This window comes from Ambystoma mexicanum, chromosome 2q (genome assembly GCF_040938575.1).
Source record: "Ambystoma mexicanum isolate Mex_15411 chromosome 2q, UKY_AmexF1_1, whole genome shotgun sequence".
Taxonomy (NCBI): domain Eukaryota; kingdom Metazoa; phylum Chordata; class Amphibia; order Caudata; family Ambystomatidae; genus Ambystoma; species Ambystoma mexicanum.
This window is the reverse complement of record NC_090924.1, coordinates 987338556-987410644: the sequence shown is the minus strand read 5'-3', so window position 1 is coordinate 987410644 and position 72089 is coordinate 987338556.

Sequence of the window (72089 nt, the reverse complement as noted above, 5' to 3'; positions counted from 1 at the left end):
TCGGTTCATTTCCTTCATTTGCCGGCATCTGGTCGGCTCTCCGGTACCCACAATGCCTCAGCCCTCATTCCACAACTTCCTCTGCTCTTGGCCTCTGCGCAGTGAACCTTCGATTTTTGAGCCTCTCGTGACTGAGCCTGCGGGTGCTCTCTTGCTCCCTGCTGCAACTTGCTTCCTCTCGGTTTCCCAACCCGCGTCAGGAGTAGGGTTCTCAATGTTTTCTGATGCTTTATGTTATTAAACATCCCGCCACCTATCGAATCCATACAACAACTAGAGTGCATCTCTGGTTTTGTGGCTTCAGTGCACTGCATTGCTCTAGAGCTCTTCCTCATCTCAGTCCTTTTTCTACAAGGGTATGAAATAAACCTATTGTCAGTGTGGATTGTAAGTTCTAGTTCTATATTACAATAGGTCATACAAGATTAGGAACTCAAGGGGTTGGTTGCATACCCTGAGTGGAAAGGGGGATACCATGTTCCAGCTAGTGGGCCCACCTCCTTCCCATGAGGGTTGTCTCCCCTCATATGGTTCTCCCTCAGATAGCCACCCCAAGGGGGACTCTTGGACTTTGGCTGCACCGCCCTATCCACATGAGAAGGTGCTCCCCCTAGGGAAACAGGGACCATATCTGGATATATGGCCACTTTCCTCAAAGAAACATTTTTTAGACTTAGAATCCCTAAGGCCACTGAACCTAGCATTCAGTGGAGGGCTGTGGGGGGTGGAAAAGTAATGATACTGCCACGATCACCAGCAAGGTGACAGTGGCTCACCTCATGCCACCTTCTGGATGCAAAAGAGCTGTTGGGGTTTCATCCCAACTGGCTTCTTTCTTTGTCCATGTTGGGGCAATCTTGTGGGGTCCCCGAAACAAGGGAGACGACAGGCTTTGCATGCCAGTCACTTGCTCTTGTACTGGCATTGTCTACACTGCTTGGCAGACCTAGTCACCTGCTTGGTGGTGCAAAGACTCTTGTTCTGATGACTTACCAGTAAGCCCATTACTCTGCATCCTTCTCTTCCTTGTCCCAGTCCTTACAACATGAGGTTTCTGCCTCATGAGACAGAATTTCTCTGGTTCAAAACACCCCCAATAGTCCCCGATAGCTGGTGTGACCGTAGCCCCTCCCTGATGTGGGGAGGGAATAAAGACCACCCTCATCAACCACAGGTCATGTAGCCTACTCTAGTAGTGGAACTTCCCAAATACCCCAGGGCAGGTAGGAGAGGTTCCAGGACTGGGACAAGGAAGAGAAGGACTCAGCATAGTGGACTTACTGTTAAGTATTCTGAACATTACCTCCTTAACCTTCTTCCTCGTCCCCGTCTTTACAATGTGAGAACATACCCAGTGGGAATTGTAAGACACAAACAGGCCATGAAATAGATGCAGTACAAATGTCTATCATTGACACAAAACAAGACTGCCGATCCAAATAACTTCCCCGGGAGACCAACATAGAACTTATAGTGAGAGAGACAGTCCAAGTGACACCTCTGCAGATATCACCCATGGGCTGAATCCCTTGAATGCGGCTCAGGAAGCCAACATAGCATAATTCGACCTATCCTGACGACCTTCAGGAGAGGTATGCCCAGTTGCCTCTTAGGCCATTTTTAACGACTGTTCTCAACCACCTACTCAAGGAAGTTGTAGACAGTTGCCTACCAGCATGCTCTGGACAGAACATGAAAAACAAATGCTCACACTGCCTGGAGGCCACTGTCCTATCCAAGTACCAACACACCACCCTGCCCACATCCAAGGGGTGTGGTGGAGGAGGACAAGGGTCCTCAGCAGAGTCACCAAGTTTAGGGAGGAGAGGATCCTTAAGAGGGTGAAAATCTGAGATGATCTTGGACCAAAAGCAGGGAGGAGGGAACAGGACAGCCCCTATAGCACAAACATAACTTACGGGTCATAAACAACCAACTCCTCGAACTCCACCAACCTTTATCCAAATCCCATAGAAAAGAAAAACACACATTTGTAAAACAGCAACCTGATTAAATATTCCTCCATTTGCTCAAAGGGGACAGGGAGAGAGTGGGCTGAACAAGGGGAAGGCTCCAGGTTGGGAAGCAAGAGCGTACCCTCGGCCTGAAAACTTCGGCCTGAAAACTTTAACACCCCAATGGAGACAGGATGCCAACTCCTCTATGGGGGAAAAGGGGACCCACTGAGCACTGAACACCCTGATTGCATCAAGCTTGGACCTACGAGTGGAATGAGCCAATCCCAATCCTGAACCATCATTCAGGATGTCTAGAACCCCCAACGGGTCACCCAACAGTGTTCAATCCCAGCCTTGACACATCAGGTGACAAAGACATGCCAAGCCCTTGAATAGGCCATGAAAGTGGATGGCAACTTGCAGCCCTGAACTGCCAGAACAAGGATGGATGACAAACACCCCTTTCAAGGCCCATATTTTAATGAGCAGAAAGTATCCCCATTGGCAAAGCTAATTACTTTTTTTACTCCCTGAAAAATCAGTTGACTCTGAGTAGGGAGCACAATCTGATTAGAACCCTGCACCACTAACATAGGAAGTTAAATGGCAGGGCACATAATAAAGTCTATAGTTTTGCTCACCTTTCTGCACCACAGCCTAGATAAAATTAATTAAATAAGAGCCTTACTGAGGTTTATTATGGAGCCCCACTGAAGAAAATCATATATATATATATATATGCCTTTTAAGTTATTATCATCAATTCGTCAGAGATACAACTGACTGAGTGCCTTCCTCTGTAACTATGGATCCCTCTTCTGTAATTCTTTGTGATCAGTTAAATAAGATGCAGAGAGATGCTAGAGACGATAGACACAGAACACATGGTTATATTGAAAAGCCCTCAGCAGCTGAGCATAGAAAGAATACAAAGGTGCTGTAGCCTAGATGGGTACTAGAATGCCCTATCCTTTAGCAAACACGCAACACATTTTCTTCAGTGTACTGCAGAAACGTCTGACTAATAGCTCCATGGCTGCCGCAAAACTCGTATTAGGCCCTATGTGTGGATTTGAGGTGCTTGAACCAGAACATTTTAGTTGAGAGACATCCCCTACCCATTATATCGGAAACCTTGGCCACTTTAGGTGAACCCAAGTGGTTTTCGGTAATTGATCTGTCGGCAGCTTACCATCAGGTTCCACTATCAGAGCAATCCCAACACCTCACAGCTTTTATAACTCCTGAAGGGACATTTAAATTTAGTCGGATGCCATTCGGTCTGGCATCAGCAAAACAGAAAGGTGATGGCTGGAAGATTTTGAATTAATCATAACCATGGGCAAAGCTCTGAGAAACCCTCCAGACCATCGTTTTTCAGCCTGCCAAGCCATTACAGAAGGGGAAAAACCATATGCAAATCAGGCTTTGTCCTACCCCAAAAGGGACAGTCCAGCACAAACTGCTAGGTCACATCCCTTCTGCACGAGACCACAAGCATCCCCAGACATGTTTCAGCCTTGTTGGGCATCATCAGTTAGGAGTAGCTTTGGTCTCTAGGCCCGGCAGACTCGGGACCCACGTCTGGGCATACCCGTCCCACTCGGGGTGACTTTAGCAAAACAGAAAGGTGATAGCTGAAAGGTTTTGAATTAATCATAACCACAGGCAAAGCTCTGGGAAACCCTCCAGACCATCGTTTTTCAGCCTGCCAAGCCATTACAGAAGGGAAAAACCATATGCAAATCAGGCTTGGTCCTACCCCAAAAGGGGCAGTCCAGCCGAACCAGTGTAGGTGGGTTCCACTCCTTGAATAGGCTGGCTTGTCAGTCTGTTACTGTGGCGAACGACATCCAGGGCATTTGTGGCCCTCAAATATCTCTTGTCATAACTGATGTGGCTGTCAAAAAATTCACACAGAATACATTTGCTGATGGATCAATCGCAATAAAAAGCGATGTGTCAAAAACATGCTGAAAGGAGTTCAAGTGTCACTGTAATGAAGTAATTCAGGGGCGAGGAGAATATGCTTCTTTTAATTTGTGTAAGGATGATAATTGCATCATAATAACTGCACCTTAGAATATGATGATCCAAAATGATTGTGCCACTGCTTGCTATCCACATTACATTCTCCTGTGGGTAGCGATAATAGCAGCCTTAGAGATATATGCACCATGCATTTTTACTCCCTAAAAAAGGAAAATGTGCCTAACAAAAACGAGAAACAATGAACATATCATTGCTTCAACCCAAAAAGCTCCACTGATAATTTTTTTGAATTAGTGATCAGGAGAACATTGACATAGGAAAGAAGGAACTCTGATGATATTAATGCCCGATCTCGAAAGGAATTTTATGGGGAAATATCTTTTAATAAGCAGAAAGTATCCCTATTGGCAAAGCTAATTTGTTTTTTACTCCCTGAAAAATCATTTGACTTCAAGTAGGGAGCAACATCTGATTAGAGCCCTGCTTGTACCCCTGACATAGGGAGTGAAATGACAGGGCACATAATAAAGTGTATAGTTTTGCCCACCCTTCCGCACCACAGCCTAGATAAAATTAAAGAAGAGTCTTATTGAGGTTTATTATGGAGCCCTTTTGAAGTAAATCACACATATATGCCTTTTAAGTTAATTGCATCAACACATCAGAGATACAAATGATTTAGTGCCTTCTTCTGTAACTATGGATCCCTATTCTGTAATTCTTTGTGATCAGTTAAATAAGATGCAGGGTGATGCTAGAGACTGCACACACAGAAAACATGGTCATATTGAAAAGCTCTCAGCAGTTGAGCATAGAAAGAAAAAGAAGGTGCTGTTGTCAAGATGGGTACTAGAATTACCTATACTTTAGCAAACAGGCAACCCATTTCCTTCAGTGTACTGCAGAAACATCTCACTTGGTCTTTGAAATGTGCTGCTTTGTTCATCACCCGCAAGGAGTGATGCTTCCACCCATACCCTTCCCCGGCCCCTGTGCTTGCCTCCAATACTAGTTGATAGAGCACTGTAAAAAGTGAGGGATTGTAGCAGTAAACACTCACTGGGATATTTTCAGAGCAGCAATACTTTGCAAGCAAGGCATATTTAATGCCTCAACATATTATGTGCATTTTAAGAATGTCATGACTGCATGTACGCAATTCTTTTGCAGTGCATACAAGATTGTTTGCAACATACCCCACCCTTATATCATTGTGTAGGATTACACAAGTGCATAGTGAAACCGTTTTTGCATAACAGCAAGTTACCATATAATGTGTGAAGGTCTATGCTCAAAGGAACTTTGAATACTAAGGAAACCAGGCAGATTGTGTGACAAGAATTCTCCTGTCTGAATCTCCGGTGCCCTGATAATATGGACGAGTAATACCAGGCATAGTCTACACCCAGTATCCCTTGTAGGCTAAGTAAATAATATTGCAATGTTGCTCTCCACTTATAGGGTAATGTTAGTAATGCTAAAGTAGGTGATGCTGAGCATCACATTTGTCTTCTCAAAATCCTTACAGGACAAATTAATATTTGAGATTTATAATGCATTAACTTGCAAGGGGGCTGCTTCAAAGCGCTTGCATGACATATGTACAAAGAAGAAGTATGGGATAAGATTACACATCCAAGTAGTCCGCTTCTTTACAGTCAGTATCCGATATTTTAGCTGGTAGTTCGATTGTATTGTGTGGGTGATGCTTTTAGTAAGGCACAGCAAGTAACAGAAATTCTGCCACGTGAACCTTATTCATATTATTCATATTATTCATATTACAACAAACATAAAACAAGTGGATGTAGGTACACATCTGCTAACCGTTCGCAGAGCCAAGAGAGGAAGAGTAAAGGTTGTCCGGTACTATCTTATTGTGTTTTGCGGTGAAAGTTAGAGTCATAAGGTAAAAGTGTGGTAGAATCAAGCTTAGGAGTCATGGGTGGGGAAGGAACATTATTTGGTTAATATGTGCATTCATATCTTGGTTAGATTCATGGAGCCAGTTTTTCAGATTAGTTTTTAACATCTTATGTGTGTATTTTGCTGTTAGGGATTTTAGGTGTTTACGGTCACCCTTGCATAGTACTTTAATGCAAATTAGCAGAATATCAAGATCAGTTGCTTATTTTAAGAGAAAGCAAATGTCAATTAATTGCTGTGGCGTGTGCCTTATTAAATATTTTTGAATAGGTGAGAATTGTCTGTGTGTGCTGCTAAAAACCTTCTGAGTGGCACCCAGAAGGAAGCTGGGCAAGCGCACATGCGCACAGCTTAGAGGGAACACAGGTCATCACAATCCTGACCCGTTTAGTGGGCCAAGATAAGTGCCTCAAAAGCCTTAAGTAGGGGCTGGGTCATGCATCCCGACTAGTCCCCTGCCTTCAGAGCAAATTTAGTAGCTCCATGAGTCCTCTTCAGAATAGTTTCCAACCTTCTTTCCACCGTGTCTGAAGGTGCAGCATCTTCGGTAGCTATTGAAGTGTTCCTAGCAAAGGAGGGCAGAAATGAATCCACCTTAAGAATATCAGAACCCCTGAAATGGGTACAGTTTAGACCATCCCTTTGGTATAGTCTCCTTCTCAGGCTCTTCCCAGTCCCTGGTGATGAGGTCTCTGATATCATTTGAAACAGGAAGCCCAGATTTAGGCACTCGGACATTGCAGCTATAGGTGATCTGGCACATCTTCAGGGACCGGTGCTGTCTTAATATCCCGCAATCCCGCAAGTTCAGGTTATGCAGCAGATGCATAGCAACCTCATCCACAATCCCCCTCTCAAGAACTTGCCTGCCATCACCCCCTCATCATCAGGCAGTCCCGGGTGGCCACAGGGGTTTTCAGCTGAGCTGAGGGAGATCCTGCAGTACAGCTGGTTCTAGGTTTGGCGCACCAGATAGGGCAATCACAACAGGTAGTTTTGCATCAATGGCCATGTTGACAGTCCCAGTTATCATGGCCCTCTCCTCTTCCTCTTCTGCTGAGATATAAATAGGGTTAGCTCAGCAGAGGGATGAATACCCCTGTGGGAGCACTACAGTCATTCTGTAAAATAGGGTATCGGAGAGATGATCACTGCTCCTGGGGCCACTCTCCCGCTCCCTGGAGCATGAGCAGGACCTTGATTCAAGCCCCATCCTAAAGGAGGTGGCACAGTTCCTCTTCCTCTGTCCATTGCAAAACCACAAAGCTTCCAATGTATTCCAGGCAACAGATCAGCAATGGATCAGCACAAAATAGAGGACCACACTTGCCAGTATGAATAGTGCTCCTGGCATGCTCATTCCACTGCCTCGGTCTCGGTCTGGTCAGGGACGGCATCTGGCGAGGGATGGGAAGTACCTAAAAGATTAGCACTGATTCTAGCATCCTTTCGGCCCACAACGGCACCTGTCTGAGTTGCTCCTGTATCAGGCAAGAACGTACCTGCAGCAGGGGGCCATCATGTGTTCGCACAAGCATGGAAACAGAAGGAAAAAAAGAAACCGGATGTATACAGCCATCTCTTCACAGACAGGAAAAAACAGACCGTGTGGTTGGTGAAGGTGGCCCTTATTGAGGAGAGGCAAGGATTGAGCGTGCTTTCAGCTGGAGAAATCCTGTTATTCGAGGCGGAAGCCTTATGTTGTAAGCATGGGACTAGGGAGAGGGACTACGTAGAGGGACGAGGAAGTAATGCTGGTAGCAGTGCTTTCTCAAGGCAGACTCGGCTCTCTGGGCTTAATAGATAGTCTTCTTTTTTAAGTAAGGCACTTTGAGAGTCTGACAGGAATCTTACTGTCGCCACGCACTCTGAATAGAGGTTTAAGAGATGTGTTCTCCAAACAATCTTAATACAGACATAAGTATTGTTCCTGCCAGGCAATTTTGACAGCAACCTATTTAAATTGCTTGTCTGAAGCAGCGCTCTGCCCTTATTCAGACTGCCTTGCAGAAGCAGCGTATTTCTGAGCAACGTGATCTACCACGGTAGAAATCTGCGTGACAGACTTCCTTGCACCGCTAAGTGCTGAGGGTTGTAGTGTGTGCCTCTTTAAGGGAGATTTGTCATAGCACATCACATCGTGTTGTTAATAAAAGGGGCATCCCGTGTCACTGAGGGCGTAAGTGAGCACAGGAGTGTGATACTGCAAGCAGGTCTCTGTGTCTCCTTTCAGCATCGGGGAGGCCACACCAGGACGTGGCGCTCCCCGAAACGCAACACTGGAGACGATGGAGACCCGGCCCATTGCCTGCTAACCAGACCGGCCGCTGCTGTGCGCCTTCGGAGGAATGAAGATGCTGCGCGCAGACCCACGCTGTGTGTAGATGAGCATGCGGCTGTTCTCCGCCAGCATTGTTATACCAGCATCTTTCCAATGAATGGCTGGGCCGCCGGTGGTGAAGAAGGTGAGGCATGCAAGGCCTCAAGGCATCGCCCTGCAATACTGTGCACTCACCAGTCCTGGGGGACAGTTTATTTGTTTGTTTGTTTGTTTATTATTTATAATGCGCCGAAAAGCCCAAGGGTAACAAGGCGCAGCAGATACAAGAATTTGCAAGACTTAGTTACAGACAGTAATATATGTACAGGTACGAATACAGTAATAATAACAATCAGCGGTAAATATAACATATGTACAGTTAGCAGTTATGTATCCAAGATGTGGGCCAGGAGGTCCTAGATGCTGGTTGTCTTCAGCCAGGATTTGATCTTTGAGCGAAAGATTTGGTAAGGTAGGTCCATTCTAAGAGTGGGTGGTAGGGAGTTCCAAAGCTTGGCTGCTTTCACTGGGAAGCTATTCCCACCTATAGTTGCACGTTTGTAAGAAGGGACGGATAGGGAGTCTTTGTAAGCTAACCTCATTGGTCTTGTGGATGTTAGTCTGTGAAATCTGTTAATCAGATAGGTAGGGGCTGCATTGTTAATGGACTTATGGGTGAGTGAGGCAGTTTTTAAGGAGATTTTATCTATAATGGTTGTCCAGTTTTGTTGTTTGCTGTATGTTGTGATGTGGTCTCTTCTTGAGATGCCCAGGGCCGCTCTAAGTGCGTTATTCTGGAGAGTTTGTAATTAGTTTACATGTGAAAACACATTTCCAGGCTGGCGTGTGGCACAGAATGACGGGCGGCCATTGCTGATCACTGGCTGGCTCATCCAGAACTACTCCACGTATGAGGCACATGCCTAAAGAAAAAAACACAAGGTTTCAGAGGTGAAGTTTTGGAGAGAGGATTGGGGATCCTTACATGATATCAAGTTAGTGGAAAAATCTCCACTGCGGCAAAACCAGGAAAGGGTTGCAGCTCCTACCCAGAGTGCTTGTGTGCCCCGACATGTGCTTCTCGCCCACGACTGTGGTAATGCTGGCCCACTGACCCACCCCCAGGCCGTACAAAGTTCAGACTTTGGGACTTTTGCCCTTTTGGTACATCAGCCTGCACAGCACCTTTGTGGACATGCTCAAAATGGCGAATGATGCTGGGGGCGCCCCCTCTGGCAGTAGGGTGTCACACCCACAGGCTTCCCTTGCGCCGCTGCAAGAGATTGACGTCACTGGTGCCCCATTGTCTATGGGTCCAAGATGACCCATTGATAGCACATTTGATGCTGCGAAGAATGCGTTGCAAGAGTATTTTGCGCCGAGGGCGAACCTTAACTATGAAAGGTTCCTTATGAGGACTGCCACGCAGAGGGAAGGAGATTCCCTCGTTGCCTTCCATGGTAGGCTGCAGCACATGGCAGTAATGTGTGCCTAGCCCTATGAGAAGCATGAAATGTGGCAGCAGCTTATCCAGGGTTGCTCATCAATAAAGATGAGGAGACAGATGCGGCGCAAGCCAAGCATTACCCTGGCGCTCATCCTACAACTGTGATGTTCGCACAAGCTAGTGTATGTCAGGACTACCAAGTTGTGTGCCACCCTGAAGTCGGTCAAGCTAGAGGATGCATGTGTCCTGGGGAGACAAGAGTCCCTGAAGGACAGACATAAGACCATCATGGAAAGAGGACAGGGAAAATGATCCTACCCCGTTCCCCCAATATGGCTATGATCTTCCCCACTCCAAAGACTGACCAGTGAAAGGCCACGCCTGTGGCAGATGTGGCATATCGATTCACTTTGCATGTGTCTGCCGTGCACCAGCACCATCCATACATCTGAGATGGCATGCCTCTCCAAGTCAGTCATTCCAAAGGTCAGCACTCAAGATTGCTGAAGTGGAGCCGCCTCCCCTTGAGGTGGATCAGCCGGAAGAAGAAGGCGACAAGGAAGACATGTTCTTTATCTCCAGCATGAGAACTCCAATTGTCTGAAAGGCGTCAGTCCAAATGCATGGCAGACAATCTGCGACTCTCCAATCTCTGCTCAAATTGCCACAGGGGCGTCGGCTAGCGTCATGGCAGATGATAACTGCCGGAAGCTCAAATAGGCCCCGCCCTTGAAGAACACGCAAGTCTGCATCTACACTGTGGAGAGAAGCACCTCTGGAAAGTGTGTTTTTGTGGCCTCTGTCCAGCATGATGACATGACCATAAAAGGCAGGTTTTTTGTTACCAAAGTGAGCCACGTGGTGCTTTTAGGCTGCACCCCTGCAGAGGTGCTTCCAATTGTCAAATTAGCTTTGGGCGTATACCTGGAAGACATCCAGTCCTTACTGGCCCGCGTCTCAAGTGTATTCACAGGTATAGAGAAGCTAATCAGAGACCTTCATATTGATTTCACTGTCCAGCCGAAAGTGCGGAAGCATAGGCGTGTTCTCTTCCACCTATGAGGGAAAGTTGAGAGGGAATTGGACAACCTGGCGAAAATGGACATCAAAGAAGTGGAAGGCCCAACTCCATGGCTATCTCCCAAAGTCATGGCCACGAAACCTAAGCAGCCAAAGTCAATCCGCATCTGCCTAGACATGCGTCTCCCAAATCGTGCCATCATAAGGGAGAGACATCACACCGAAAATAGATGACATTGTGGCGAATCTGCAGGGCACCAAGTACTTTTCAAAACTCGACCTCAGATCCGGCTACCACCAACTTGTGTTGGAACCAGGTTCCTGCTATATCACAACGTTTACCACGCATAAAGGACTATCAAGGTACAAGCTCCTGTACTTCGGTTTATTGTTGGCCATGGAGGTCTTCCAAAACACCATTCGAGGAGCCCTGGCTGGACTCAGTGGCACCATCTACATCATTGATGATATCATGGTGTTTGCCAAGTCTGAGCAGGAAAGCCTGGACAGACTAGGGAACATCCTGAAGCGGATCCAACAGCTGGGGCTCACGCTGCACAAGGACAAGTGCGCCTTTCTACAAAATAAAATTGAGTTATTCAATTTTGTGTTCCAGAAGAGGGGTATCTCTCCTGACCCAGTGAAATGAAAGACATCCAGTAACCGGGAGCACTCAATAATGTGACTGAGCTGCACAGTTTCCTTGGGATGGCTGCATACTGCGGCAGGTTCATAAGGAACTTGGCCAGTCTGTCCGACCCCCCCCCCCCCGTAATCTCACCAAGAAAGACTTTTCATGGAGGTGGGCTGCCCTGGAACAGAGTGCATTTGAGGCCATTACATCATTACATGATGACACCATGGTTTTCTTTGACCCAGGAAAGAGGGCCAAAATCATTGTGGTCACCAGCCCTTTTGGCCTAACGGTGGTGTTGATGCAGCTGGATATGATATGTCATTTATTATATCTGCGCCCTCCAAATGATGAATGGTTGGTTCAAATTCAAAATGGCACTTGAGCTTGTTGAATGTGAAGACAATTAACTTTTAATTTGATTCAAAGTAAACTAGGTTAAATGTTAATTCATCTCAAAGTAATGAAGTGACCTCTTGGTTAAAGTGCAAGCTTGCTTGAATGATTACACATCAAGGTCTGAGTGTAGTATGTCCTTAGATACTTCAATTAGTCACATTGAATTTCGGCAAACCCTTGACATGTGTTTCTCCAAATTACTTAATTTGGTTTCTCAGGATGGACCGTTGAACATTAGAGTAAACTGTAAAAAAGATGCAATATATAAAACACTAAGTTGGACTCCTTGTTGAAATTAAGATTGTGCATCAACAAGTACTGGTTAATTCTTGGAAGAAAAAGAGGTCTTAGCTTAATTAATGTTAAATTTACAGGGGTGATGCAGCTATATGGTATGACAGTTGGAAGGGGCGGACATGCTATCATAGCAACATTTCTAATTGGTTCTTGAATTATTTAAATACAAGGTAAATGGTTGATGTAATACTCACTTTTCTTACAAGTTCTTTTTATTTTGAATACTTGCAGATCATGTAATTTTTCAGTCACTTGGCAATAATTTCAATTTATCTGGAAGAGAGTGTTGATTTATCAATGGACGTGGTTCTGTCCCTTGATTTGTAGTGGGAAGATTTCTCTTCTTTCTGTTTAGAAAAAAGGGGAATTATGCTATGTCATAGTTTGTTAACAATTACAATTTCTGTGAGTAGGACACTTTGGTATGTGTCCTAACTTGGAGTCTGGCTCTTACCTAAGTTATTGATGCTTGGTATTCAAGTAGAACAGCGAGCAAGTTCCGAGATGTAGGTTGGAAAGGGATGTCAGGGTGTGAGTCAGCCAAAGGTGAAGAAGGAGGAGAGAAAGTATTGGCGAAAGCCTCCACTGACACACGCTTCATGGGCCGTATGACCGAGAAGGTAGGCAGCAGTGCTGGAGTCGGCTTGGCCGGAGGGGTACAAAGAGAGAGATGGGAGGAAAGGAGAAAGTGATCACTCCAGGAGAGGGGAGTGGTGAGAGGATTGGAGAGGGGGAGGTCTGAGAAGATCAGAACATCCAGGGTGTGCCATGAAGAGTGAGTTGGGCCAGAGGGAAGAATAGAGAGAGAGAGGGAGTCACAGAGGTTGCAAAAGAGTCCTGCAGAAGGGCAAGAGGCATCCAAGTGTATGTTAAGGTCTCTGGGGAGGAGAAGTTGAGAGGTAGAAGCAAGGAGGGAAGAGGAGAGGTCAGCCCACTCAGAGAGGAAGGAGGCTACCTGGCCGGGAGGCCGGTAGATTGTGGCTAAAGTGAGAGACAGGCCAGGAAAGAGAGAGAGAGCCTGTAGACCAGGAATTCAAAGGACGAGTAATCTTGTATAGGAATGATAGAAACAGGGATCCACTCCGGGAAGATCAAGGCTCCACCTCCACCCGGACCGTTGGTTCTGAGCATGGAGAGGGTCTTGTAGACATCAGGAAGGAAAGTGTCAAAGCTCATGACAGAGCTGGCTGTGAACCACATCTCAGTCACACCGACAACATCCAGATCGAGTTCTTCCAGGAGACGGCAGATGTCAGAGGAGTGTTTGACAGCTGAGCGACAGTTGAGAGTAGTAATGTGGAGCAGGTTTTCCCCCTTTGAAGGACTTCTGTGGAGGGGTACAGGTCAGAGGTACGCCCTGTGGAAGTGTAAAGGCTCCCGAGGTTGGGCAGAGGAGGAAGGAGGAGAGGGCAAGGTAGCCAAGGAGGAGGAGGTGGGTGCCAGAGGGGTGGCGGAGGAAGGAGGCAACAGGGCGGCAGGAGAAGCAGCAGAGGCAGCCGAAGAGTTGGCAGAGGATGGAGAGGCAGAGGAGCCAAAGATGGGAAAGAAGGGACAGCAGGAGAAGAAAGGAAGTTGATAAGGTGCGAGAAGCGTCTATCAAAAAGGAGGAGGTTGGCCTCAGGGCTTTGGACCGAGACAGTGCCATTTAGGTAAACATTAATGATGGTCTTGGAGGAGTGGAAGGGGGCCAGGAGGGCCTCCCATTGGGTTCCACCATTAATGGGTGAAGAGGAAGAATGAGCTAAAACAGAGACCATATGAGGGGGGACAATAGGCGTGGAGAGGGAACAACAAAGAGGATGTTGGTAAGGGTCTGTCTGGAGGAAGCACTGGCGTAGATCACAGTGATAGGAAGGCCTGGGTTGGAGACCAGGATATCACTTTGGAACTTCTTCCTACCAGTCTTAGTGAGAAGGATAGGATAGTTGATAGAGCTGCAACAGGAATTTAGCTCGGAGGAGGGCGAGACAGAAGAGTTTATACACAGCGTTGCGATGGCTGCAACACCCGTCTCCATGTCCATTGAAGAGATCAAAGTAGTGCCGGCAGGCGATTAATGCTTTTGTATACTGCAGGCCACTTGGACCAGCAGCGAGTGGAGGAGGGTGCTCAAGAAATAGGACCGACAAAAACGTGAGGCCCGCCAAGCACTGCAGCAGTACAAGATGAACTCACATTCATGGAAGATGGGTTAGTCCTCAGGAGATCGAAAATGGTCATCCCAGCGAGCTTAGTACCACAGGTGCTGGAGCTAGGCCACAAAGGTTACCAGGGTGTGGCCAAGACTAAGGCACGTCTTTCCAGCACATGTGGAGAAGGTTGAGTTAATTCACAGTTGTGTGTGGTGCCAAGAAGCAATGCTTGAACATAAGGAAGCTGTCATGTAGTTCATAGACCAGAGCTGCCTGCCGTGGGAAGTTGTGCACATGGACTTTGGTTCTACATGCCATGACAGACACTTTCTACTACTGGTGGATCAATGGTCACGATACCCGGAAGTGAAATTTGTGGAGTCCATTTCTCTGGAGGACTTGGTCCCGATGTTGGAAAAGATCTTTGCCACCCACATACTCCCTGCTGATTTCGGCACCGACAACGGCCCGTCCTTCCAAAGTGACACCTGTTTGGTCGAGGGCAAACAGGGAAGCAGTAAGGCTGATGCGTGTGCTCAATAAGGTGTTTCAAATTGCGCATGGACAACCGGAATGTGAACGGAGAGTGTTGTGCCAATTCCTGTCTGAATACCACACCACCCTGCACAGCTGTACCGGTGTACCGCCAGCAGAAGTGCTGTTCCAGCGATGTCCCAGAGGGCTGTTATCAGATCACATGCCTCGCTGCGTAGGGGTGATTGACGTCGATGCTGTGTTCGACAGGAGAAGAAGAACAAATGAGAGGGAGAGCGACAGTAGAAGGCTGCAAGAGCAACGCCTGGGTGTGTGGGATAAGGTTTTGATAAGACGCCCAAGAGGGAAGAAATCACTCCCACATGAGTTGCAGCCATTCAGTGTTGTGGACGCAAAAGGCTCCATGATCACTGTTTTAGACGGCCAAGCCACAGTCTCAAGGAATTCCAGCTTCTTTCGGAAGCTGGCGAGGTCGCCTACGTGTAGTGAGGACAAGAGGAGGAGATTAGAGAGTCCTCCACGATAGTCAGGACTTGGCACTGAAGAGCCAGATCAAGGTGTACCCTTATCCAGCGGCGATGAGGACGGCCCAACAGATCAAGGTGGAGGTGCTGCGATGGGTTTAGAACGTACGATCGAGGAGGGTGAGACGCATTGTTCCATGCGGGAGCGCTGCCGGCAGTCAAACTACCTGCAGGACTTTGAAGTAGGTCTTCCTTGATCAGAACCATATACAGGTGACATTGTTATTGGACAGAACTAGATATGGTTTGACATTATTGGTATATCCACCCATAATAGGACTTAGTGCATTATGTGTTTGTTTGTTCATGAAAAAGGGGGAGTGTAGTGTGTTCTCCTTTAAGGGAGCTGTGGTGTAGGACGCCACAGCTTGTTGTTAATAAAAAGGGCAGTCCCGTGTCACGAGGGCATTCGTGAGCACGGGAGCCGATACTGCAAACAGGTCTCAGTGTCTCCTTTCAGCATCAGGGGGGTCGCACCAGGACGTGGCTCTCCCCGACACAACAAGGGTGATGACCTACCAGCTCAGTGATGGTGATATCAACCCCCTTCAACCCCCTCCTTAGGGACATGACACAGACTATTGGCATGTACGAGTTGTCAGTTCAACCACCTACTCGCTCGCCTTATTCTGAATTGGCTTGTCATTTATAGTAGGTGGGAAGTGGAAGAGGCAAGGCATCAGCTCGGCTTCTAAATCAGGCATAACCCAACAGTGTGGTAGAAGGCGCCATGCTTTATTCTGGGCCAAGAGTTCAATGGTCGAGGCTTTTCTGTGTTGAACCAGGACATGACAGCCGTATTGCTCTTGCATGCATGCACTATTTCCCTTTATAAGGCACTACATTTCAAGAGAGATGAAGACCAGCACCAATTATTTCTGCTGTAAAAAGAAAATTGAAAAATGCAAAGAAACTCAGTGCAGTATTAGAAAATAATGGTGAGCGGCCAGTTTAGAATACTGCTTTTCAAGGTTATCTTCCCCAGAAAGAATAAGGCGAGCAAGGAGAAAGCCGGCATGGCCCTAACAATCTGAAAATAATTTTATTGCTGATTGAGCACATGAGTTATTCTAAACCTCGGATTATGGTGGAAACACTAATCTCGCTCTTCTGCCAGCCCGACTGTGGACTCCTTAATAATTAGCTGGATGGGAACATTTCAATGCCGGCTCTCTGCAAACCTGGATGCACAGTGATAACCCTGGGCAATTTTTAATGAGTACCCTTTAAAATGGTCGGTAGAATTAGTCAGCTGTGAAATAATCTTACCCGAATGATTAACTCTAAATTGCATTTCAATTCCATCAGCTGTTTCGTTGTATGGGGACATCATGACGCCCGGGTTGTTAATTAGAATGTTTATCTGTTTCTTGAGAAAAAAAAACACAGCATAAAATTAGTGTGGAAACAGTTTAGCTTCTAGTGAGGCAGGTTGCAGTGCTTGGGCTGGGAGAGGACCCTCGGACAGGTGTCTGAGGCACAATGCCATCCAAACTCACGTAATCACCCCAGTTCGAGAGCACCGCAATGCCATCAAACCTTCTTTTGTTTTGGTTTCACAAGAAATGCAAAGCTATAGGCTTTTAGTCTGCTCCTGTTATGAACATATACAATACAAAATGAATACCATTTTACCAGTTAGAGAAACAAAAAATCAACACTTTCCAGGGCATACAAAGTACGTCAAGCAAATCTAAAGTTCATGGCTCGTGACAACTATTTAACTCTTCGACAGATCAAGCGATTGTTGACGTCGGTGAACCTTGTTATCATTATTAGGACATAAAAAGAACAAACCCAAATTTGCCATTCCTCACATTACCCCTGAACACTAGGGAGTGCATGGATTTCACCGGTATCATGACATGGGTTCCTATCGGACCTTCAGAGTATGAGAGTGTCCTTAACTAGGGAGTGCATGGATTTCACCGGTATCATGACCTGGGTCCCTATCTGACCTTCAGAGTATGAGAGTGTCCTTAACTAGGGAGTGCATGGATTTCACCGGTATCATGACCTGGGTCCCTATCTGACCTTCAGAGTATGAGAGTGTCCTTAACTAGGGAGTGCATGGATTTCACAGGTATCATGACCTGGGTCCCTATGCGACCTTCAGAGTATGAGAGTGTCCTTAACTAGGGAGGGCATGGATTTCACCTGTATCATGACCTGGTCTCTATCCGACCTTCAGAGTATGAGAGTGTCCTTAACTAGGGAGTGCATGGATATGACCTGGGTCTCTATCCGACCTTCAAAGTATGAGAGTGTCCTCAACTAGGGAGTGCATGGATTTCACCGGTATCATGACCGGAGTCCCTATCGGACCTTCGGACCTTCTGAGTATGAGAGTGTCCTTAACTAGGGAGTGCATGGATTTCACTGGTATCATGACCTGGGTCCCTATCCGACCTTCAGAGCATGAGAGTGTCCTTAACTAGGGAGTGCATGGATTTCACCGGTATCATGACCTGGGTCCCTATCCGACCTTCATAGTATGAGAGTGTCCTTAACTAGTGAGTGCATGGATTTCACCGGTAGCATGAGCTAGGGCCGCTATCGGACCTTCAGAGTATGATAATGTTGTTAATTTGCTCACTGGGCAGAGTGTCCTCTTGAAAAGGTTTTGGGAAACAATGGAAACCAATGACAAAAATAGTATATCGATTTGCCCATCACCAAGGGCTTCTTTACGAGTATGACGGTGTAGTAAAAATGTGGCGATAATGGAATTACTGCCACTTTTACCGCACCGCCATATTACAAAGATGGAGGTGATGTGGAGGAAAAACCTCTAGATTTTGGCTGGTGGTTTGTTCTCCACACTACCACCTATAAATTGGGGATTTGAAGCTAGTGGAAATACCGTCCGTGGTAAAAGTTCCAAAACTCCAATGGAGTTCTTATGGGCCTCCAAAATAGGGACTAAACCCACCTTTCAACCACTTGGAGTGGTGGCCACTATATTCAAGTGTGGCAATATTTCTCTGGGAATACCGCCAAACTCGTAATGAGTACTTTATATGTCACACAACTTCTTTGTTGCAAAGTTTCAAAAGTAAAGGTTTTCAAGGATGTGTTCTGAAGGCCACAAAACCAGCCTTGTGTCATTCTCAATTGCCTAGCATCAGTTGCAAAGTGATAACCATTTTATATACGGCAAGCATTTGAATCCAATTTTATTTAGCACACCGCTTGAGTGCTCTTTCTTCCTTTGCCATTAGGCCAAACATTCTCTTTTTGACACTGACGATTCTCTCGAGAGCAACATCTGCACTGATAGCTGCAAATCGAAAATGAGCTTCTGAAACATTTGGGTGGCCAGTACTATTTCATTTGTTCAGTTGGTGTCTCCTTCCGACCTAAGGTAATCCACCTTCTCCAGCGCAATCTTGACCAACTTCAGTGGCATTCTTTGTTATGGCCATTTGTGCAAGCGTTTTTCTCCTTTGTGAGGTGGCTCACTATTGTTCTATCTCCAAATTAGCTGTACAATATTTTGTTCTTATATGATTCTCTCAGAAGAGTCCAGAAGTTTGCGCAACTTTAACTGTATCGCAGGTGGTCTTCCACATCGCCAGCCCTGAGATTTATTTTTTGTTTGCAATTTCCTTTGTTAAGTTTTCAGAACAGGACAACATTCCCAAACCAGTGTATATGGGAGACAGTGCTACAATTCAAGAATAACAAATGGCGGAATTTCCCCCATCATACAATCGACCTGTTCAAAGAGACACATTCAAGACTTGATGAGGACTGAAAGGTAACACACAAAAAAACAAGTAAAAATGGGGTGTAATAGGAAAGGTTGGGGGTATCAACGTAAATCAAAACAAATGACTCGGGAGTCTTGTTGGAAATGGACAAGGCAAGGTGCCTTTTATTGCTCGTTTTGAAACCTAATAAATGGACAGCACCTCATTAACCCACCACCCAAGCTAACCTAACCCGGCTCAAATTCGCCTTCGCCTTATATCTCCCCATGATCAGGCCCCTTTCAATGCACTTGACACAAGGACCGGATGCTGAGGTTCACTCTACTTACAGAGAATCACGAAACCGATCAAATATAAAGGGAAAAATAATTCAATTTACCCTCATTCATATAAAAAGGTCATACATTTTATTTAAATATCATTTAGTTAGGAAAACACAAAACAGACACTGTTAAAACATTCATTTAATACTTTGCACTCATGTTGCATACAACCACAGTTATGTTACCAAGACACCAACAAAATAAATGTACACATAAATCACTCTTAACCATCAACAAAAAGCAAATTAAGCAATAAAGCTTAAAGCAATCCCATAAAAAGCTAAAATGCTAGAATTCATAGAGCATAGTCAATATAGCTCCTAATCACCCAACATGTTTAATTCCCATACAACCATTAATATGTGCAATCGTGGGAAAGTCTTCAGGGGGTTTGCAATGGATTTCTGTCTAGCCACCGGTCTTTGAGAATGGTGTATCTTGCTCTCAATTAATTTGTGACGCTCTGTAACGTGAACATGAACAAGAGCAACTTATTAGTAGTTGCGAATGGTCGATTATTGATTAATCGACAAAAGTGAGTTGCGTTGCACCTTAATGCCTAATTCATTTTTCACGGTACTCGCGCAGTTACCTATTGTATTAACTTTCAATAGTAGTGCATATCAGGGTCTCAATCCACCTCACGGCTTCCTACCTAAAGAGGTATAGAAATATGGACCAGAAGTTAGTGACCAAAAGTCACTGGTTTTATGTAATTTAATGAATGCCACTCAACCTGTAAGTTATTGACCTAAAAACACTAATATTTTGCAGTTTATTGGCGTCGCTCAACCTCTAAACACTTACTTATTTCTTAGCGAAGTCTGGGATGTCCCTCATAATGAAGGTAATGAATGCTCTAAGGGGGTCATTGTAGTGCCAACATTCCTCTCTTCACAACGTGGGCACCACACACAGTCTGCAATTAAAATGTAGCATTACAGTGCTCATTACTTATTGTCTACACAGACCTCTGCCCATTAACTGGTCAGTTCAAAACCAGGTTATGGATAATTTCAGTGCACAGCGCGACAGGAATGTATACTCGAAGTCACAGTCAGTATGCAGAAGAATACTCTAAATGTACTCACTATTCCACCTGTTGTGCGTTTATATATTAATTCGTACAAATGGAAGGAGCTGTGCAGTCACCCGGAGTCTTCGAGTGGAGGATTCATTAAAATCTGTACTTCGCATGGATAAGTGGTTTCTAGCAGGAAAACGCAGGAACAGCCCAATAAAGAGGAAACAAACAAAGGGCCAACCGTATACGTTAGTACCGTAACTACCGAACGACTTGATACGCGTTAGACAAACACTGGCATCTAATCTGGTAATGACTGATTGAAAAGCAAGTGCAAACACTTCTACTGAATTAAATCTCCACGTCTGTATCGCGGCCACCAACTCCTCACTAATTTCGGTTTTACAGTGATGGCACACCCATCACCCTGCCGTGCCATAATCTAAATTGACGTGTTAAATAAACCACGACTAGACTGCATCTGTGTGTCACTCGACGTCATCTAATGGGGCCATTTTGGAGGGGAAACTAAAAGAGGGAGAGATCCATGATGTTATTCTGTTAGTGGTTACCTTTGCTAAGGGCTACAACAGAGACCCAAAAATTGAATCCTCTGTAAATGCACTATTGATGCATCTATTTAGCATCTAACCTGTAGCATTACAATTGGAGTCAACAAATAGTGTTCATATTCGTCACAGCTTGCATTAATGTATATTGTGCCAATCAATAGTATCATTCATACTAGTCACATGGCTCTTGGTTAGAAAATGTATCTGTGTTTCCTCTTTTGTTAACCTTTGTTTATCTCGCTGTATATTGCGACTCTGGTATACTTTAGTGAGTATTGACCACGTCACATCATAACAGGTATATCCAGCTAATCCTCTATTCCTAATGCAACTTTTATGTTTCCCGATGCCGACTTTGATTGGCCGTTCTGTTTTGCCACTGTAGATCTTTCCGCACGGGCACCAGATGACATAGATAACCCATGGGGTGTTGCAATTAGTGAATTGTCTTTTTTGCCACTGAGTATTCAATCCAATGTCTACCATTGTGGTTCTAGTTGTAGAACTCCAACATCTACAGTTACCACAGGCGATTTTGCCCATTATTCTAGTCATGCCCCATGCCTCAGTTAGGGTGGACTGTCTGCTGGTTGGTTCATATATATAATTCCTAGTTAAGAGTTCTTTCAAGTTTTCCCTTCTTTTAAATGCACATCTTGGGATGGCAATCAACTTAGTTCCTTTCGACAAGATAGGCCCGTTTTTATTGACTATGCTCACAAGCATGATACAGTCATTAGGCTCAACTTTTGGTCTATAGTCCAATAAACCTTCACGATTGTTATTCAAAGCTATTTAAAAAGCTCTTTTGACAATTTTCTAATGATATCCTCTCTCCTTGAAATGTAGGCTCACTACTTTTCCCTCCTTTTCAAACTCATCACTATTGGTGCTGTTACGCTTTAGTCCCACTGGGAAATTCTCCCGGACATGTCTGGGGTGGAAACTGACATATATCCGAAGTGAGTTCTTATCTGTAGTTTTATTAAACGGTTTTACTTTGGGAACCCTTTCATAATTGTCGGCATAGATGGTGATATCAAAAAAAATCAGCTCTACCTTGCTGCTATTCATTGTGAATTTCAAGTAGGGGTTTTGTTTGTTAAGCCACTCAAAAAATGCTACCATGCTTGTCAAGTCACTGTGCCAGATAACAACAACGTCATCAATATATCTCTTTCAAACTCCAATGTTTCTTGAAGGGATTATCATTACTCAATATTTTACTTCTTTCAAGAAATTCAACATATAAATTGGCTAAAGTAGGAGCCACGGCCGACCCATGGCAGTGCCGTGTATCTGTTGATAAAATCTATTGGTAAATTGAAAATAGTTTTCAGTTAATGCCATTGGTAAATTGAAAATAGTTTTCAGTTAATGCCATCTCAGTGTACCACAGAATAAAATAATTAGGAGTGATACCACCTTGTTGCTCAGAAAGCAGAAGTTATTCTACCATATTGACTGTCGCTTCCTGTGGTATTTTAGTGTAAAGCGAAATGATATCCAAACTCAACAGGATGTTAGTTCGATTATCGAAGGGATGACCTTCGATAAACTTGATGTTAGTCGTGGTATCTTGTAAATAGGATGGCATTTCGGTGACAAAGCCCATCAGAAACAAATCTGGAATTTGGCCAATGGTTTGATTATAGAGCCTGTGCATGACGCTATTGGCCTACCCGGAGGGTTGACCAATGTTTTATGGATTTTCAGCAAGGTATAGTATTTGGGTATATTGGGGTTACTTACCATCATATACGCCTCTTCCTTTTTAGTTAACCAGTGGCGGGCATAAGCTTTATCTACCTTGATAGTAATTAGGGATTGTAACCGTTCTGTAGGGTCTGTCTTGATTTCTTTATAAAAAGAGGTATCTTTTAATTGTCGATCACATTCACTGATATAGTCATCTTTATTTTGGAGTTCTACCGCACCTCCTTTATCAGCTTTCCTAATTACCAGAGTGCAGTATGACCTCAGTGAGTCTACAGCTTGTCGTTCTCTAATGCTTAAGTTATGGAAAACCTTTTTATTCTTCAAATTCTCTTCCAATAGTTCTACCTCAGATTATACATGCTTTTCAAATACAATTGATTCAGGACTAAAGCTTGCCGTTGGTGGACAAAATGGGGAGGCATTAGGAAAACCACAGTTAGGGTTTTGGTCTTCCGATGGGTTGTCTAGAAAATAATGTTTTAGATGTATCTTCGTAAAAGGTTGTTGTAACTCCATCCGAGTTGTAAACTTGTAATCATTCGTAGGCACGAAACCAAAACCTTTAACACTTTGACTTTGTCTGGTGTGGGGGAATACTAGGAAAGGTTGATTAGTAGGCTGTGCGACTCCTTGTTTGCTGGGGTTCGTAATCCTACCGCATTTGGTCTCTGTCCAAAAAAGACACCAGAGTATCCATTGTTCTCAGTTCAAATCCCCTTTGAGGTCTACATGGATTATTAAATCTTCCAGTACCTCTCGACCTACCTCGGTAGGTTTTATTGCAACCTTGATCATTTGTACTGCTGTCATCCCCAGAACCTCCTGAGCTGTACAAGGTGTTACTAAAATGTACTTGTTTGGTATTGACCTGGTTAGAATCATGTGAGTACATAGGAACATAACCTTCTTTGGTATACCGATAAGCCTTTTCATGCGTAAACTCAGTAAGATCTTTTTTTAGTCGTCTAAAGCGGTCCCTCATGGTTTGTTCTTTAAAATCTACAATTTCTTTAAGGATATCATCCAACCTTTTTTTGAAAGCATCTAGATTCACTAGTTTCTTAATCTCTTCTTCAAGTGTGGTTAATTCGGTGGCAAATTTCTGTGTCACCTCTTTTGCTATATCGATTATTAAAATCAGCCAGTCTCTTCCACACTTATTATCTATGTAGGTACATTGAATCACAACATTTCTGTTCTCTAAAAATAAACATGGTTCATTGCGAACTACTAGATCTTATGGGAGTGCCCCATTTCTGAGGTACTCTAACAAAATCCTCCCTTGTAGTTCTGTTCTAATAATGCGCTTCCTTAATTGGAGCAACTCATCCCAATTACTAACACCAATCAAGGGTGAGCTTTAACCCTCAGCAAAGAATAGGGAGGATCTCGTCAATAGTTCTTCTACATATTTCTCATCAAAACTCCTGGTTTTATCTAAAGCCATGTTTGTACACTGTACAAAACTCAAATATGGCAGAGTGTGATTTATTGAAATCAGGATAACCCAATAGATCCCACCACACATTAATCCGGAGTTCTGATTAGAACTTACCTGGGTCAAGTTTTTCTGGTCCAACAGGTATGCCACTATAGGGAGCGCAACATTTGAGAAAAAGGTTCCACGACTGATAACCATACTATAAACTAATATATCAAAGGGGGAACTCCAGGGTGGTAAGGAGTCCGGTCATTCCTGGTTACAACCTAAAGAAAGTTGACACAACGAGCGGATGCTGAGGTTCACTCTTACTTACAGAGAATCACGAAACAGAACAAATATTAAGGGAAAAAGAATTCAATTTACACTTATTCAAATAAAAAATCATTTAGTTAATAAAACACAAAAAGACACTGGTAAAACATTTAATTAACACTTCGCACTCATGTGTCATACAACCACAGTTATGTTACCAAGACACAAAAAAATACATTTACACATAAATCACTCTTAACCAACTTTGCAATACACGTCACTTCCGTTTGACCTTTCCCTCCCACAAACATAAGAATAGTACTCCTTGCATATATCACAGTCCGTCTTCTGTTTCCATCCATCTCTCATGTGATCCCCTGCTTTCGGGTCGGGCCCTCTGGTCTGACGATATACCGCGTCTACCTCTTCAGGTGAGGGGCGATATTTCTGGGAAAGAATAAGGTCCCATTGTCTTAACTGGTATAAGCTGACGGAATCAGAAAACGCAGCAAGGTGTCCTTCATGCAGTACCCTTGAGAGCTCCTGAAAGCACTGCCTCAGTAGACCTATAGTGCATGTCCCTTCGGAGAGCCCTTGGGGCAAGTGTTACCTCAAACCTGGACCGACCACCATCTCATCTGTTTCTCATCTATCATAGAACCCCCTAAAGTAGTTACTCGTGAAATAGCACCACCTCTGCCAACCAGAAGCAAAAAAGAAATCACTGCTGAAAAACGACTCCCCCTCCTCCTGCCAGCTCTCACTGCTAGCGCCAAGAACTCTGACACTAATACATTAGTTGATACATTTAACATCTCCATGTCTAAAGCCCTGGATATCATTGCCCCCTATCAAAGTACGTAAAAGTAAACAAGAAGCACACCTTAATTCTTGGTTCACCCCCCACCTCAAAGAACTACGAATCCAAAAAAGTAAACTCAAAGCTATCTGGAGGCACTCACCATCAGTAGAGAATAAAACCCTACTCACCAACTTTGCTAACAAATACAAGAAAGAAATAATCCAAACTAAAATAAATACGTTTAATGAGAGAATTAGCAAAGCCAACTCTAATTCTAAAGAACTCTTCTCCATCCTCCGGGAAATGGAAAACCCAATAGCTCCCACGGACAATGTCCCCAAGGACACACAATGGTGCGCTAGCATCCAGAATGCATTAGAAAACAAAATAACAACTCTACAGTCCAAAATTTCAAAGAAAAAGGCTACCCTGAGCTCCACAGGAACTCAGACCCCCCTCTGACAGACACACCAAGTACAGGCATACCAAGCAGCTGCAAACCTTTTAGTTTTACCAACATTTCCATACTGGAAACTGAAAAGGTTATTTTATCTCTGAAACCATCGAACTGCCAGGGCGACAGTTGCCCAGCACAAGTAATTAAAGACGCAGCTAGAGATTTAGCACCCTTCATCTCTAAGCTAATCAATGCCTCCTATGGATCAAGCACTGTGCCCTCAACCTCAAAGAATCATGGGTACTGCCTCTCCTCAAAAAGCAGACCCTTGACCCAGCTATCCCCACCAACTATAGGCCCATTACTACGGTCCCGTTCCTTCTTAAAATCATTGACAGAGTAGCCTACCTCCAGATCCAAAACTACCTGGAGACAAACCAACTACTAGGATCACGCCAATCTGGATTCAGACCACAACATGGTACTGAAACGGCCTTAATTGACCTCAAGACACAAATCGACGAGTTGAAGGATAAAGTTAAAACAGCTATGCTCCTCCTCCTCGATTTATCCGCGGCCTTCGACTTAGTTGACCATGCAGTGTTATGTAAGCATCTAGCGTCTGCCGCCCATTTCTCAAGAGAAGCTATAGCCTGGGTACAATCCTTCCTAGCCAACCGTACAATGAGAGTGTTCTCCCCCTTAGCTTCAGCGGACCCAATACATATCACATGTGGCGTTCCACAAGGTTCATGTGTCTCTCCCACATTGCACAATATCTTCACTAAACCACTCTTCGACAAACTTGCCAGATTGGGGGTAATTTATACAAATTACCCCGACGACACGCAGATCCTCATACCACTATCTGGCAACTTTGTCGCAAACTCAGCTAGTGAACAAGATTTACCTTCTCATTCAGGCATGGATGGGCTCCCACAGCCTCTGCCGGAATGACGACAAAACAGATACTGATCCCGGGCTCCGACTCCAACCTCAAAAAACTCAGCCCTAGCTACACGACCTTTAATATAGATGGCAATATAATCAAGGTGGTAACCGAGGTAAAAACACTAGGTTTCTACATTGATTCCACACTTTCTCTCAAAAAACAAGTCAACTCTCTGGCCTCATCCACAGCCTACACCTGCAAATTAATCAGGGCCTGTAGACCCTACCTTTCCAAAACTAACTGTATCACGCTAACCAACGCCTTAATAATGTCTAAATTAGATTATTGCAACGCCCTATATGCCTATAAAACCATCATAAACAAAATGCAAATTCTACAGAACAATGCTCTTAGAGCTGCCTTGGACATACCCCGAAGAGAGCATATATCTAATATCAGGAAAGACCACCTCTGGCTAAAAATTAGTGACAGAATACTCCTCAAGACGCTCTCTATCACCTACAAAGGACTGACCAATACCGCGCCACCATATATCTCGGCTAGACTGACCAGAAAATCGACCAGCCACCACACCAGAGCCTCCAACCATCTTCTGCTCGAGACCCCCAGATTCAGACTCACAAAATCGGGCGGTGCTAGTTTCCCGGTTAGAGCTGCCTGCGTCTGGAACGCACTCCCTTCTGCACTAAGAGATGATCAGCCCTACTCTAGATTCAGATGTAAAGTGAAAACTTGGCTCTGGTCTAAAGACACCTACCAAATTGTTCCCCGGCACTAGACACTGGATTTCTGCATGTAAATAATTTGAAACCTGGACTACCTTGAAACTGGTACTATAGACTAGTGTGATCTGATGTACTCAGCTCGTATACTTGTACTGTAAAGACTGTAATAACATGTAATGCATTCACTGTATGTAACCAAGCTTAAGTATTCTTGTTACCGCTGCGACCGGCTACCCCAGTGTTTTGAGTGCATTATCAAATAATAAACTAAACTAAACTAAACTAAACCAGCAAATGGGGATTTCCCTTTCCAATGTCCACTAAGATTCAAAAAGAGAATAATAAACACTTTGGCATATATGAAAGGAGTGCTACTTCAATATTCAAATACATTCACAGACACCCCCTCTGACATTGTTTACTCTCATTTATGATCATCTGTTGCAGGATGACTTTATGGTGTCATCATACCATAAATCTTCTTCACCTGCCCCCGCGGATTATCAACATTCAAAGACCACCATTTTGCACTTAGTACACAACTGATCTAACTAAAGTTCTTGTACCCCTGCACTAATTACCAATTCACCTGTATTTCCTTTGCTCAAGGACATATATTCTGTCCCACCCCTAACTATGGTCCGCTCCTGCTTTTGATTTCTGCAGGTAAACCATCTCCCACTACAAACATTACTCTTTACAGTACATTCAATCATTCTGATGGGTTTGCAACCATTTTCCCAATTCCTTCTATAACATCACAGTTCCTGCTGTACTTCTAGCAGGGCGAAGGAGGGGCTAGGGCCATAGACCAACCAAATAGGTGGAAAGGTGGAGGGTCCTTTTTGTATCACCACAGCCGAATGGCGACCCCTGCCCAATATAAGAGAAAATGCTGTGAGACATACTGTGGTGGTAACGTAAGACTCTTCAAACACTTCCTGATTTACTGCACACAAAATATCTCCTGCAGTACATATCATGGGTGTATGATGGGCCACTTCCAATGCCTGTTTCCCTTTGTTGAACACTGCCTCCAATACCTTCAAACTCTTTTGTCACATCTGTTACATGCCTGACTGCATCTTCTACTTCACTAAATCCTGAAATCCATGTGGCACTAGCTTAGGCCAACCCTTCAAAAACTCAACCTGCACCTTTACCATCCTTCTCTAGGTAGCTTGCCAGAAAATAATGAACTGCTTAGTACCTGTATGAATAGTGAGATGCCCATCAGACTCTGCCGGTGCTACTAAGTCTACACATTGATCCATCCCTAGAAACATCTTCTCCCTACCAAACTGTATCCAGCTATCTCACCTTCGCAGCACACTATCTTTCCAACCAACACTATCTGTCCCTTTGCTAGTATACTCAAACATTGCAACAGTGGGGGTTGCAAAGGCCATAACTCCCAATTTGAGCCAAGAGTAAACTACAAATCAGGGGTCATCCCCAGGGCAGAGATCAGGTATCGAGAGGCATTGTTAGGTGGTTTGATTTCTCACCCACTCCCAGTTACATCTTGCCCACTGTCCAGGCAATGTTCTGCTGGCCAGCACCATAGTCCTTTGATTGACCCATGTGCTGTAAAGAAAAACTCTTTACCTTCACAGTACCAGCCACTGTACTTCCAGAGGTTCCTCCATTGCCATAGACATTCAGGTATCCCAGTGTCATTCATCAACAGTCTTACTCACCTATTATGTCGTACATCTTTTTTATGATTGGTATCAATTGGGTATTCATATAATCTTGCACCTCTTCCCATGACATGTCTCACTCCAGGTCCCTTCCTACTTTCAGTACGTCATTCCTTAAGTCTCTGAAGAGCACCTTTGGTAAACTGACTGATGGTGCCTATTACATGTAGCTCGCCAATACATGCCTCACTACATATAAGCTCTGCCCCAGATATGAGCCTGATGGCCTTCTCAAGTTGGTCAATTCAACCCTATAAATTTGTACCTTTATATATACCCCAGGTTGCAAGTACAGTATTAGCCCAACTCCACATTTGATCCAGCACTTCCCTTTTCTGTCGTCCTTCAATCAACTCCTTTCGCTGTTGTGCCAACTGGATTCCAGCCTCTTTTCTGCTATTACAACAATGGGTAGTCACTGTGGTGGATTGGAAGGAGTCAGAAACACTCTGGACATGTTGACTTTCCTGGTTCTCTCTAGGCTGGACTATTGTAACAGCCTCTATCTAAACCTGCCTGCCTCTACCCTCCGCCCTCTGCAACTTATCCAGAACAGGACTGCAAGACTTGTCCTTGGCCTCAAGCCCAGGGATCGTATCTCTCCAGGACCGAAATCTCTGCACTGGCTCCCAGTGGCTGCGAGGATTAAGTTCAAAACCCTCTGCATTGTCCACAACGCCTTCTGGGGTATGGGGCTGCAATACCTTCAACTCTCTCTTCCTAAATACCTTCCTTCCCAAGCCCTTCGCTCATCTGCCTCCAACTCCCTCAGGGTCAGTCGCTTCTCCAAGCAACAAATTGGTGGTAGATCTCTCTCTTCGGCAGGGGCCTCCCGCTGGAACAGCCTTCCTACCTCCCTGAAACTTGAGGATAACCATCTCCGGTTCCAGAAGCACCTCAAAACCCTCCTCTTTGCTTCTGCTTTCTCTCTCCCTCTCCCCTGCTGAATTCCTTGCTGAAACTGCATTGGGTACCTTGCCACCCTGCCTGATCTCGGGCCCAGGCACCGCCAGCTGCACAGCTGCACTGCCTCCCTGGCAACCCCTGCACGTGGGGACTGTCTTCTATATCCCTTCAGTCCCCGTACCAGCACTTATGTCTGTACTTACCTTGCACTTGCCACCTCTGGCTGTTTATTATCATATTTTTCTTCTACCCCTTGTACTGCACTTTCCCCTCGCCACTCCCCGTCACACTTTTCCCTTTTCCCACTCCCATGCACTTGCGTGATCTGAATGACACCTGGCCTAGTAGGATCGTTGTCTGTCTTCCCTTTGTTCTCCCTCCCTTGCCTCGTCGCGCCTCGAAACACTTGCGCATAGGCACGTTATAAGTATCATATCATATCATATCCTATCATAAAGGGAAAGCCTATCTCTCCCTATTGCTAGAGGGGATTCCCTGCCTTAGTAAAGTAACTAATGGTGCTCGTCTGTCGTCAGCCAGTCCACAGTAAATGTCCTCAGTCCTAAACTTAACTCTACCTGACCCTGTCACTAATGCAAACAACTAAAGTCGGCCAAAAGAATGTCTCTCATCTCCTGGTCCTTTCCCTTTATGCTTTCTTGCCTCCGGATTTCTCTCCATATTTTTATCTTGGCTCCTTATATTATCAATAAACAAAATGTCTCTGTTTTAGAAATATGTTGCTTATGCTGATCTTCTCTGATACTTTCTTGGAGTTTGCTTCATGAATTTCCTTCATGAGCCCTTGTGGCTCATCCCAACTGTTCGTCAGTCTTTTACTCTTTTTAGAGTTATGCTTATAATGATTCTCCTGAAGATACTGGGGGTCAGTATGGGTTTGGAGTTGTGGGAGAAGTGGTTGTAAAAGTGTCGGTAATTCCGTTACTGCCACGTTTCCTGCACTGCCGAACTACACATTTGCCAGTGGGGGTTACCTAATTTACCTCAGCCAAGAGCTGAAGGTAACACGGGCCCCCACCAGCAAATAAACTGGTGTTAGCGTTGCCATCATCTGTGAGATCCTAGTAATGCTGGAATATCAGGTGCTGGAAATGGCAGGTTCGTTTGCTGGTATGCCGCGAGAATTACCGTCCGGATACCAGAAAACTCATAATGACCCCCACTGTCTCACATTTTTTTTTTTGCTTTCAGATTTCACACGTTCTTGAGATCCAACCTTTCTCAGGTTTTGTAAGATTGTATCCTTGTTAGGAATTCCCCTCTCCTGGGTTTTCTCTACTGGTTTCTTTCTCTTGTTTAATTCACTTGGCAGTTTCAAATCATAATTCCTATTAAGCTTGTATATGGAGTGTCATCTCTACTCTTCAACACTGAGCTCCTGTGGTTGTTTCCCCTCTTCCCAGAGTATTTGGTTCCACCTTTTCTTTTTATTGATTTTATACATACACTGTATCACATGTGGCATATACTTGAAGAGCGCTGCAAGCAGCGTAATCGAGCTTAGAGGTGCATGTAATAAACAAAAAGAACATAAATGTCAACAACAGGTCAGAGAAATGTTCGTGGGGGGAGACAAGAGGGGAGGGGTGCCAAGATAGTCGCTATTAGTTGAGTGAAGGCGGACAAGGGGAATTGTACGTGCTCGGGATCAGGGCAATAGGCGGAAAAAGGGGGAACACCAGTATCCTGGGCCTTCAATGTTTCGTTCCTGGACTTGCAAGCAGGAGGGGAGCTCCCCCGATCGGTTCCTCTGCTGTGCACTGCCCCCCTTATTTTTCAGTCAGCTTTGTCCATCCATCGTAAGGAGGGTGGTTGTCGGGCCAGGCCCGGGTATTTCTGGGTATAGTCCAGGAAGGGGGCCCACGTCTGGAGGAATTTATCTCTATTCCCGAAACGGAGGGCAGTTATTTTTTCCGCTGCAATTATATCCCAGCATTTTGTCCACCACATTTGTACTGCCGGGCCCTCTGGATTCTTCCATAGCCTAGCCATAGAGATCTTAGCGGCCGTCAGCAGGTGAGAGCATAGTTCTGCTCTATGCCCTGAAAGGGGGAATTGACCCTCCCCGCCTGCTCCCAGTAAGACAATGCCCGGATCCCATGGGATAGTCAGGCCTGTGATCCTGTTGATGTGATCCAGCAGGGATTTCCAGAATTGGGTGGCTTTGGGGCATGTCCAGAACAATTGGTAGAGTGTGCCTTTATCTGGGCATCCTCTCCAGCACATCGGTGGAATTGTCGGGTTGCATTTATTGAATGTTTCTGGGGTCCGGTACCACCTGAAGCATACCTTGAATGGCCCCTCCTTGTTGGAAACACATTTCGAACTTCTGTTTGCCCTCGCCCAGATGTGGTCCCACTCCTCCAGTTCGATGGGCCTCCCAATGTCCTTCTCCCATTTAAGCATGTACGGCTCTTTGCGGGTTGGGTCTGTTCTATCCAGGAGCCTGTAGAGGGTTGCTATTCAGACCTTTGGTGGGGATGCTGTGAGAGTGAGTTCCAGGGCTGCAAGGTCTCTGCTTCCGAGGTTTATCATATCTCTACTCGAGAGCCAATGATGAAGCTGGGTATATCTGAATCTCTCGCTCTCCGGCACATTGAATTTCTCCTTGTAGGCCTCAAAATCCAGGTGGTTTCCCTCCTCATAAAAGTCTTGCACCCTTTCCAGCCCGCCATTTTTCCACCTTGTGAAGTTCTTGGGGTTATAGCCCGGGGTGAATTCCGGATTCCTCCAGACCGGGGTCAGTGGACCCGTAGTGCCACCATGTTTTCGGTTGCCGTCAGGGGTCCCATGCCCTCGCCTGCGCTGGGTCGTTTCAAGTGTGGTAGAGAGTTTATTGGGTTTGGGCTCCAGTCCTCTTCCAGCTCCAGCCAGCGGGGGCTTTGGGGATGCAGGGAAGCCAAGCGAACGCATATGAGAGCTGAGCCGCCAGGATATATCTGGCCACATCGGTCGCTCCCAGTCCACCCAGCGCCCGTCCTCAGAGCATATTAGTTTCCTTTGGATTCGCGGCTGTTTTCCTCCCCAAATATAACTCATGATGTTCTTTTGCAGCTTCTGGATAGCCTGCTTCGCAATTGTGGTTGGTAAGGCTGCACACTGGCAAAGTAGTCTAGGGATGAGGTTCATCTTCAGGGCCGTGATTCTCCCAAACCAGGAGATCTCCTGTTTTTGCCAGCGTATTCTTTAAGAAGCGCCGGAAAGTTGGCTGTGTGTAGTCTGCTGGGTGCCCATGGAAGCTGGACCCCTAAGTATGGTAGATTCTTTTTTGCCCAGGGTATGTGATATTCTTTTTCCAGATCCAACATTAGAGGATGAGGCAGGTTAATGCTCAGCGCTGTTGATTTGGATAGGTTGACCTTAAATCCTGATGCTTCCCCAAATTCGAGCAGTTCCCTCCATAGGGCCTTCATGGATTCCCTTGGTTTGATCAGCGTAAGGAGGACGTCATCGGCGTACAGGGCGACATTATATGTTTGGGCCTTGATTGTCAGGCCTTGGACCTCTGCATTTTGACGTACCCTGTTCGCGAATGGCTCCATGGAGAGGGTGAATACCAGGGGGGACAGGGGACAACCCTGCCTGGTGCCTCTTGAAATTTTTATTATTTCGGACCTGGCCCCATTGATCCTTAATCTGGTGGAAGGCTGCTGATAGTTCGCTAATGTCCATTTTATGAAATTTGGGCCAAAGCCGAAGTGCCGTAGTGTTTTTTGGACGTAGCCCCAATCGAGCATGTCAAACGCTTTATGCACGTCGAGGGATAGTACCATCAGTGCCCACCCCTTCCTGTTGGCAGATTCGATGATGTTTATGGTTCTCCTTATATTATCATGAGTGCTGCGGCCAGGGATGAATCCGGTCTGGTCTGGATGGATGACGGCTGGAAGCAAGGGAGCCAGCCTGTTCGCAAGGGTTTTGGTGAAGATCTTTGCGTCGTAGTTCAGGAGGGTGATAGGTCTGTAGGAGGCGCAATGGCTCTGGTCCCTTCAGGTTTCAGTAGCAACACAGTTAGTGACTCTTCCATCGAGGGGGTGGTCGTTCCTGTTAGGAACGAGTTGAAGAGGGATGCCAGATGGGGCGAGAGAATGTATGAAAACTTCTTATAGAATTGCGCTGTAAGCGCATCCGGGCCGGGAGTTGAGTTTTTCATTTTTGCTATGACCTCGCTTACTTCTTCTGCCGAGATAGGGACTTCTATGGGCGTGAGTTGAGGATGTGGATTGACCGGCTGTCCTCCTGCTAGATATTTGACTTGTGCTGATGCGGCCGTGGGGGCACCCAACAGGATACCCCTGTGATGTGCTGTCATGATTTCCAATTTCTCCGTGGTAGTGTAGTGAAGATTCCCTTGTGCGTCCAGGAGGCTATGGATGGAGTTTCTCGATTGCAGCTTTTTCAGTTTGTGGACCAGGAGCCGATTTGCTTTGTTACTGTGCACATAGTAAAACTGTTTGGTGTATGTTAGTGCTCTGACCGCTTTGTCAGCTAGATGCATTTCTAGGGATCGCTTCGCCCTTCAGAGCACGCAACTCGCTTTCCTATTCTGGCCTCGTTTAAGGATGCGTTCCGCTTCTGTCACTTCCGCCCCAAGTGTGTCTTGTTGCAGCTTGCGCAGTCGTCTGAGTCGGGCTGTGCAGTCGTTTGCCGTGCCCCTAATGACGGGCTTCATAGCGTCCCAGATCGTGGCCACTGATGTGTCTTTGGTAGTGTTTTCCCTGAAGTAGTTCTTGAGGGCTTCTGTCATTTCTGTTCTGATTGCAATATCCGTTAAGATCTGTCCTTGAAGCTTCCAATGCCGCTGAGGCGGCTCGGGGAAGTTCCCTACCCTCAGGTTCAGTATGACTGGTGCATGATCCGAAAGGGCTCTGTGCCCAATTTGGATGGATTCGACGCAGGGAATGAGAGCGCTGGAGAGTAGCAGAAGGTCGATTCTTGAGTGCCCCAGATGAACATGAGAGAAAAAAAGTGTAGTCCCTTGTTCCTATGTTGGCCCATCTCCATGCATCTATGGTATCAGTTTCCCTCAGGAATTCTGCCATGGCGAGGGCCTTGCTGAAGTCCTCCTTAGATGGAGGGAGTGTTTTGTCCAGGTTTGGGTCTGGAGTCAAGTTAAAATCACCCCCTATGAGTAAGCGACCTTCAGTGAAGGTGACAAGAATGGGTAGGAGGTTTCGGAGGAATGTGCTCTACGCTGTATTTGGGCAGTTTATGGCAGCAATGGTGATGGGAAGCTCTACTAAGAGGCCTTTTAGCAGGAGTTACCGGCCCTCCGGGTCCCTCTTGATGGTTATGTTAGTTAAGGGTAAGTCTCGGCCTAACAGAATGGCAACCCCTCTTTTCTTGAGCTCAGCAGAGGCGAAGTACCTTTTTGTTTAGCGTTGAAAGGCTATGCAGCCCTCGTCACTCCTGAGGAGATGAGTCTCCTGCAAGCAAATAATGTCGGGTGCCAATTGGGCGAGCCTGTGCTCCACGGACTTCCTTTTCCGGGGGGAGTTCAAACCCTGGACGTTCCAGGTCAGGATCGAGAGCTCCCTATTCGGCAGAGAGATTGGTGGGTAGGTTTGATGGCTGATTTACCCTGCATGTTTCGGATTGCGAAGCTTGAAGCCCCCCTACTCCGGTGGGCCAATCTGCCATTGCTGTGGCGATTCCGAACAGAGAGGAGAGCCCTCTGTCAATTTGTGTTTTGACGCTCGATTCCCCCTCGTCTCCAGCCCAATCCCCAGATCCAGCTCCCCCTCTCCCTCTGACCATGTTAAACCAACAAAATGAACTAGAACAAAACCTAAAACAAGAAACAAATGAAGGTATCCAGACCAGCCTTCTACCAACAGGGCTGTTGGCTGGGCCACGGCTACCATCTGTGTCGGAGACCAAGGGGTCTCATGCTGTAGTGGTGAAAATCTTGAAGTTCGAGAGAGATCGCCGCAGGCCGCCCCGGCCAACGAGAATGTTGAATTGGGATTCTTTCCGCAGTGGCCCAGGAGGCCCAATTATTTGTGAGGCTCTGGGTTCAAAGTCTGGGGCCCCTGGGGGGGGGGGGGAGGGCGGCCGCTGGTCTTCGAGGAGGAGGTACCAGGATCAGGGCAGACGGGGCTCTCAGCGGTCATTGATGTTCCTCCCCCTTGCGGGAGGGCCGCGCATCCTATGTCGACCGGCTACCCAGGACCGGGGACGGAGAGACCCCCCGCTATCCCCCTCGGGGGAGCGGTCCGAGCCCCCTGGACCTCCTTCTCCGTGTCCGGGTTCATAAATGCTTCAGCTTCCCGAGGTGATGGGATTTGCTGAGTCTTTCCCTCCCAGGTGAAGGCGAGGCCTGAAGGAAAGCTCCAGCGGTAGGGAATCTTGCGTTCACGTAGCCAGTCAGCCATGGGTTTAAGAGCTCTTTGTTTGGCCAGGGTTGATGCTGCTAAATCTTGGAACAGGGCTATCTCTGAGTCCCGGAAGTGGATTTGTCCCATGGTCCTGGCCTCCTGCATTATCTCCTCCTTGAGCTTATAGAAATGGACCCTGACCAAGATGTCAGCTGCCCCATTGGGCCTCTGCCTGGGTCTAGCCCTGTGCACTCTGTCCAGCTCCAGGGGAGAGTTATCTGGGAGGGTGATGATGTGGCGGAGGAGATCGGAAACATATGATGGGGTGTTTTTCTCCGAGATTGCAGATGGAATTCCCCGGATTCTGATATTGTTCCGCCTCGAGCGGTTTTCAGCATCTTCTTGTCTGGCTTCAAGAGCCTTGCACCTGCATTCCAGGGCCCTAATCCTGTCAGCCCCCTGTCCGATCTCAAAGTTCTGATCACATAGCATGGTCTCAATCTCCTCGGTTCTTGATTCAATCTCCCCTACTCTCTTGTCCAGCCGGGAAATTTGACTCTTTACTTCTTCAGTACCCTTCTGGAATTCCCTGGTGAGGGCTGATAGGAGATCATGAAGGTCTGCTTTCGTAACCGCCTGAGATGCCCCGGCTGCCGGTCATCAGGGAGGCCATCCCCGTCCCACCTTCAATGCGCTCACCCTTCTTGCTTTCCCCCCCCAGCTGGCATGGTTAATAGCGTGGAGATGTCCGTTTGCTTGGCGGATTTACTGGATTTGGACATGGCGACTCAGCGTGGCCCGTGCCACTAGGATAGAAGGGGGGACAACCAACGCCAGACCACTGCGGGCACCCGGTCCCCAACCAGTCCCAGGAGGCAGCAGAGCGTCCAGACGGGGCCGAGGCCCAGTCAAGGTGATCAGCCACCGGGAATTTTGCTTCGGGCGGGGAGATCAGTAGGCTCCTCAGTGACACCCGGGCCCGTGGAGCGTGATGCGGCAGGTGCCGCCTTACCTTGTGATAGAGGCGTAGAGTGGTCGATCCGCCCCGGGGAAAGGTACAATAAACTGGCGCAGGTTCGGGTCATTGTTGACCCCCGAGGGGGTGCACCGGGGCCGATTCCCCCCTTGGTAATGAGCTAGAGCTGTGTGGTTAGAAATAGTCTAGGAGCCGGGAGGCACGGGGCAAAAGCTGATGGGAGCCCAGTTGCGGGGCCAATTGCAGAGTTGGAAGCGTGGAGAAGCCCTCAGAGGCCCCCGGGACAGGCAGACATCAGGACATCAGAAAGAGACTCTGCGGCTCTTGCTGAAGGCGGATCTGGTGCAGTGAGATTGCGGAGCAGTTCAGGATGGCAGGAGGAGTGCAGAGGCTATTGAGGGGCCCCGAGGTATAAGCGTGGGCAGAGGCAGGCAGTCAGGGAGGAAGTGCCTTTGGTGCACCGCCGATGAAAGCAGCGTGAAAAGGGGGGTCGCAGCCCAAGAGGACCACCTTACTGCAGGAGATGGGCGCCTCCCCTGGGTGTCGCGCTTGACGACGGGGCCGCCGGGGACCCCGAGGCAATCAGGCCCAGTCCGCTCCGATGCGGGCAATTCCAGGCGCCGAGCACCTGATGGCAGCTGCAACTTGGCGGGTGGGGGAGGAGGCTGATGGAGAGGATCGGGCCCCGGCCAGCCTCCCCTCCGTCGGAAGAATTAGGAGGATGCAGATGTGGGCGTCGGGCCCATCCCGGGCGAGGAGGGGGTAGAGGAGCGCCCGCGTTGAAGTCCCGGGCGGCTGTCAAGATGGAGCCCTGGTCCGGCCCCGAGGGTGGGGGCCTCCCGGATCGCTCGGTGCGGTTGCTGGCTTGGATTCCGGGCAGCGGGTGCCGAGAGAGGTCGCTGCGGCTGGCCCTGCACCAGGCCGGATCGACTCACAGGTGGCCGCGGCACCTCAGCGGGAGCCGCCCCCACGGAGGTCAGGAAGCAGACACCAATGGCCGGTAAGTTCGTTCCGGAGGGAGAGGGGAAGCGAGGAGGCCCCCAGCCACCATACACCGGGCACACGGGTCAAGGCTGTTTAGTTGGAACGCAGGGGAGGCCCCCGAGGTCCGCTGACTCTGCCGTTGGCGCCAAGGGTTCCGGGGCAGGCGAGGCGAGAGAGGGGCTCCGGGAGCCGAACCCCGCGTCGGGCGCAGTGAGTCCCTGCGTCCCGCCGGGCAGAAGGGATGCCGGTGAGCCTCGAGGAAGGTGCCGGAGTTCCGTCGCTATGTCTTTCCAGCGGTGTGCTTCGTCTCCAACCCCCAAGCCCCGAGATCAGTGCTGGGCTAGGGAGGAGTCCGCCATCTTGTCCCCCGCACTCGCTCCGTCCGTAGAGGCCAGCCCACGACCGTCAGATCTACGAGGATAGCATTCGTAGGGCATCGATATGCGGCCAAAACATGCCGCAGCACTTCAGCTCTCGGAAGCGTTAAGTTAGGATAAAGAAATTTGCTTTTCACCTGGGCATAATCGATGGTAGCATGGCACCAGCCGGGAGCTCTCACAGAGCAGATCCGACCACCATGGCTCCAAGCCACGCCTCCTGTTTCCACCTTTTCTATGTTTCTCACTCAGCCTTGTTTGCCAAGCACTTTATTTGTTCCTCCCATATTGACTTGTTTGGGTTTATTGTTCGTATGACGCCCTCAGCCCTTTCACGCGCTCCTCTCTTTACAATAGATTGCCTTTCATGCACACCTCTCTTTACAATGGATTGCCTCGGCTGCCTCTCACCTCTCCCATTCTCTGCTGTATCTTTGTCCAGGGTGATGTTGCGGGTCTCGGTACTCGCTTGGGTAACCTAAATTGCATTCTCGCTTCTCGGTCTAGGGTCTCTCCAATGTTACATTCCTCTCGTCTCTGTCTGCTGCTGAGGTCGAGGAATACTGGTGAGTGGGAGCTGTCAGTGCTCCCTGCTGCAATGGTCTCTGTAAATTAGACAGGCATCTGGCCAACCACAGGGTGGTCTTGGTCATGCACCCACATTGGATAGGTTTTCTCACACCCACCCTCACAACAGCTTCCCTGTTGTCTCCTTTGCTGGACCTCCAGTGTCTTCAGCTGGCATTCTTTACTTTTTTCAAACTGTTGCAAGTTCCTGGTCTGCATCTCCAAGGCATGATTACATTAGGGGACTTTCCCTGTGCACCAAACTGTCTCTCCTCTTGCGATCCACTCATCCCAGTTATATACAGATCTATTCTTCAAGAGATATTCTTTATGGAAGGCAGCCCCATATAGGTAGATACGGCGGGTGGTCTAGAGAGTTCCTCATGGGAATGAGAGTCCTTTTCCCCTATGGGGGAGTCACTCCAAGTGAGGTCCCACTTGCCCAGACTCCTAGGGAGGGTCGTGCGGAGTGGGCTCCCCTCTCTAGCCTCAAAGGAGATGGCCTCCCCCCTGGTAAAAGGGACGAATACCTTCGATTCATCACATCACCTGGAAAGCAGACAAAGGAACAGTGAACAGAACCGTGGCTATATTTGCATTAAATGCCATATATCTATAGCCAGATACATCCAGATTCTACATAGTGTTGTTCCATAGCCATTGATTATACAATTGAGTATACTTAATAAATAACTCCATGCCCATCTCTGGGGATTGTAAATGCTGGATAATAGTACACGTTTGATTAGCTAAACTGTCTGAAAATGTAGCCATTAGTAAAATTCAAACACACCTTCACTGACCTTGAATTATACTTCCTATCCACTATTGTTAGCAAATAACACTCCAAACATACTGGGCATTCATTCCCTTTACCAATTACTGCTCTGAGATCCTCCAATTCTCAATGCCCTGGCACCACAACTCTGTGCATAGCCATGGGCAAGTTTACCAAATCTGGAGCCATGTGTCACACTGTGCAAAAGTTCCAGCCCCCTGAGACTCCTCACCTGGATCTTCAGCAGGGTTTGATGACTTCGGTCTCCTTCTCCTTTCCGTTTGGAGACTTTCTCTTTCGTCGCTTGACTGAATAGTCCTCCTTCTTCCCTTCTTTCGTTCGAAGAGATAGGGGCGGTCTCCCCCCGAGGCCACCTTGCCCGCCTATAGATCTGGCAGTCAGGTGGACCCAGGGGAGTCCGCTCCTCAAACAGGGAAAAAGCCTGATAAGGCAGAAAAAACCCTGTGTGTCAATTGATGCTCTTGGTAATTCCGATGTGAAGACTGGAGAGGCTGGCGTAGTCCTGTATCAGCTGTAATAATAAGCTCTAGGGTTGATCCTTCCGGATGAGGGTTTGGCCGCTCACGGGAAACGAGGAGAAAATCCAACCGGAGGCTAAGGCGGTAAAGATAGCCACAAAAGACTCCTGGACGAAGGTAAGATAGGAAAAAGGAAAGAGAGGGTACGAGCGCGAGAGAGTGAGAGTGTGCGAGCGCGAGAGAGAAAGAGAGAGTGCGAGCACGAGAGAGAAAAAGAGAGAGAGAGAGAGAGAGAGAGAGAGCGAGAGCGAAAGAGAGCGGTAGAGAGAGAGAGAGAAAGAATGAGAGAGAGAGCGAGAGCGAAAGAAGAGCGGTAGAGAGAGAGGGAGAAAGAATGAGAGAGAGAGCGAGAGCGAAAGAAGACGGTAGATAGAGAGAGAGAAAGAACGAGAGAGGGATAGACAGCGAGAGAGAGCGAGCGTGAGAGTGAAATCGAGCGACAGAGAGAGAGAGAGTAATAGACGCGGGAGTAGTACGGTGAAACTGACACCGAACACACCGCGACAGGTTGACAGAGACTCCGAGCAGGATAATCCTGGTCGGAGCGAGAGAAGAGGAAGCAAAAGTAAATAGATTCGCTGGACGGGGCACTGCAGGCAGAGGAAAGTCAGAAGACTAACAAAGCGAGTTGCAACGCAAGTTGCAGGGGGGCGTGGTCTCCTCTTATACCTGCCGGTCCTAGACGACTAGACCGTCTAGCGGACCGGTGTAGAGGCTCAATACCGCCTCCATCTTGTCCAGAGTTTCCACGGCCGCGGTGTGACAGTATGCCCTCTCTTCATCGACTCTCCCCCAGGTTTTCCCGGATGTAGGCGATGGAACTGTCTTAAAAGTTGAGGGGCGTGGATATGCCTTCTGGGCTCCCAAGACCGTTCTGCGACAGAATACCCCTTCCACTGAACCAGGTATTGTACAGACCCATGCCTGTAACGTGAATCCACCAGCCTCTCCACTTCATATTCTTCCGGTTCAGGGTCTTGGAGTTTAGATGAGGGTATATGACGGTTCATGGGATCAGGATGATAAGCCTTCAGGAGAGAAGTATGAAAAACGGGGTGAATCCTTTTCAGACGGGATGGCAGACGTAATCGAAAAGCCACAGGGTTTATTTGAGACAAAATGGGAAAAGGGCCTATAAAGCGGGCTGAGAATTTCCCTGGATGAACCCAACGTGGGAGATATTTGGTTGACAACCAGACCTTAGTTCCCACTTCCCATTCGGGGTTTAGAGATCTCTTCTTATCCGCATACTTCTTGTATCGAGCTCTGCTTGCCTCCAACTGCTGAGTAGCTTCCTTCTGGATGGATCGGAGATCAAACAGGCGTTGATCTACCGAAGGGACTGAAGTTGGAGGAATACCAAAGAGAGGTATATGTCTCGGATGATATCCGTAGGTATAGTAGAAAGGGCTGCAGCCAGTTGCCGAATGTATGGTGTTGTTGTAGGTGAATTCTGCTAGAGTTAGAAAGGATTTCCACTTATCTTGTTCCTGATGGCAAAAACAACGGAGATATTGTTCAAGGGTGGAATTTAGGCGTTCTGTTTGTCCGTTGCTTTGGGGATGATAACCAGAGGATAATGCTCTCTTTATTCCTAGAGTACTACATAAAGCCGACCAGAATCGGGATGTGAATTGGGAGCCCCTGTCGGATACTATGGTCCGGGGTAGACCATGCAATCTTACTATTTCTTTGAGGAACACTTCGGCGGTTTCGGATGCAGATGGCAGGCCCGGCAAGGGAGAGAAATGAGCCATCTTGCTCAAGGTATCCACCGTAACCATGATTGCCGTTGATCCCATTGAGAGAGGGAGATCCACGATGAAATCAGTGGAAATGTGTTCCCAGGGTTGTGATGGTAGAGGTTCTTGTTGGAGCAATCCCATGGGCCGATGAGTAATGGGTTTGTTAGCAGCACAAACCGGACAAGCCTTCACGTAGGTTCTGACGTCCTGGTCCATAGTCGGCCACCAGAAATATCTGGATATCAGATGGAGTGTTGCTTCTTGGCCCTTATGTCCTGCCGAAGGGAGGTCATGGCACCAGAATAAGGCTTGTGTCTGGAGTTTCTCTGACGGTAAATACAGTGATCCTTGATGAAAGAATAGTTTCCCTCTCCTTTCCATGCTGGTCCTATGGTCAGAAGAGACATCAGAGAAATTAGTCGAGCGCTCAACTTCTTGTATGAAGGAATTGATCATTCCTAGGATTCTCTTCCCAGGGAGTATCTCACCCAGGCCTTGTTCTTCCTTGGGCTCCAGACTGCGGGACAGAGCGTCCGCTAAGGTATTCTCCTTTCCTGGAAGGTAGGTTATTTCAAAGTCGAATTGGGAAAAGAAATACGCCCAGCGGGCGTGACGAGAATTACGGCATTCCATCTGTTGCAAAACCTTGAGATTCCGGTGGTCCGTGCGAACCAGAAAGGGATGTGCCGCCCCCTGCAGTAAATGCCTCCACTCTATACATGCCTGACGAATAGCCAGTAATTCTCGTTCCAGAACAGAGTAGTTCCTCTCACTAGGTGTAAGAGTTCTGGAATAGTAGGCCACCGGATGTTCTGCTCCATCCTTGCTTGATTGCAGGAGAACAGCTCCTATAGCACCTCCGGAAGCATCCGTCTCCACCACAAAAGGAAGAGACTGATTTGGTTGTACTAGGATGGGAGCGGTGGTGAAAGTCCTCTTAAGTAAGAGAAAGGCCTGATCAGCCTCCTTATCCCATTCGAACTTCCGACCCTTCTTAAGTAGACGGGTTATGGGTAGAACAATATCCGAGAAATTGGGAATAAACCTTCTGTAAAAATTAGACAGTCCCAGAAATCTCTGAATATCCTTGGGATTCCTGGGAGTAGGCCATAGGAGAACTGCCTTAACTTTCTCCGAATCCATCTGTACTCCTTCCTTAGAAAGAATGAATCCTAAATAGGCTACTGAGGGGGTTTCAAAAACACATTTCTCGGGTTTGACCAGTAGTTGATGTTCTCTCAGCCTTTGAAGGACCTGCGTGACATGTCTTCGATGTTCGGATAGGGAGGAAGAGAAAATCAAAATATCGTCCAAATAGACAACCACAGAGATGTATAACATGTCTGAGAAGATCTTGTCTACAAACCTTTGGAACACGGCAGGAGCATTCACTAGTCCGAAGGGCATTACCCTATACTCAAAATGTCCCATGGGAGTTCTAAATGCCGTCTTCCATTCATCTCCTTCCCTTATTCTCAACAAATGATAGGCTCCTCGGAGGTCTAACTTGGTAAAGATTGAGGCTCCTTCCACAGCTTCAAGTACCTCCTTGATGAGAGGCATTGGGTACCTATCCCTGATGGTCATGCTATTCAGCCCACGGTAGTCTATACACGGTCTTAATTCGGTAGTTCCCTTCTTGGGAATGAAGAACATCGAGGCTCCTGCTGGGGAACGGGATTCTTGTATTAAACCGTTTTGCAGATTGGCATCCAAGTACTCCTTCAAGGCTCTTCTCTCCGGAAGGGACATAGGGTACATACGGCCAAAAGGAACAGATGCCTCGGGCTTTAGGTCGATACCGCAGTCCTCGGCTCGATGTGGGGGTAAAGAACGAGGTAGCCTGTCTTCAAAGATTTCAGCATACTCCTGATAATGCGGTGGAATCATTTGGACCACTGTAGTGCATGTCGATTGTGCTTTCCCCTTCTTCATCAAAGGAGAGGGTTGTGGTAGGCATTCCTTCGAACAATACTGTGACAAAAAACAGACGGTATTTGCGGACCAATCAATCCTGGGATTATGTTTACGTAGCCAGGGTATGCCTAAGATGATTGGGAAATGGGCTGCTCTTATAACGTCAAAAACAATCTGTTCTTGGTGCTGAGACAAGGACATGGTAGCCGGGACTGACTCCTTAATGATGGGGCCGGATGAAAGGGGTGCTCCATCGACCCCTTCTACTGGCAAAGGGCAGGCCTTCCTACGCAGGGGTATGCCTTGTTCTTGAGCCCACTGGATGTCCATAAAGTTTCCGGCCGCACCACAATCCAGCATAGCTAGTACTTCAACAGATGGAGAGGATTCAAACGTTAGGCGCACAGAAAACACCATAAGACTGTTGTTATCCGCAGAGGGATCCTGGTGGGTAGAATTGCAGGGATTCCTTGATCCTGCCCGGTTCTTTTCCCTGCTCAAGACCGGGGAGGCGCGTTTCCCGGACGTCTCGGGGGCACATCTGGACAAGTCCGGAGCAAATGTTTCGAAGATCTGCAGTACATGCAGAGGCCCAGGTCTCTGCGTCTCTTGCGTTCCTCGGGGTTCAAAGGGCCTCGGGTTGTTCCTATTTGCATAGGCTCTTCCTGTTGTGGTCGGTTAGGAGTAACTGCAGAGGGATTCCCACCTAAGGGATGGAGTCTGAATCTCCTTCTTTCCAACCTTCGTTCATGCAATCTGTACTCCAGTTGCAGGGATAAAGTAACCAACTCTTGGAAGGAGGTAGGACGTGCCATCCTGGCTAGCTCGTCCTTGAGCTCATCCTGTAAGCCTCGGTGAAAAAGGGTCTGCTGAGCCGAATCTGGCCATCCGGAGTCTGTGGCCAGTTTGGTAAAAGTAGAGGCATAAGTCTGTACATCTTGATTGCCTTGCCGGAGATCTAGAAGGGTTTCATAAGAAGAATATTGGACTTCTGGTCTCTCAAATCTGGCACACAATAGTTGAGTGAACTGAGAGTAATCCGCTAGCGCAGGGTCCGCGAGTGTTATCAGTGGGGTTGCCCAAGCCAGAGCGTTACCTGTAAGGTTGGAAACAAGAAACCCTACTTTAGTTCTATCCAGTTCATATGCCCTGGGTCGAAAGGTGAAGTAAACCATACAGGCATTCAGGAATTCCTTAAGAAGTTTCGGATTGCCATCATATTTCCCAAAAGAAAAGATCAGAGGGGGTAGATCGCCTCGGGATTCTTCTCGTGTCGCTACCTGTTGGCGTAGGTTAGTGTTCTCGGTCCGGAGATTCTGAACCTCGGCCTGAAGGCCCTGAATAGCTGTAACCATCTCCTGGAATTGTTCTAAGGAGGCCATGCCGGTAGTTGGGCGTTGCAATCTGTCACACTGTGCAAAAGTTCCAGCCCCCTGAGACTCCTCACCTGGATCTTCAGCAGGGTTTGATGACTTCGGTCTCCTTCTCCTTTCCGTTTGGAGACTTTCTCTTTCGTCGCTTGACTGAATAGTCCTCCTTCTTCCCTTCTTTCGTTCGAAGAGATAGGGGCGGTCTCCCCCCGAGGCCACCTTGCCCGCCTATAGATCTGGCAGTCAGGTGGACCCAGGGGAGTCCGCTCCTCAAACAGGGAAAAAGCCTGATAAGGCAGAAAAAACCCTGTGTGTCAATTGATGCTCTTGGTAATTCCGATGTGAAGACTGGAGAGGCTGGCGTAGTCCTGTATCAGCTGTAATAATAAGCTCTAGGGTTGATCCTTCCGGATGAGGGTTTGGCCGCTCACGGGAAACGAGGAGAAAATCCAACCGGAGGCTAAGGCGGTAAAGATAGCCACAAAAGACTCCTGGACGAAGGTAAGATAGGAAAAAGGAAAGAGAGGGTACGAGCGCGAGAGAGTGAGAGTGTGCGAGCGCGAGAGAGAAAGAGAGAGTGCGAGCACGAGAGAGAAAAAGAGAGAGAGGGAGAGAGAGAGAGAGAGCGAGAGCGAAAGAGAGCGGTAGAGAGAGAGAGAGAAAGAATGAGAGAGAGAGCGAGAGCGAAAGAAGAGCGGTAGAGAGAGAGGGAGAAAGAATGAGAGAGAGAGCGAGAGCGAAAGAAGACGGTAGATAGAGAGAGAGAAAGAACGAGAGAGGGATAGACAGCGAGAGAGAGCGAGCGTGAGAGTGAAATCGAGCGACAGAGAGAGAGAGAGTAATAGACGCGGGAGTAGTACGGTGAAACTGACACCGAACACACCGCGACAGGTTGACGGAGACTCCGAGCAGGATAATCCTGGTCGGAGCGAGAGAAGAGGAAGCAAAAGTAAATAGATTCGCTGGACGGGGCACTGCAGGCAGAGGAAAGTCAGAAGACTAACAAAGCGAGTTGCAACGCAAGTTGCAGGGGGGCGTGGTCTCCTCTTATACCTGCCGGTCCTAGACGACTAGACCGTCGAGCGGACCGGTGTAGAGGCTCAATACCGCCTCCATCTTGTCCAGAGTTTCCACGGCCGCGGTGTGACACCATGTTCCATTACCACCAAGTTCTCTTCATGCTGCCACCACCATGGTCCTTGTCAATTGCTCATGCCAATCGATGAGTTTAGAAATCATTTCATTTATCCTCCTGGTAAAAAGAACAGAGCAAGAGTACTATATTAAATCAGAAACATGTGAAGGCTCTGGGTGCAAAAAAGTCAGCTTTTTGGTTACAGTAGTAGATATGTTAGTAGTTGCACTAGTTTCTCTATCTCCAAGATTAGGCTAGAGCTTCACTCTGGTCCCTTCCAATTCAGAGTCCAGAACTTTCAAATAATCCTCATCATTCATCCAATCCAGTAGATCCTCACAGGGAGATGGTACTACTCCCACTAAACATTCGGCTTGCCGTGGTATAAACCCCATCCAAAGGTCTACCCAACATTCCCAGGCTCCATTTAAGTCATATGTTCCTCCTTGCCAATGCACTATCCATCGTTTCTTATACCACAGACAGACCAACATCAGCCGATGTCACGTTACTCAAATTTTTCATAGCTAATATAGTTTGCACCATAGTCATTTTCTCCTATAACTACATTACTGCAAGTCATCACAGATAGACAAATAATCCAAGCAACAGGAACTGCACTGCAGGGACTACTGCCCATTTGCAGTGACTCACATTCACCCATGTTGGGTGCCACAGAACCTTTACAGCTGAATTAGAGGTGAGTAGTAACATGTACTGCCCCTTCCACCTGGGGACCAGAGCTGTCCTTCTTTGGTGAACCCTTATCAGGACACTGTCACCGAGCTGTAAGGAGAGTCTGATACCCATAGCAGAGCAGTTTGGACCTGATTGTGAATGAGACTGACAGAAGACATTAATGTATAGACATATTCCAACAATCAATCACCTGACAATTGCAGTTGATCTGGAATAGTTTTCACTGGTGGTCCTACAGGCAATCTCATAGGTCTTAAGGACTAACACCAGTTTTCTTATCAGGTGTACTTCGCACACAAAATAAAACCATTTTGAGGGTTTCTGGCCACTTCAACACTTTCTCCTGACACAGTTTGGCTAATTTATTCTTCAAGACCCCATTTAATCTCTCCATTGCCCCTGCTGACTGAGGGTGGTGAGGGCAATGCAAATCATGCCGAATCTTCAAAGTGGATAACAGCGTTTTAATGATATTATTGACAAAATGGGTTCCTTGATCGCTGTTAGTACATATAGGTATTCAAAACCTGGGTATTAATTCCTGAATCAATATTTTTACAACAGTCACTACACCTGCCTCCATACAGGGGTAGGCTTCAACCATCCACTGTCACTAGTAGATATTGCCAGTGATTGTACTTTGGCAGTAGGAGAAAATTCATCTGTATCCAAAATGGGCTATAAAGGGGAGGGTGTGTCCCTGCTCTGATCATCAAACTTTTCTACCACGCTATTCTGCAGACAGATTACACATCTTTGACAGTATTCTTGGGCCATTATTAATACTCATCACCAAGACTGTACACTGTTGGAGGGAGAGTTGACCCAAGGAAACCTGATCAGTAGCCAAATAATTATTTCTACTGTTGTAACCCTCTGCTGTGTGATGTGAACAGACAGTGAGATCTAGCCGTTGAAAGAGGAAACACATGCCCATGCTACACACGTTGTAGAAAGACATAAACAACAATATCAATACCACTGGTATGTGATCGGGATACCCCGCCTCCAGGACAGAATAACTCACCTTAAATGTAAAAAGGTAGGCAGGCCGGTCACCCGTAGGACGGTGATGTTATGTCCCCAAGATCCCAGTCCTGATATCTAAGATAACAAAGAGCAGCCGGTTACCAAGGCAGAACAGAAGAACACGGCAAAGTAGAAGGTCAGATAATGGGATTCTCTTACCAGATTGACAGTATTGTCAAGGCTGATGTTATGTTCATGCAGTTCCACCTTCTGGTCCGACGGCACGAGGATGCCAGGAGATAGTCCAAGAGATCACAATGTTCAGGATCCAAGAAAAACTACCCCAACGGCACGGGGACGCCTAGGTGGCACCTGCAGCTAGTGTCTCTAGTCCTTGTGCGACAAAGAGCACAGTGGTAAGAGTATCCCTTTCACAGGGAAAATACTGTTTCTCATCCCACAGAATCTCCTCACTACCCTGGGCCCTGTTTACACCCAGGTGATCCGCCCTCAGTAAACCACCCCAGGCTGGGATGAGGATGCGTCTACCTCTCCCTGGTAACCTGGGAAGCGACTTTAGGCAGAGTTTTAGTCAGGGATCCGCATAATTCTTCACAGTATGCCGGTCGAGGTCGTGAAGCCTCTCTGCTTCCAGAGTTGACCAAAGGCGTGGGTTACGCCAAATACATATCGTTAATTAGTATAAACATTAACAGACTGCAGGGCCACCAATCGGCAGGCTCATGTAAGGGCCACTAATTCTGCCACCTGTGATAATGTCACCTGGAGTAGTTTGTCATTCTCCACCACCTCCCCAGGAGCACATACCACGTACCCTGTGGCCACCTACCCACTCAGATTCCTAAACATCACCAATCCGTTCTTCTAGGGCACACCGCTGTTTCCGCCATCCCTATCCTTTCTCTTGCCTGCACCATGGCATCCCTTGTGCCTGTATCGGTGACTGGTCAGGCCGCCCTCTTCACTAATCCCTGTCTCACATCTGGTTGCATCACTAGCCTCATACATTAATTCATACCAGCCCACAACAGGTTATAACACTGCATTACTGTTTGCAGCTCCTCCTCAAATCGCTGTGGCTCTTCCCTTATATTGGTGAACTCCTTCACCAATGTCCTAAGATCCCTGGGTGTCCAGGGTACATAGAGCGTAACCAAACCCTGCTGTTGCTATCTGTCCTCATGACCAGATGGTACCTGCCTAAGGGGAACTTGACAAGAGAGTGAATACCTTCCATATATCATACCTCCCATCAGCACAGAGGGGGCATACAAGGGTGTTGGTCCTCTGGAGGTCAGTGCCCTTGGGGAACCCAACATGCTCGGCCCAGGCATCCTGGGGGCAGAGGTTATTAAAGGAGACATTTCCATCACAGGTGCCTCCTGCTGTGCCTTACCTGGTCTTGGCCCTGTAGGTGGTGTCATACTAATGAAAACCTTAAGTACATCTTCCAACCACTCACTTTCCTGATCCTTTCACTCCTCCTCAGTCTTGTCTGTATACATCATCCCCTCCTGAACTATCTGCGGGCACAGTCAAGCCCCTTCCGTTCCTCTTCTACCTCTCAGTAACCTTATTTGGCCCCTCAGGCAATCATTTATCTCCCTCAGTCCTTTAATTTTCACATCATTCTTCCTGGTTGTTGCCTCTTCCAACAATGTGGCGAACGCTACTCACTCTACTGCTGGTATCTTAATACCTTTCAGCTCCGAAGCCTTTCTCAGGGTTCTGTAAGGGATCAAGATGAAGACTCGGACGCAGTGGCAGTTTTGGTGTTGGTTAGACTTTTATTGATAGAATAAAAGAGAGGTGTGGGGAAATCCTACCTAACCCTAACTCTAGGAGGGGTTTCCCTGTCTCAACAAAACTAAGGAACGTCTATGTCAGAATGTCCAAAACAAAAGAGTTCTCTGTCCTCTGTCCAAAATTCTAAGCTGACCCTCACACACTAAACATAATATAACCTGAAATGGGGGATATCTTTTAGCTGAACACCTGCAGCTTCTTTCCAAAGTTCCAAACACAAAGTTCTAAAGTGAAAAAAGTAACCAATAAAGTTCTATCAGAAAAGGGGGTCTTCCTTTCCCCAGGACCTCTCTGGCTTTCCAATGTTTTAAAGTGTACAAGTTCTAAGAGAAAAGGGTGTCTTTCCTTCCCCTGGATTTCTTTGGCTTTTCTATGTTCTTTTTTTTTTGTTGTGGCTTCCATCTTGGACGCCCGCACATCTGCCAAGCTTTTCTATGTTCTTAAACTCCACAATGTCAAGGGGAGACTTTTCCCCTGAGTTTCCCCCAGTTTACACAGCTTATCAATTTCAGATATACTTTCTTTCTCTTGACCTCTTTCGGGTTATCACATTTCCACAATTCAAAGACTCATGGAGTGTGTCACTGCCCATGAGCTTTCTTAGCTTTCCTGTGTAACACAAATGGTAATCTGATTCCATTAGTATCGCCTGTATCCAGTTTAATGCATGGAAGGAACACAACTTCATTAGTTTATAATTTTAAAATGCACCAAGAATTAGAAATTCAAACAGTATTCCATTAAAGGTGGATAATTTAGAAAGGAAGTACACATAACCCATATCATTAGGATATACAATAATCCCAATTTAAAGCGTTACAAAATTAATTACATAAAATCGTAACACAAAATCGTCACATGATTTTATATATACAGGGTAGATATTGGGTTCCAACTGAGACCAAGGTGCATAAAATCTTCTTTCATACAGTAAATATTAAGTGGAAGCATTTCAGATTTATCTTTATTTAACTTATATCCCGAGAAATGAGAGAATAATTCAACAGTGTCTAGTAAATGAGGGAGAGTTGTATACAGATTTTCAGGGAAGATTAATATGTCATCAGCATATGCTGCAGGTTTAAATTCAGAACTACCACAGCTAATCCCTACAATGGCCCTCATTCTGAGTTTGGAGGTAAGTATGTGTACCAAAATCAACCCACAACAACAATACAATGCCCAAGGCAGTGAAAATAGGCGCCTCCCACCAGCGCAAGGAGCGCTTTAATGAAGACGAGCTCACCATGCTGGCGGAGAATCTGGCTGAGAATGCCGATGTAGTGTTTGCCCAGAGCCTCAAGAGGGAAGCTGTCATCAGAAAGAATGAGAACTGGGCACTAGTGGCACAAAAAGTCAGCGCGGTTGGCAACACCCCCCACAGAACTAAGGACTGCAGGAAGAGGTGGGATGACCTGCGAATCCGCAACATCCTCTCGGCAAACAGGAGCCAGGCCATGGCAACTGGCGGAGGAGCAAGCTCTCTGATAAAGCTGTCCCAGTGGGAGGAGATATGTGCCAGCCTGATCAGCATAAAGGCCATTGATGGCGTGGGTGACATGGAGTGTGGCACCACCTCGACGGCAGAAGGAGGTGAGTGTCCTGGGAAAACACTGTAATGCAGAGTCTGATGATAGTCCACCAATATGTCTGTCTAAAGAGGCAAGCCATGCCCCAATACACACACATTCCCAGCCTAGTTGTCGTAGGCAGCACAGACAAATGGAGATGCCTGCAGCAAGGCAATGCCATACCTCACACATACCACACTAAGATGTTAATGGCATAAGTCACACTGCATGCAGGCCACAACAAATATGCATGTCACATAGCATACGTCTGCCCCAACATGAGTGACCCCGACGGATGCCTGCACAACTAAGGACTGCAGGAAGAGGTGGGATGACCTGCGAATCCGCAACATCCTCTCGGCAAACAGGAGCCAGGCCATGGCAACTGGCGGAGGAGCAAGCTCTCTGATAAAGCTGTCCCAGTGGGAGGAGATATGTGCCAGCCTGATCAGCATAGAGGCCATTGACGGCGTGGGTGACATGGAGTGTGGCACCACCTCGACGGCAGAAGGAGGTGAGTGTCCTGGGAAAACACTGTAATGCAGAGTCTGATGATAGTCCACCAATATGTCTGTCTAAAGAGGAAAGCCATGCCCCAATACACACACATTCCCAGCCTAGTTGTCGTACGCAGCACAGACAAATGGAGATGCCTGCAGCAAGGCAATGCCATACCTCACACATACCACACTAAGATGTTAATGGCATAAGTCACACTGCATGCAGGCCACAACAAATATGCATGTCACATAGCATACGTCTGCCCCAACATGAGTGACCCCGACGGAGGCCTGCATTACCCACCCATATAGCAAGCAACATGCTCATGCAAACTACACTGCCTATTACCCTCTATTGTGTAGATGAGCAATTATACAAATGTATGCATGAAGCTTCTCAAACCATCATTCATGCCGTCCCTCTCTTCGACCCCCACAGGCTCAGATCATGACAGCGAGGCCCGGGACTCACCCCCACAGCCGACCACACCCCAGAAGAGGGCCCGCGATGAGGGCAACAGGCCTTCTACCTCCAAAGCCCAACACAAGCCTCGGCAGGCACCGCAGAGGAAACCACCTCCGGATGCCACGGCACTGGTGCCGCCAAGGGCCGTCGGCTCTGTACACACAACTCCAGTCACACTGAAGCTGCACTCTCAGCTGAGAACAGTTCTGTCAGGGAGGCGGCAGCTACAGCACCCCTGGCTGATGACGAGGCACAGGGACAGGTGTGGGTGCCCGTGGAGGACAACTCCTCCGACCTGCCTGGCACACCAAGTCCGGCACCATCCCCCCAGCTCACATCGGTCGACTCCGACCACGGCACCACCCCGGAGCAGTCTGGGGGGGAGTACATCCAAGGGGCCATGAGTCCCATAGGGGACCTAATTGAAATTGTGCATGACACACAAGCACCCTCCACCTCCACAGGTGTACCAGCGGGGGTGCAGCAGGCAGGGCACGCTTTGCAGCGGCAGGAGGAGCTAACTGCCCTGGTGTGACAATTTGTTACTGACAATGCCCAAGCAAGGCAGGAGTGGCGCCAGAACACTGGCTCTCTGGGGAAGATCATTGCTGATAGCACCAGCAGACTGTGCAAGGAGGTATCAGCCCTGCGGCAGGTCCTCAGCCGCATTGCTGATGCAATGGAGGCAGAGCATCCGGCTCCCCAAATGGAGCAGGCGGCCACCCCATCGTCCTCAAGCTCCACACAGACTAGTCCACTACGCAGGTCGCCGTGCACCCTGCGTCGCCCGGACATGCCGCCATCAGGTACAGGGAGTGGCAGGAAGTAGACTGGCCAGCCTGATGAAGGCAATAGACACTTGTTTGGACACCATGTGTGGGGGAGTTGTGGGGGGAGGGGGATGGGGGTAAGGGTGTGTGGGGTAGTTGTGATGGGAGGGGGAGGGGGATGAGGGTGTTTGGGGGAGTTGCGGGGCAGGGTGAGGGGGTGAGGGTGTGTGGGGGAGTTGTGGGTGGAGGTGGAGGGTTGTGAGGGTGTGTGGGGGAGTTTTGGGGGGAGTCGGAGGGGGTGAGGGTGTGTGGGGGAGTTGTGGGGGGAGGGGGTGGAGGGTGAGGAGGTGTGGGGGAGTTGTGGGGGGAGGGGGTGAGGGTGGTGGAGGCTTAGTGCACTTTCATCTTTATTGGACATTTAAATACACCCGTTGTGTGAAAAAAATATCTTGAGTGGACATTCATCATTGCGCATGTGTCATTTATTCATATGCAGTGCATAGTGTACATGTACTCCCACACCGAGTGCCCTCTGACCAACTATCATGTCACCCTCTGCGGCCATGTGTGTCAGAAATATTGTGCAATCACTGACTGACGCACAGCACGTCCCTCCTGTGCATCAGGACCGCGATGATGTGAAGCCACATCTTCTTCATCCCCTTCATCATCACCAGGTGGTAGCAGTTCAATGTCAGGGGGCAGGGGCACATTCCATCAGATACACATGTTGTGCAGCATGACACATGCCATGATGATCTTGGCCACCTTCTCATGCCTGTAGAGGAGTGCCCCACCCGACCGGCTAAGGCAGCGAAACCGTGCCGTCAACAGGCCAAAGGTCTGCTCAATGACCACACCGGTACGGGTGTGGGAATGATTGTAGTCCTTGTGTCTGTTCTGTGGGTTTTGGACAGGGGTGAGGAGCCACGGCTTCAAGGGATAGCCACTGTCACCTGCATGGGAGGCAAAAAAAGGTATATGTCAGTCGATTCATGATATACAGCTGTACTAGTCACACATGCCTGCAGATTATCGTTGGTCACATGCACATGTCCCTGGTTGTATGCACGCCTTTTTTAGGCCCTCAATGTGTCCTGTGCCATGGACTAATGGTGTGGGTTGCAACTTCAAGATGATACACGGTGTGCACTGCCTTCTTGTTGCTCATGCATTGTGTACGCATACAGCTGTGTTTGTGTCTAATTTGTGCGTGTTGTGTTCTGTAGGATTTTCTGACTGGGAGCGTTGGCAGTAGGCTCTGCAATGTTAGGCATTCAGCGCTGATTTTTCCCATGGTAACATGCTGCATTCTTGTGGTTGTGGCGGCCCTGTGACAGACAGTGGATTCCCTTGGTGGTTTTGTTCAATGCACTCCCATGGATGCTTGTCCTGCGTGGTGATTTGCTGTAGACAGCAACATAGTGCATATTCACTGCATGTTGATGGATGGTGTTACGGAGGGTGAGCTCCACTGATGAGTGGTGCACGTGTTGTGGGATGTGAGGTGGTTTACTGTTTGTCATGTTGTGATAGGTGTCGACCTTACTTCATTCCCATGGGATTTAGTTGTCATGTTCTGTTTGGGATGCTTTGGGGCACAGTGTTTAGTGATGTGCACATCGTGCTATCACATCAACATTGACACCATGGTGGTGTGTGCGTCTCTCCCCCCATTTCAGTGCCATGTGCCTGTCATGCAACTTACCAAGCAGCCAGGCACGTCGTCCAGCATGTCGCTCCATGTAGCGTGGTAGCGTGGAGTTCCGCAGGACCATAGAGTCATGAGTTGATCCGGGATATCGGGCACAACAATATGTGATGATCTTGCTGGCATCACATACCATCTGCACATTGATGGAGTGGTATTGCTTGCGGTTGCGGTACACCACCTCCACGGCATGCGGGACCACCAACTCCACGTGGGTGCAGTGGAGGGCACCTATACAATTTGGCATGCCTGCCAGTGCATGTAAGCCAACTTTTGTATCAGAGATCTCCAGGGGAGTCCATGGTAGGGATATGTAGTCCCTTGTGTGCTTGAGGAGGGCATCCAGCACTTGGTTCAGAATCCTTGAAAATAAGGGTTATGATATGCCATGCATGTGCACCACTGTGTGCTGGTAGGTGCCTGTGGCAAGGAAGTGGAGCACCAACACTACCTTCAGTAGAGAGGGAATGGCGGTGCGTATTTCAGTGAGGCTGACAATGTCGTCCTGTATCATGTCCACGATGGTGGTGATGGTGTCCCGGTCCAGACGGTACAGGGTGTGGATCTGCCCAGGGGTTAGGGTGAATGGACTGGCTCTGATGCGAGGGATTGGGGGCTGCCTGTGTGGTACCGCTGGCTGCACTGGTGGGGCATGCTGGGCCTGTCTCCCCCTCCTACTCCTCCTGCGTCTCATCTGTGGTGCCTGCTGTTGCTGTTGTTGTTGTTGCTGGTGTGGCAATGTAAGCATGTCCTCCATCCCCAGTATTGCTACTACTATTGGAATCATCTTGGTGTGTGAAGGGGTGTGGTGTGTGCGTAAGGTCCTTTTGTGCTGGCCCAGACTCCATTGCCTCCACCTGTGCTGATTGTGTGCACCTGTGACAGTTGGGAACACTGCACATAGCATTTTACGGTTGGTTCACGATGCCGGTATTGCCGGCATGCCGGTATCCCCTATTAGCGCCTTCATGATGCCAGCATTTGCATGTCCGCCTGACTTGTGATGTCCTCCAATTAACGGCATGCCGGTATTGCTGGCCTGATGGACCGCGTGCCAGCACCCTTGCCGCTATTAGAGGCACCATTATTAGCGGTGCCTCTAATACCGGGGTCTTAGGTCGGAATAGCCTGAAGTGGTATGCGATGCTGGTAAACCTTTACCGGCATCGTTCTTCCATTACCTCCAACCTCGTAATGACCCCTAATATCTTTATTCCTATGTATTAATTCTAATAGGGGTTCAAGAGCTAAGCCAAATAGAATCGGGGAGAGGGGACAACCTTGCCTTGCACATCTATGAAGGAAGAAACCTGGGGAATATTGGCTGTTTTATCAAAATTGATGCTTTGGAATCCAAGTATAAAAGTTTAACTAATTGAATTAGTTGTCTTGAATTCCATGCCATTTCAAGGCTTGGAAAAGAAAGTCCCACTCAACGCGCTCAAATGCCTTTTCAGCATCAAGTGCAACTGCCATATAAGAGTGTGTTGGATTGTTCTTTTTATTTATGCAATGGATCATGTTCATAAAATGTCTAGTGTTAGCTGAGATAAATCTTCTTTAACAAAGCCTATCTGGTCTGACTTGACTAACTTAAAAATAAAGGATTCTATTCTATCACCTAACATGTTTCCAAAGATTTTACAATCAGAGTTAATCAACTAAGTTGCCCTAACGTGCTTGGGTTTTTTGTTATCCTCATTGTGTTTAGGAAAAATGACCAAGAGAGCTTCAGTAAAGGAATCTGATGACTTACAATCTTCGGAAAAAAATGTATATAATGATTCTAGTTTTGGAGAGAGAGTAGGGGAAAAATGCTAAATGAAATCCATAGAAAAACCATCAGGTACAGGGGCTTTACCTTTGTTAAGATTTTTAATAGCCCTGATCATTTCATTAATATGGCTGGGTGAGTTAAGACTACTTATATCAATATTTGTTGGGTGATTGTTTTTTAGATGATAGAAAAAAAATAATTAAATTCAATATTAGAGTGTATGTGGTCTGAGGAGTAGAGTTTTTCTGAAAATTTGGTAAATACATTAAAAACATCTGCATCAGAGGTTACTACTTTACCTTGTTCAGTTTTAACCGCAGAATTCCTAGTTCTTTCTTTTTTGGTTTTGAGATATGAGGGTAAAGCCTGGCTCGCTTTATTAGATGATCGATAGATTTTGAAATTGAATTTTAACAAAACCCCAGATGCTAGTTCTGTACATTTTATATTAATACAGAAATCAAGAGCAAGAATTTGTCGAAATAGAGTATCATTAGCTTTAGAGTTATATAGTTTCTCTAAATCTCGCAACTGACTGTGAAGGATATCTATATCCTCTTTTGCTTCCTTCTTTCTTTTGGCTACAAAAGATATAATATGTCTGCGAAGAGAGCTGCTTTATAGGTATCCCAATTATTGGACTGGGAAGTGTCATCATCTTTAATGATTTGAAAGAAAAAATGATGAAAGACAGGTGAATAAGCTGAGATAACTGAGCATTCAATAGATTCAATAGTAGATTCAATTATTGAAGTCACTAACGACTTGGCAACACAAATATTATCAATACAGCAAAATAGATTATGCGGGAGGGAATGAAAGGTAAAATCAATATCTGTGGGATGTGAAAATCTTCATGAATCAGTAACACCAATTTCTGTTAAACAGCTTGTAAATTCAAAATATGATTTATTATTTTTAAATTGACAGGGTGATCTATCCAGAAATGGATCAAGAATGTTATTAAAATCTCCACATAGTACCAGATTGGGGAGGTCAGTTTGTAGTATCTACATTTCAGATCTCGCCAGAATTTGCAATCAGAATTGGTAGGCCCATAAACATTAAGAATCGAAAAGATCTGAGAGCCAATTAATAATTTAGCTAAGACACATCTGCCCATATTATCTGCATCTTTATGGAGGATCTGATAATGAGTGCCTTTTTGATTAAAATTGTCACACCATTATGTTTACCGTCCACTAGTTTAGCTAATACCTCCTCTACCCAATACCTTTTCAATTTAATGGACTCTTGTAGCAATAAATGGGTTTCCTGTAAGCGTGCAATGGTTGGTTTGAATCTATTGATGTGGACTAAGATCTTTTGTCTCTTAATTGGATTATTAAAACCCTTAACATTCCATGTCATAGATCTTAAGGTCATATTTTAAATAGAGGCAATGAAAATGATTTGAACAGTGAATATATACTTAAGACTTGTTTGAAACCAAGAAACATCACATAAAATCAGTAAATAATATATAACTGAAGAAAGATCATACTGTTTAGACTGTTGAAAAAAATAAAAAATAAAAAAGCAGGTGAAAAATAATAAAAAAAGAACAAAAAAGCAAGCATTGCAACAACTGACCAAAAGGTCTTATGAGATGAAAAAAATACAAATTTATATTGTTCAAACTGAATCCACCCATCAAGTAAGAAAAAATCAGGTATGATTACTGATGATTAGGTTATTATTATTAATTTTATTATGATAAAAAACAAAGGTAGAGAGGTTAGATTTGCAATGTCCTGTACAAAAAGGGTGTCTGAGCGCATCCAAAGTGGACAGAATGGCAAGTCAAAGCAGGAGAGGTTGACCGCTCCAACATAGTTATTAATCTTGACAGTTCCAGAGGAAAAATGTTTTAGAGTAATTTCTTAGTGAGATAATAACATAGGATAACAACTGGAAGGAAAAGGCAGCGCATCGGATGTGACTAGTGGTACCGGTATCCATAGCTTCCATTTGTTTTTAGTCTGATGAAGTTCTTTAGGTCGATTGGATCTTGGAATGAAGAGGTTTTGCCACTGATGGTGACTTTAAAGGTACAGGGGTGGCTAAAGACATATCTTGCATTTAATTGCTTGAGCGCAGGGCAATAGGTAAGCAGTTATTTTCTCCTTTCAGCAGTAGTTTTAGATATGGTGAGATGAAAATCCTGTGCCCATTCCATATCAGATGGTCAATTCCTTTAGCCTTTTGTAAGATCAACTGAAGTTGAGTATATTCAACAAGCAAAACAAATATTGTTCAAGTTCCATTTATTTTGTGTGGATCTTTTTTCCTGGGCCCAATTCTGTGTGGCCTTTTCTATATTGAGGACAATGGATTAATGCAAATTCAGGATGTTAGGCAAGGTTTTCATAAGAAAGAGGGCAACATCTTTTCCCTCCACTCCCTCTGGAAAACCAAAAATGCAGAGGTTATTTCTCTGATTTCTGTTTCCCAAATCTTCATTTTGTTTTTGCAGCGTATGAATCGATTCTTCCATATGGGCGACTCGATTGGCAATATCTTCTGCCACACTAATTCTTCTTTCGGCCTCTTCTATTCTATTTTCAAAGTATCCCCAACGTTCATCCATTTGTTGGAGTTTAAGATTGGTGGTTTCCATAAAGGGCTTGAGTGCTCTTAAATCCAACAAAATAGTTTCCATATTAGACTCTGATAATGTTTGAGCAGGAGGAAGGGGGTCACTTTTTGACATTTTTAAGGTGGCAGCCAGTTGCACTGATGCTTTCTTTGTTAGTAAATGCTTTAGCCTGCGTTTTTAGTGAGGCCATAATGAGAGGCACAGTAACTGAGCTGGGATATATTTGAAAAGTACTGAGAACCCCCCACAAATACCTGTTATTGCTGTAGTTATATGATACAGTTACAGTATGTCTTATATAAATAATTTGAGGAAGACTGGCAAAATTGTTTTGTGATATTGTATTGAGGCCAGACCTCTTGAGAGATATAGAGGTTTTTGGAAAATTGCTGAAATGCAGAGTTGTTTTCAACAGAAGGTTACTTTATTTGTATATGGCAATTAGTGAATAAGGAAAAATAAAAAATAATTATATCATGCTAAGAAATCAGGTGTCAGAACCTATGTATTTACATGCTTCCTGAATCTATGCTTGAAGGTAAAAAAAAGAACTTCAAAAGTCAGTATTTTATGCAGGTACACGCTTTATATAGCGCTGCCGGTGTTGTGGAAGTAAGCAGTACCTTGATAAAATCGAGCCACGACAAACGTCTGATGTGACCTGACGTCTCTGACCGGAAATGCAGCATACTGTCATGATTTACCGTCCCAGGACTCATTTGGCCAGTTGGAGATACCATTCCTGATTTGCTGTTGCATTTTTTCTCACAACATGGCCGTCGCCAGCTTACTCCGTCATTGCTGTGTGCGGTCTAGTTCTTCCACGCAGTGTGTTCATATGCATCAGCAGAGCCCGAGCTCTTTGCATCTCAGTGCTTGGCTACTCTGGTGCCTAGCTCAGCACTACTTGTCTGTTGCCTTATTTTACTGTTCTTCTCCCTTCCTTCGGTGTTCTCCTGGCCGCCCCTCCTTTCTTGCTGCATTTGCCTGGATCCTGATCTTCTGCCTTCTTCTTTATCCTTCCGAACTTTGCTGTTCCTCTGTTCGTCGAAGTTCCTGTATCCTTTATTTCTGCCTGGACAACACGCAAATGACAACTACAGGTTTTATTATTCCCTTGTAGAGGGTTTTTTCCTGTTTATTGGGTTGTCTCCCCAGGGTTACTCTGCCTGATTGTTTTACCATTGGGCAGGGTGGCGTCAGGGGAGTCTCACCCTTTCCTCCACGAGACCCACACAAAAAAGAAATCCACAAAGGGGAAGAAAGCTAAAAAGTCCTTGCACAAGAAACAACTGGTGAGCTCCAAACAGGAACCAATAAATCCTGACAGTTTGAGACGCCACCTGACGCTCAAGACCTTGGATATGGAACCCTCAGCACAAGATTTACTGCGAGGCATGCAGGAATTGTCCACTGAGGTACAAAATCTGAACGCTGAAAACACTGCCTTACAACAACTAGTATTGTCACGGGATGCTTACATGCTGGAAGGAACCTCCTTCTCCTTAGGGGGCATAACGGAGAAATATGATGGTTGAAGCTAAGGCCATTTTTGCATGGTTCACTTTACCTTCAAACCCTATTTCTATTCCACTCATAGGGCTAAGGTGCGATTAATAATATCTCACCTAATCAGTAATGCCCTTACTTCAGCTACCCCTTTGGTGGTCGCTGGAGACCCACAGTTGGATGATTGCAATGCATTTGTGAACACCTGCAAGGCTATGCTCTATAGACCTGACATGGTCTTTACAGCTCCAGAGAAACATTTGGAGTTTCAACAATGTTCTCAGGACATGCTAACCCGATTCGGCATGCATGTGACCCGATTCAAAAAACTTACTAAGGATGCTGACTTCTCGGCTAATGCTTGCTTCACTCTGTTTTGCAAGGGATTAAACTGAGATATTAAGGATGAGTTGGCAAGGGTTTCCAGACCAGGGTCTTTCCAGGCCCTCCTCAATATTGCCATGTAGATTGATTTCCGCCTCCAGCAAAGGAAGGCTGAGAAAAGGAAACATTGCCCTCTATCCTTTAAACCTACTCCAGTGTACCCACTCCACGTGAAGCACCTTCTTCTACTGCTGCAGGGGAGTCCTAACATGCAAATGGGTTCTCTACATGGTCCTCTCACCTCTGAGGAAAGAAACAGAAGGATCAAGTTGAGATTGTATATGTACTGCACTTCCCCAAAACACATGGTATGCAATTGCCCTATAGTTCCACCTAGGCATTCGGGAAACGCCACTCCCGTTCCTAACTGGAGCCAAGGTTTGGGAGGCTGATACTTGCTCCTTCTCTTCAGCCAATTTAGGACCTTTGCTATGCTCCTCCCTGGTTGTGTTACAGGTCTCCCTTCAGTCCAATCTCAGAGATCCTATAACAGTACTGGCATCGGTGGATTGTGGGGCCATGGGTATATTCCTGGATGATCAATGGGCCTGAATACACCAGATACCTTGCGAAAACAAAGAACAGATTCAGGCCGTTGAAGAAATTGATGGTTGCCCTCTGTGATCCGGACCGATAACACAACGTTCCAAGGCTCTCAGTATGACTAGCAACAACCACCGCGAATACCTCCGTTTTGTCATCATCAAGGCAGCTCATTTTTCAGTCATCTTAGGTATGCCATGGCTACACAGGCATAATCCTTACATCAACTGGTCCGCTGGTTCTGTTTCTAGGCTCAGAATACTGCCTTGCCCATTGTCTTTCTGAGAGCACGGCCAACTGTCAGAATCCCTTGGTAGGTTGTACCAAGGAACAGACCATGTCCCTGTCTAACTTGAATCACGTACTTCAGGAATACCACGGTTTTGTTGATGTTTTTTTTTAGTCTCTTGTGCAGATCTTGCCTCCACATCGACCAGACAATTGTGCCATCAAAACTTCCAAGCAATATATCATTCCCTTAAGAAAAAAAGCCCTGAAGGACTATCTAGAGGCAAACTTAAAAAAATGTGTGATTAGATCATCCAAGTTGCCTGCTGGGGCTTCATTGTTTTTTGTACCCAAGAAAGACACAACTGAACTACCTCCTGTCTGGATTACAGGGTATTGAACCAGGTCACTGAAAAGGATAGTTACCCTCTGCCCCTGATATCTGATATCTTGGAGGCCCTCCAGGGAGTAATCCTTTTTTCCAAACTGGATGTTCAGTGGCCTATCATCTCATTCGAATAAGAGCTGCAGATGGGTGGAAGAAAGCCTTCAGGACCCCTTTTGGACACTTTGAATACTTAGTGATGCCCTTCGGGTTGACCTATGCTCCTGCTGTCTTTCAGCGCTTCATGGACCGGATTTTCTCTGAAATGTTGTTTCACTTCTTCATCATATACTTGGATGGCATACTTGTATTTTCCAAAGATCCTACACAACACCAGGACAATGTTACCAGGGTTTTAACTCATTTACGAGAGAATAGGTTTCTGGCTAAACCTTAGAAGTGCCAGTTCCATTAGTCAACTGTTCGTTATTTGGGTTTTGTTCTAAGCCCTCAAGGCATTTCCATAGATCCCAATAAAATCTCTGCTATCACCTCATGGCCTTCCCCCACAACTGTGAAACAGATACAATCTTTTGTAGGATTGGCCCATTTCTACAGGAAATGTATACCTAATTCCTCCACCATTGTACAATCCATTCTTTCACTTCTGAAAAAAGGGATTCCCTTTATTTGGGGAAACACTCAGGGATCCGCCTTCCAGTTACTCAAGAAGAAGTTTACTGAGGGCCCCATACTTCACCAACCCAACACCTCTAAACCTTTTTTTGTCGAGACTGATGCCTTGGATTTGATGATTGGTGCAGTACTTAAGCAGACACAAGAGGACTTGACAGAACACCCTCTTGCATACCTTTCAAGGACTCTATCGGAAAGTGAAATACACTACTCGGTCCTGGAAAAGGAATTATTGGCTATTCGTCAAGCATTCGTTGAGTGACGACATCTTTTGATCGGCGCCATGTTTGCTGTACAGATCAGAACCGACCAACGCAACCTTCAGGTGCCGCAGTCCTTGGACTGTAGGAATAGCAGACATGCCCAATGGACTTATTTCTTTGCACACTTCCAAGTGTAGGTAACTTGGAATAAGTTCCAAGTTACCTATATTCCTGGCCAACAGAACATAATAGCAGATGGCCTCTCCCGCCGTCCTGACTACCTCATGGATTCCTCTCCAAGTTTTCCCAAGTTGTTCCCAGACACTGTGTTTATCTGTTATGTTGATAACCTCCAGGAACAAGTGCGTAAGGACACCCTTACTTGCAAGGAATGGCAGCAGTATCCATTTACCAACTCTTGGGGCCTCACCAATAAAGAAGGGAAGCCCTTTAAGGGTACATCCTTGCTTATTCCTATGGAGTCTTTAAGAAGATTTGCCATGTTCCTCTGCCACAATACATGTTTTTCAGGACATCGGGGTGAGAGGTTTACCCTGCGTAACCTCAAAAGACACTTCTGGTGGCCAAAGATGGCACAAGATATGAAGACATACATTCGATCTTGTGCAGTTTGTGTTCAGAATAAATCTATCTCTCGGCAACCATCAAGACTGTTACTCCAACCTGAGGTACCTTCCCGACCCTGGCAAACCATTGCAACTGATTTTATAGTGGAGTTACCACCCTTTAGAGGTTGCACCACTATCATGGTTACAATAGACGTGTACTCTTGTATGGCTCATTTCATCCCTTTAGCCATATTTCCCTTGGCCAAAGAGATGGCTAACATCTACCTTTCTGATGTTTTTGGTTTGCATGGTCTGCCATCTACCATCATTTCTGACAGAGGCACCCACTACACCTGACGATTTTGGTCTCATCTCTGCCATTTGCTTGGTGTCCACTGAGCATTATTCTCCGGATATGATCCACAAAGCAAAGGAATAAACGAAAAGGCCAACCAAACTCTCTAAAAGTACTTACGGTGCTTCTCATCCCAAGTACAGGACGATTGGGCAACTCTTCTTCCAATAGCTGAATTTGACTACCAACAACTCGGATCATTCCTCCTTGAACACTAGCCCTTTCTACTGCAGTTATGGGATTCATCCTTCGGTACTACCTGAAACTTCAGTTGGAGCAACACCTGTACTTTCAATATACTCTTGGATTTGTGACTTACACACCACACTTAAAGCTATCAAAGAATACCTGATGGAGGCTATAGAAACCACAAAGAGATTTGTGGATCAAAAACGCTGTCATTCCTTCTTGTATTCTGGCAGCAATAAGGTTGGGTATTTACCTAGACACCGAAGACCCACCAAATCTTCTTGTCACTGTTATGGACCATTTTCCGTGAATAAGGTCATAAACCCTGTGGCCGTTCGTCTGTAGTTACTCATGACATGGAAGCGCATCCATCCAGTGTTTCATACTTCACTTCTGAAACCATGCATAGCCTCCTCCAATAAGGCGGTAATTCTGCCTCCAGTTGTTTCTGACGACCAGCAAGTGGAGTATGAGATGACCAGACTGTGTGATTCCAGGTACTGGAGAGGACGTCTTTAGTATTTGGCGGAATGGAAAGGATACCCCCAGTGAACGCTCCTGGGAACCACTTACCAACATACACGCACCTCATCTACTCCACCGATATCACCATCTTCACCCTTGCAAACCCGATGGAAGGGAGGGGCATGCTGTCATGATTTACCGTCCCAGGACTCATTTGGCCAGCTGGAGACACCATTCCCGATTTGCAGGGCCATTTTTCCTCACAACATGGCCGCCGCTGGCTTTCTCCTGCATTGCTGTGCACGGTCTAATTCTTCTGAGCAGTGTGTACATATGCATTAGCAGAGCCGGAGCTCCTCACGTCTCAGCGCTTTGCTACTCTGGTGCATACCTCAGCGCTACTTTTGTGTTACCTTATTTTCCTGTTCTTCTCCCTTCCTTCAGAGTTCTCTTGGCTGCCCCTCTTTCCTTGCCTCATTCGCCTGGGTCCTGGTTCTCCATGCAGCTGCTCTTTTGCCTTCTCTTCTATCCTTATGGACTTTGCTGTTCCTCTGTCCGCTTAAGTTCCCGGATCCTTCAGTCCCGCCTGGACAACACACGAACGACATCTACAGGTTTTCTTTCCTTCGCAGAGTTTTTTTTCCCTGTTTATCGGGTTGTCTCCCCGGGTTTACTCTGCCTAATTGTTTTACCGTTGGGTAGGGTGGCATCAGGGGAGGCTCAGCCCTTCTTCCACGGGACCCGGACAAAATAAATCCACAAAGGCAAAGAAAGCTAAAAATTCCTTGCACAAGAAACAATAGGTGAGCTCCTAACAGGAACCTATAAATCCTGACACGTACTTGCAAATCGAAGCCTCTGTGTCAAGCCTCCTGGTGGAGCGACGGAAGGTTGCAAGCCGTTGGTCAGGAAATGGTGTTTGGAATATTGCTGGTTAGTGTTCCACTCCTTTGTTGTGTTGATGTATAAGGGAGGAGGATGTGTCATAATGGCATGCATGGGGCTGGGCGCGTGGGTGGAGCTGTTGTGAGCGGAGGTGGCTTCAGGGGTGTGGGGAGCCGGTGTCTTTGTCGTCCTATCCATCTTGTCTAAACTTGGAGTTTCAGCTGATTCAAGGACAATTAAACATATGAACTATGATACTGGAGTCCGGGAGTACTTTCATTAATTACGACAAAATGCTTGCACGGTCCTTCGGATGTGAAGTTATAGGTAAGCAGGCATTAGTTTAAAAAAAAATATAAATGAGCCCCCCTCGGGAACGTATTAAGTTATAACGGAGCGGTAACTCCATTTTATGCTGCCATTCCGCAGTGCGCGTAACCATGTCCCCCCTTGTGGTCACTTTTAACCGTGATCTCAACCCCCTGAGACCTAACATGCTGGTTGTTATGACATTTGAGTATTGTTAAACAAGTCTGTGTTGTTACTTACTGTCCTTTTCTTTCAATTTGGGTAAAAAAATAAAAATCGATACTCCTACTCAGTTTTATTAGGAATTACAGCTTAAAGACATTTGTAAACAAAAGAAAATGTTAACCACCTTTTCAATACTTCTTACAATTTCCACAAAAGTTCCCTTCGGACTAGAAAGAACTTTTTTCGGTCCTAAATCTAGATGTGAATTGATTTGGAGGGGCACTGATGTGCAATCACACCTTTCACAGCATAGATTAGGGTGTGCCAGTCCAGTGCCTGAGAGGAACAGGAAGGGTCCAAGCAACGGGCAGAACATTTATTACCCAGTGTTGCTTAAAGGCATTTTCACCACATTTTCTTTGCTGCATTTTTTGCTGCTTTTTTCCCCCACAAACACGTGGCGGTAAGATGGGGTAAGGGATATAGTAAGGGGGAGTGGGCTGTTTATAGTAAACAAAAAAGTGGCAAATTCGGGTAACAAAAATAGGCGAAATTGCCATGTGGCAAAAAAAAAAAACAAAGACATCGGCAAACGCTCAGAGATCCGCGGGCAGGGAATAGGAGTTCTTTTCTGTTATCCGGTTCATTAAAAACACCTGTAAAGGTTTTGTACATGTATGTTCTGATTCCGGGAATGATCAATGTGTTGTATTACAGAGTGGGGTCGCGGATCAGAGTTAATGATTGCGCCACCCCCATCTGCTGCCTATGTTTACGCTGTCATGTGATTTTCAGGATGGCGTCATTGCATTGGGTTCCTTTGGAACCTGCCAGCTATAAGCACCTACTAATAACTGGCAGATTCCCTGGGAATCCATGTAAATGCCTCCCCATGTGAGGCCTTTACAGACCCTTCCTGAAAAGTGTGTAGAACTGACATGGTCTTCCTCCCTGATTTTTGTGTTACTGCCACACCCTCATCAAAAAGTAGCCACAATTGCACAGAGGGGCCCCCATTCTAGGAACTCTACACAGATGTGGTCCCCGCTGAGCAATGGTCAGGGACTCTGAAAATATGCTCCAAATCTTTACAAAGTAAGGCTGTGTATATCTGACTAAATATCCTCCTCCTGCTTGCCTCCACCCCCCCTTCCACCTCCCCTCCCCCTTCTCCGATTCACATCCAGCACCTTGATGTCTGCGAGTTTTGTGCGCTCTGCAAATGTAAAAACAAACAAATATGTTGTTTAATTTACAGAACAATAATTCAATGGAGGTTTTTCTGAACACGAGAAGGTGGTTTGGATGTGTTTTTAATATATTCGTTAATTTTCAGATGCAGTTACTCCTGTGTTTTAACAGATTTGGAATTATCGGCGAGATGGACATTTATATGCACAAAGCTCCCATAAACTAAATGCCAGATGCGTGACGTTCTAATATCATATATATTTATTGGACAATAAATGGTGAGAGCCAACACGTGTTCCACGCCTGCAGTTCACTGGTCATCGGGGACCCGTGAATTTGAAAAGAAAAAGACAATGAAATGAATTGTCACAGATGCTGTCTTTGAACTAAGTAGTATAAACAGAAGTTGGCAAGCACAGGACTTGTTAAAAGCTTCATTTCAAAACAGAATAACAATAAAATTAATTATCACAGATAGGTGTATTCGAACTAAATAGTATAACAAAACATGGGAATTTATAATATCAGTGATTTGTTTTAACACTGAAATAACATGATGTCTGCTATCACCAGTCTCAATGGACTGCACCTAGACTAGAACTGACAGGAAAGTTTATAACGCCTCCTCCCAGAAAATACAGCGATGCTCCTCGCTGACCAGAACATCCCCAGGTGTTCTAATCATGCCTTTCTGAAGTAAAGTGGCCAATACAAATGCATGGTTGTTTGGTAGCACAGCTACACAGACCTTCAATTATGGGAGGACCTAGAACAGTACGGTACACAGAACAACAGACTGATCACGAGTTGGGCGGTAGCCCTCAAATGCGGCGGTAACGCTGTTAGCGCTGCATTTAAGGGCAGGCCTGCTCACGAGTTGGCCGCTAAATGGGCTGTGTTACCTCCAGCATTTTGCTGGACATGAAAATCCCACTTTGCGCCCCGTTTTCGGCACTATTACCACCAGCGCTATTACTGCCGACAGTAATAGTGCCCACACCCCCATCGGGTCCAATGGACCCAGTGGGGAATGGGGATTTACTGTTGTCGCCCAACCAGTGATCCGGTGCTAATAGCACCGGACCAGGTGGCGCTAACGCAATTAACATTGGGTGGTATCCAGGATAGTGACCAACTCGTCATGATGCCCTTAAGGGCCGGATTCACAGAAACATTTCCTATGGGATTGCACCATTATAAAAAACGTCTGTGAATCAGGCCCCAATGGTAAAGGTGGAATATTAACAGAGCACTTCTACTCCGGATGGGTAATGACCCAAAATGTCGCCTTCACAATTATGATGGCCGAAAATACTGTCTTTTTTTTTTAGACCGCCCCTTATACCATATATATATGTGGCAGGGTATGCAATATAATGGTAATATGGAGGGTGCGGGGGTCTCCCCCTGCATATGTATGCGGTGTAAGGGGGGGTTTAAATATATATATATATTTTTAAAAGTCAGCATTTCTAAGGGGGCTGTGAGTAAGGGGACCGCTGCAGCGCCTAATTGAACACGCACTGGCAGGATATGTCACCTGTACCGAGGCAACCTATGGACACCAGATGCGGGCAGCACACAACCATAGCGTTTTGCGTTCAGCAGAGATGTTACATCCGGATTGAGGTAGTTCTATGGCTCAGTTGCTAGAGTGATGTCTTGGGACCAGTGGCACTGCAGAGGGGACCAGAGGTTGCTTTTGCTGATGAAGGGTTTGCAGCTGTGCCAAGGATGGGCCTGATCCACCGATGGGAAGAAGGTGCAGAGCGCAGAATACTGCCAGGAAACTTGGGAGCAGGCTGAAGATTCAGACTTGAGTCTGGGATGGGGTGTGGACCCTGGATGTGAAAGAGGTAGCCCTTCAGGATAGTTGAGTGCAGGGCGTGGAAACTCTCAGAAGAGCGTACATTGTGGTGGCAGAAGCTAGAGGCAAGAAACCGGAAACAGTATAGTTCTGGATGGTCCCATCCAGATACCTGAAGAACATTCCCTTCACAATTATTTGTGCTATTTAAGATGTGTCTGGGCCTGAGTTGCCACCCCAGTATAAATCTTACCTGAGCGAACGCCACCTCCGAATGCATGCTGCGAACAGACTTATGTTATTAGTAGCACAGTCTCCTCCATCCAACTGTCGCCCCATCTCTCTCTCTCTCTCTCTTCACTATCATCGGCACTCCTGCCTCGTCATCGTCCTTCCCTTGAAGCCTGCTCCCCCTCCCTCTCTCCATCCCCCCCGGGGCACACCTTCACCTGCCTGCCTCCCTCTCCAACCCTAGCCACCAGGCTCGCACTTTATGGCAATAGGGCAATGCCTGAACCAAAAACACAAAATGCTAATATGGGCCAGTTTTTTGGCCCATGTCGGCCAATATGATAGGCTACTTCACCCTGTGGCTAGTAGTTTTGACCAGTGAACACATATTCTTTAAAATGCACAATTTGCATCACATTTTATCCAAAATCTCCCCCTTGGGTACTACTCAAACAGTCTGTCAACAAAGGAATGAATTGCCACTTGCAACCGTGGGCCACTTTTTCATTGGTGCCAGAGACCATTTCATGCCCCAGTCTGACCCTGCTCGCCACGCCCAGTGTCTCCCTTTGTAAAGCTTTGGCAGCATTTCTCTGCATGCTCTAGGTGCAGTGTGGAGCAATGGTTCCAGGGACTGCCCTCCCGCACATCTCGCGTCTCTGCCACCTTCACTGCACAGCCCCCGAGGCCACCCGACATCACATGGAGGCAATCCTTTAAGATAAATGACACGGTTTTATTTTGATACTATTTGCATTAGGATGTAGTACTCTTATACGGGCTAACTCCTCCTCCGATTGTTACATGGAAACCAACCCTAAGTATGGGCGACCCATAATGGAGTTGTGGCTTGGAATTGAGCAACCTCCAAGCAGGTAAAATAAGAATGTGAGGCATATGTGAGCGAAGACACCATCATGTTCATATACTCTCTGCTCGGATCCGTGGACCTGAATGTTCCACTATGCAGGACGCTAGAAAAAGACAGGGCTTCAGTGTTGTATTAGTATATCTAACCATGACCAGGACCTTCCAAAGACCCTCAACATTACTTTACCAAATGCTGCAAATGGCTGCCCTTTTCCTTTGCCTGGATCTTGGTGCTGTGGAAGCCGTGCATTTGTTTCAGTTTGCACAAACACTAATAAATAACAAATCAAACAAAATACCAAAAACAGTTGTAGACCCTGTAGTATGGTCCACTGGTGCCTTGAAAGGTCTGCCAGCAGAACAGCACCCCCTAGAGCGCCTACTCAAGTGATTCTCACCTCTCCTCACCTCACCTCTCATACAAACAATGCCCACAGACAGAGAGAGAGAGGGAGAGAGGGAGAAAGAGAAGGGGTAGAAAGAAAGAGGCGGGAGAGCCATAGATTCAGAGAGACAAAAATAGAGAGAGATACAGAGCTAGAAAGAGAGTGCAGACAGACCAAGAGAGAGAGAAAATAAAAGCAAAATTGGCATACCACATGCCAGGCGCATCTGTAAACACCTTCATTGCAGCCATATTTACTCATTTGGATTCTACTTTTGTACCTCCCTTTCCCTTTTGTTTTTTTACAGTTTTAAAATAGCTATATTTCAATGATCTCTTTTCTTCAGGGGCGGAGTGCTAAATCTTTTTGAATTTTATTGTTGGATAATCCCCCATTTGTTTTTTTTGGTTAATTAATCCTTTGAGTACCCTTGATGTATATACACCCTAAAAAGGGTAGTTTTTCCTAGGAATGGGAGAAATGGACACAAACTCAGAACCTGTGCCGATAATTCCCGAACAAAGAATCTTGGGGATAACCACTTTACAAACCCTTGAAGACATTCAAGCACGGGTAAAACTATTCCTGGACTCTTCAGCCTTGCAGGATTGGATCAAAAGGGGGTCTGACTTTTCAATCAACGATGGCTTACCTTACTTCCAAGGACGTTTATTTTTGCCAGAAAAGGAATTGCAAGAACTGGTTATTTCCCGTCATCACAATACTCTGATGGAAGGACATTCTGGCATTGCCAAAACAGAGGAAATAATTAAACGACAATTCTGGTGGCCGTCCTGGCGAAAGGATATTAAATCTTTCGTGATGTCCTGTGGAGTTTGCGCCCAAAACAAAGGTCAAAAAACAAAACCCGCCGGTCTTCTTCAACCCTTAGACATTCCACCAGCACCTTGGCACACCTTGTCACTAGATTTTATCACGGACCTGCCCTCTTGTAATGGATACAATACTATTCTGGTTGTGGTGGATTTATTTTCCAAGATGGCCCATTTTATTCCGTTGAAAGGATTACCTTCAGCTTTTGTTCTTGCCAAGGAATTCCTCAAAAATATCATCCGTCTGCATGGATTCCCGTCCATACTAATCTCCGATCGGGGAAGCCAGTTTATTTCTCATTTTTGGAAAAAGTGTTGTCAACTGGCACAAATCGACGTAAGACTCTCAACCAGCCACCACCCACAGACCGATGGTCAGACGGAGAGAACGAACCAGACCCTTGAACAATATCTACGATGTATGTTGCACCAATCGGAGGGTAATTGGAAGGATATTTTATGGGTGGCTGAATATGCATACAATAACTCGATACACTCTGGAACTAGTCAGAGCCCCTTTTATATCCTATATGGACATCACCCTCGTACTTCAGACTTGGACTCACCTTTGAGCCTCGAAATGCCCGCAGTGGACCATTTGCATTCTACGATTACTCAAGCCTTCAAGGATGCTACTGCACACTTACAACATGCGAAAGGGAAATACAAAAAGAATGCGGATCTGCATCGAAAG